General features: G+C 42.9%; 2 protein-coding genes and 1 long non-coding RNA gene across 7 annotated transcripts; 1 reads left to right on the top strand and 2 right to left on the bottom strand.

Annotated features, from left to right (window-relative positions):
• Nucleotides 1-1,845: 1,845 nt before the first annotated feature.
• Nucleotides 1,846-13,928, bottom strand: LOC125332139. The gene is made up of 2 exons (XR_007206368.1): nt 13,774-13,928; nt 1,846-4,561 (listed from the first exon to the last, which is right to left on the bottom strand). It is a non-coding gene; the product is annotated as an uncharacterized LOC125332139 (long non-coding RNA).
• A 570-nt stretch (nt 13,929-14,498) lies between these two features.
• On the bottom strand, nt 14,499-35,269 carry LOC125332138 (uncharacterized protein F13E9.13, mitochondrial-like). Of its 3 annotated transcripts, none has more exons than XM_048316789.1 (7): nt 35,213-35,263; nt 34,947-35,022; nt 33,703-33,785; nt 26,712-26,892; nt 21,874-22,024; nt 19,925-20,052; nt 14,499-14,825 (listed from the first exon to the last, which is right to left on the bottom strand). In XM_048316789.1, the coding sequence occupies exons 2-7, from the start codon at nt 35,017-35,019 to the stop codon at nt 14,635-14,637; spliced, it is 807 nt and encodes a 268-aa protein (XP_048172746.1). In that variant the 5' UTR covers nt 35,020-35,022; nt 35,213-35,263; the 3' UTR covers nt 14,499-14,634. The 3 variants fall into 3 exon arrangements, with proteins under 3 accessions (XP_048172746.1, XP_048172747.1, XP_048172748.1); XM_048316790.1 differs by lacking the exons at nt 34,947-35,022; nt 35,213-35,263 and adding exons at nt 32,623-32,857; nt 34,755-34,935; XM_048316791.1 differs by lacking the exon at nt 33,703-33,785 and having other exon boundaries at nt 35,213-35,269.
• Nucleotides 35,270-35,731: 462 nt separating this feature from the next.
• Nucleotides 35,732-48,095, top strand: CCNE1 (cyclin E1). 3 transcript variants are annotated; one of them, XM_048316832.1, is made up of 11 exons: nt 35,732-35,794; nt 35,894-35,984; nt 36,212-36,280; nt 42,617-42,759; nt 42,835-42,970; nt 43,775-43,921; nt 44,713-44,808; nt 45,163-45,297; nt 45,380-45,491; nt 45,578-45,735; nt 46,585-48,095. In XM_048316832.1, exons 1-11 carry the CDS (start codon nt 35,769-35,771, stop codon nt 46,705-46,707), a joined length of 1,236 nt encoding a protein of 411 aa, XP_048172789.1. In that variant the 5' UTR covers nt 35,732-35,768; the 3' UTR covers nt 46,708-48,095. The 3 variants fall into 3 exon arrangements, with proteins under 3 accessions (XP_048172789.1, XP_048172790.1, XP_048172792.1); XM_048316833.1 differs by lacking the exon at nt 36,212-36,280; XM_048316835.1 differs by lacking the exons at nt 35,732-35,794; nt 35,894-35,984; nt 36,212-36,280 and adding an exon at nt 36,287-40,183.
• Nucleotides 48,096-71,045: the final 22,950 nt, after the last annotated feature.

Consider the following 71,045-nt stretch of genomic DNA (forward strand, 5'->3'; position numbering starts at 1 on the left):
ATGTTAAGGATACATCCACAGCCATCATCATTACTCTCTTTTTTCAGCCAATATTCCCATCATACCTCAGAGGTGACGAAAGGAAATACTGAGTCCAAACCTGAGACCAGAGTGTCATGAAAGCAAGAAATTATGCAATCTATTGAAGAGATTTTCTTCAGAAAGATCACAGGTCTCATGCTTTAGTCATGGCCCGTTCCTTTGCTAGCAGGTTCACTGCGAGCTGAGTGATTTCTTTCACGTAAGCTGCTCACGATGACTACAAAAACCTCCAGGATTACAGTGCACAAACAATGGGAGAAAAGCTGCTTCAAATAATACACCCAGACAATGGAGTTGCCATTATGGTAGCAATGCAAAATATAGACAGGGATTTAAATGAAACAGGTGATATCTGTATACTTTGGAGGGCTCACATGTGCCAAATTTGGCAGCATGAGTGTTCATACTGCTTGTTGCTCCACCTATTGAACAATGAGGCTAAACCCCATATGTGCAGGAGTTGGTAGAGCACAAGCAATTTTGCTAATCATGCTGCATGCAAAAGCAAAAAGACAAAGGAAACTAGTAATGCTTAGACTAGCATTGGGGAAATAATTAAGCATGAATGAAATATTGTATGTGGATTTGCAATGAATGTTCTTGGAAACAATTGTGCTGTTTCAGTTGTGCTGCTTTCCCCCCTAAGTTTCACAAAGTAATTTGCATGTCATTTAAATAAATACCATAAATTATTGCAAACTTTTTGTTTTTATTTACATAAAACAAAATACTCATTTCCATTATTGTTTGGATTACCTGACAAGAGTGAAATGCAGAGGTCTGAGAGGAAACTTGTCTCTCCCTAAAGTATTACAGATTTCTCATGCATGAGAGAACCAGAAAGCAGGACCCTATATTCAGCTTTGCCTTACATAGGCAAGGAATGCTCTGTATATGACACAGATACGGGATCAGATCTTCCAGTTGAGCCAAGCTGCAGCTCATTGGTTTCACTTTCTTTCAGTGTTATCCACACATCACCAATTTGATTTCACCTCTGATAAATATTTGCCTTCCTTCTTGACTATTTAATTACACTTCTTTGTCAGATTCCTTCTCAAACCTGCTTTCTCCTCTCACCCCATCATGGGGTCAACACCAGCCAGTTCAGAACTCTTGACAGTCTGTGTGCTTAGACAAACCAAATGACTGAAATATGGAAATCCAGGAAAAACTGAGTGGACGATAGCCTAAAAAGTTAGGAAGGTGCACACAGCTCTGCAGGATCATACGGAGCCTGATGGCAGTCAAAACTAAATACAGCTACCACCACCTGAAAAACCACAAGGCCTAACATTCTGCAAAAGGAGGAATTTAATACATAGCATAAATTTTAATATTCTGGCTATAAGAGAGTAAATGATGATTCGTGCTTCTGACCTATGAAATCTGCCTGCAGGTTTCTTCCACAATGCTTGTATTTGTATCTTGTTGCTCTCTCCAGTCTAAATGGGAACCCAACAGATATTCCTCACTCTTCTTACATAACCTTGGGCTGCTTTTCCCCATGTTGTTAAATATGTCAAACATTATAGATTGCAAGCCAGATAAACTCATTATACAGATGTTCTTTTCACAGAGGAGTAGCCTGTAGTCTCAATTTCTAAGGCTGTTTTTTGCTTTATAAACCCACTTCCCATCGTGGATACAAAGGCATTTAGGCATTTTCTTTCCTGGACTTTGCTTATTGGAGTCCTAAGATGTGTTTCACCACAAAGGAAATAAAATTGAGTGGGTGTAACTTCATGATTTCCAGATATCACTAGGGTGTGCTGTAGATCATGAAATTTCAGTAAAGCACCATTAACAGGAAAAATCTAGCTGCTATAATAAATATTTTAAATTAATTACAAACAGAGAAGCAGCTCTACACTGACTTGAATTCCTCTTAAATCAACATGCACACTCAAGAGACAATGTAACAACAATTTAAAATATTTTTGTACACAGGCTTGGTCAGCACTCCAGCAGAAAACTAGAGTCAGGCAGATAATTACACACCTGAACTGCACATAGGTAACTAGAATTCAATCATGCAGTCTGGTGGGAATTCAAAATATGGGACTAGAACCAATATCCATAACAAACCAGGTAACAAGCAATAACATTGTGGAAAACTTGCTCTGGAAAAAAAAAAAAAAAAGAAAAAAGAGTCTATATAAGTCACCAAAACTCACAAAGGTTAAGGCCTGGGGGTGCAGAGTGAGGGGATTAATTGTATTTATACAAATTAATTAATATAAACAATGGTACTGAAATTTCCAGTGAGGGTAACAGTAGGACTGAACCAAATTCATCACAGGAGACTGCACCTCTCAGGCATCAGCTCTTAGGGGGGGGCTCAAGGGGGCCCAGACACCAAAAGGGGGTCGCAGCCTCGGGAGGAAGGAAAGCATCAGCTCCCAGCTCTGGGCTTCTACCCACTTCCAGCCCCTGCAGCAGCTGGGAATCCTTGCTACAAACTACACCCAGCAGCTGCTCAGCACCTGGGAGGAAGCACCTTCCCACTCTTGCACGTCTAAACCTCAGCCTAGGAAAGAAACACCCTGGCTCCCCATCCTTCAGCACCTACCAGCTCCCAGTATAGTAATGGAGTGGTGGTGGGATCATGAACCCAGCACAGTGAGGATGCTGAATCAGAAGAGTTTTTAAGCACAGTTAACTTCAAGCATATATTTATGCTTGAAACCCCAGAGACTCAGATGCAAATTTAAAAAGAAGCACCTATTGAAATACAAACAAAAGCTTTACTGCTTTACTGCTGAGGCCCCAACTGTCAAGACATATCCAGAATGCCACAGGCAGTGGTAACAGCAAACAGAATTATCAAGTGATGCTTCCAAGCTCCATGAACTGAGCTTGGTAGTCTTACACCATGAACCACATATTCATTATTATAACAAATTGTATTACTATTTGTAGCATCTAGGGAACCCCAATCAGGGCTCTATTGTGTGACAGACTGTACAAGCACAGAAAAATAGGATGGTTTTTATAATGAGTACATCACAAGCCCCACTACCATAATTAACATTGATTAGCATCGATGCAAACAGCATGGGAAGACAAAGATTGAGCCAGTTTGGAAGCTGAGGTACTCTCTCATCCTTTAAGGTGGCTCCTTTGGTTCCCAACTGCAGAACAGAGGGGAGGCTGTTTCAGTGGGGAAGGCTGCAGTCCCCAGCGCTCCCAGGAGCACATTCTAGGACATGGGATTCAAAGAGGCATCTTTGTCACTTACTAATCCAGTTTCTATCGCAGGCAACCACACGGCAACACCACCACCAATTCTGATAAACAAGGACAGTTGCCAGCCTCTTACTTATTCCACGGAGCAGAAAAGAGCCCAAAAAGCCAAATCCACTTAAAACAAAATCTCAAAATAGTGACCTTAGTGGACATGGGATGTGTAGCTGCATGTAATAAACTTCCTGCAAAAAAACAGCCCTTGCTAGATCTGTAACTGTCATACGCATCTTCTCATCCCAGGTCCATGGCATCTTTCCAGATCTGCCTTAGGTACTAATGCAGTTTTTCTTTTCTAACTGTAGGAAAGAGTCAACAGCTCTGTAATGCCAGCAAAAAATGGATAGTGTGAAATTATAGGGTTGAATAGGTTGATTGTGTTAATGAAATTATCTTCACTAACCAAACAAGATTCCAGACCCAAAACCTTCCTATGAACCCTCCTCTCCCCAAAAATGTTTCTGCACTTCTTTTACTGCATAAACTAATAAAATCCAGACACCTGCAATTTTACTCCTGCATTCAGCACCATGGAAAATACATCCACAGGAAATATATTCACACTAGAAATTTTGTTCAGTTCCCCATGCCATAACCTAACTTGTAGTCTGCTGTCTCTTCAGACTTACTGCTTGTTTCAAGAATCCTCATATGCATTAAACTGAACATGTATGTAAATATTTGCAGGACTAAACTGTAGCCACAATTTCAAATGCAATCAGGATATGTTTTGCTCAGTTGTAGTTAGGGTCCAGTGTTTTGCTATTTTTTTGCTGTTCTAGTGAAGTTTCTTAATTTGTTTTTCTTCTAAGTTACTTCCTACAATTTCACTCACAGGGAAATGAAACATAATTCTATAAAGCCTAAAAATAAACTCAGATCTGCTAAAAAATTCATCATTTCACTCCCAGGCTTCCACCAGCTGGGCTTGTCTGCTTTAGGTTTGACACCCCTGAGAGCTACAAACATGACTTACAAAGATGAGCAAGTTTACATGAGAATGATGAAAAGATCAATTTTTTTTAATCTTTGCTTTGCCAAAATACCATCCGGGGCACTTATTACTTGAAGACATTTATTTTTGGCAATTTCTCACTCCCTTTTAATACCGTACTTATGTTATTTGCAAATTTGGAGAGGTAATATCCAAGTCCATATTCTGCTTTACGTGTACTTCTTTCAGGTTTGCTCATTACATTCGTTAAACTATTTAATTCTCAAGGATCTACTGGAGATACAGTGAAGACCCCCTGAACACCAGTTAAGAATAAACCTGTAATGAGAATAAATTACACACGCATATCAATTGCTACAAGTCCTGTAAGGAGTGAGACCTTTCTCCATAAACATCTGCTGCAAAATTAAATCTGATACATTAATAAAAGCCCTCCCCACCCAAACCCAACAATGGATGTGTAACAGTTACCCTATCAGTTAAAAGAATAAACCTTTTAAATAAATAAATTTGCACTTCACCAATTTATGTCACTGTGGTACTTAAGGCGAAACCTTTTAAAGGAATAGATTTACTGTGCACACAGATCTCCACTGGGTATGTGTAATTATGCAAAGGAAAGGCATTACTTTTAAAGTGGATGAATGGCTGATACTTTTTGATTTACTGCTAGAAACAGAAAAATGGTAATGGCATGAAATAAGCATTTGCAAAACCGTTTTGGCAGATGGAAAATGTTTGATTTACCTAGGGCATCTATCAGGTTCTATATTTTAGATCAAAGTAGATAAATGGAAAGGCAAATGGATATTTGGAAAAAAAATCTACTGCTTTTCTGTCAGCCCTGCAAGTAAGTTAAATGTTTGAATGAGGAAAAAGCCCAAGGCTCTTCGGATGGAAGGAAATCATGATTCATCACTGCTCTGGCAACTACAGCTTTCTGTATTTACCTGAAAAGGTGACATGGAAGTCATTGTCACTTCCTCATTCTCGGCTTGATTCTGAGAGGTGATTTTAAAGGCAGCTGGCAGAACTCAGCATTTTCACCCGACACTTGAAGTAGATAATACATACCCTGGGTCATATTTTCATCTCAACCCCAAATGGTTTGCTCTCCTTTTCTCTCCTTTTCTCTCCTTTTCTGGTTTGAATTCCCATTGGTGAAGAAATTATGTTCTAGTTAAGACACACAGATGCAAAATCAAAACTTGCTGCCTTCCCAGATCCTTTAGAAATCTATGCCATAGGAAAGCACCCTGAAGGTAGGGTAAGGCTTACTACACAATTACCTCTAACAAGTCAGGAAGCTGAAGAACCTGAAAAATCAGCTTCTTCCTATAGCAGAATTCTCCCTAGAGATTCCCAGTAAAAAGCATGATTTCTGATTGTGTTATGATCCTGTTCTGAACTCTTCCTACACTGAAATGTGTCCCCAGGAGCTGTGCAGTAGAAGTGCTGTGTCCAACCCTCAAAGCACCAGCAGCCCAGTGGTACGTGCGCTGCACAGATGGTCTGAACATGCAGAGTTAATCCAAAATGTTTGGGTCACATCCAATTTGTAGTGCTTGTGGAAATCCACAGGAGGGCACATGCACAGGACTCCCAACCACATCAGGTTCAGTGTGAGTGTGCACACCACGTGCAGGGGCATTTCCAGGGAGGGTCAGGTTTGCTCTGCAGCACACAGTAGGAGCTTGTGTGCTGAGAAAGGGCTGGGATTACTTGATACCTGGAAATCCTAACAAACACATAATCCGTGCACATAACCTCTTGACAAAATGTCTGGTGTGGGAAGGACACGTCTGGAGAAATTCAGCATGTGTCCCTCTGCCTGATCCATCAAGAAATGATGGAGAGTAGGGTATGGCCTGCCTCTCCAGCTCTCTCCACAGCATTATGAACATGTGCAGCAAATCCATCAGCTACTTCTGCATGCATTTATTCTGTGAAAGGGCTGACCAGCTCTTGAAAGGCCAAAGAGCAATCAAAACTCACATCTTTTGCCTAGACAGGTAAAAAGCCAGCAGGGCTTATAATTACACAGGGAGTTGGCTGCTCTCTAGGATGCAAAACAAGCAGGTATCTGGTCCTGCTGACTTATATAGCCTCCATTTCTAACTTGGTAGCTTATCTTTGATCACGGAAATACTGGAACAGGTTACCCAGAGAGGCTCTGGAAACACCATCCTTACATTCAAAACCTGTCTGGACAAGATCCTGAGCAACCTGTTCTTGCTTACCATGCTTTGAGCTGGTGGGTCAGACTAGATGTTCCTTCCAATGTCTACTGTTCTCTAATTCTGTGGTGAAGAACTTTCCCTTCAGTTTCATAGATGCACATCCCTTCTAAAAAGCAACTGATTGATCCCACCTCTGCCATAAGCCATGGTTATCACTGTCTATAGAGTTCAAAGACACTGTATTTGTGGAGCAGGCCAAATCTTCTGCAGTGACCAACCAAAAATGACCAAAAAATATGAAGTTTCACGAACAGGAGACCAAGATGGATGATGCTGGCCCTCTGCTGCATTCCAATACCTGTGACTGCTGAACAACCCTTATACAAAAGGCTTTACATGCACAGCTCCACAGATGAGCAGGAAGCCAACACATCTTCACACCAGGCTCAGCAGGCAGCACCCAGACCTTTTGTGCCCATATGCCCTTCAATCTCCCCTCCTCTCTCCCCAAGCTTATCTTTAGTTATGTCTCTCTGAAATAACAACCCCACTGTACAGACTTTCACATACATAAACTCCTAAAATCACGACTCATGACTGTAAGGCCACCAAAGGCAGGATGCTTGGACACCTGTAAGTCAAAGTACCCTGGTGAGCAGAAGATTTGTGCATATCCAGGGCTGCCTGAAAATTTTACACTTTGTCTGTAGAAAAAGCTCCCATGCAAGGAATAAAGTAAGTGTTAAAATATTGAGCCAGAAGTAAGGCCAGACCATATTTCTCCTCCTGTAATAAATCAGCACTATATGTATATATTAAATCCAATCCCTTGATGTGTCCAGTTTCAGTAATAAAAACTTAGTGAGCAGGGCAAAAGTTATTGGGTGGAGATCGATATTCTTGCTTGTTGTCCTTGATTGGCAATAATGTGATGCTTTCTCCTTGACTGTAAGAGGTGCTTTTGTGATTTGGGAGCATAAAGAAATTCTGTACTTGACAGATTTATACAGTAGGAATACGCTAATGTCCTTTGACCCGCTTAAGAATAAATATGACCTACCAAATTGTCATTTTTATGGGTATTTACAACTGAGGCACTTTGTAAACCTTAGAACTAATATTTCCCAAAGGAAATCTGTGCTCTCGAATCTTGATAAATTATTGAAAAATACAAGCCACTACCAGCCCTACAAATTTTCTCTTCTATTTCTCCTATATTTGGTTACATAGGAGTTGTCAAAGGAGACTGGACCACTGATCGATTTCACCAGGTACGCTGCTGCAGCCATGGTTAAGGATTCAGAGGAATCCCATAATATTTTTGGCTATTTGATCAAGGTAGTGAAAAAAAAAAAAAAAATCCTAAAACTTGGAGGTGTTCAGTGCATGACTGAAATATTAGTTATAGGATTCTTTAAACTCTCAGTTACTGTTAGAAGAGTACTACAAACTGTAATTTCCACAGCCCAAATGCCACCAGCTGCATTGGCTCTCATAAATGCTTCAGCTGATAAACAAATAACACAAGGAGTAGAATAAGCCAGCCCATTCACCCAGATGCCAGTGCTCACAGCCTTGCGGGTGTAGTGCAGATATTCCTTAAATTCAGTAATTGTTGCTAACCAACATCCCTAGCTCCTTAACTCTGCAGGCCAAGGGACCAGAAACCTTCATTTGATAGCTGCATTTCAGCTCCACTTCACCTCACCTCCCCACCCACTTGCCATACAAATTTTTTCCAACGTATTTATACTGTCCCTTCCCACAAAGGCTTTCAGGAAAGACAAACTAACTTCCCACAAAGATGGGAACTAGTGAACTGAGGACCTCTGCCCTTCAGAATCCTCCTCTGAAGAGGAAGATGATAGCACATGACCATGTATCTATAGCTTAGGTCTTAAGGAAAGAGAAGTTTTTGACACAAAACTGATTATTAACAGTGTCATCCATACCAGAGTAGTTCAAAGCTATTTCCTTTTATCCTTATTTGCCATCTGAAAATTGGCAAAGAGTCAGCACTGCTCAGGACAGTATCTAAGATGAGACTTATTACCGCAGGCCTGGTTCCTACGGCATATCACCTTGTCCTGCAGCCATAGGGAGGAGGAGGAGGAGAAGATCCAACAGGCAGGAATTGTGCAGCAATATTGATTTATTTAATTATTTTACTAACCTTTTATAGACTTTTTCTTCATAGTCTAGTTGGACAAAGGACCAGCCACCCCTTGGGGGTGATTGGCCAAAATCCTAAAACATCCATTATCAAAATATTTTCTACTATACCATAAACAAGACTTTCCACGGTTGCAGGTGGCTTGGTTGTTTACATTCCCTGCTACCTCTTCTGTGAGAGAGAAAAGTCTCTCATGGACTTAGAAAAATAACAAGAAAATCCTTGCTAACAGCATTTTTGTACCTACAGAGACTTACAGAAGCTTGTTTCACCTCTTGGTTACATCCCTGCACAACAGTACAGAAGCTTTCAAAGACTTCGAACACATCAGATTTTGACTAAAGCATCATGACGTGGCACTCAGCTCTACTGTTACTCCATTTCTAAGGGCAGCTGCTTTTCTATTTTTCTTTGCGCATCTGTGGACAACAAAATCTTTTCTCTCTCACAAGAATGTCTTCATTAAGTCAGTTTCTGCCTTCAGCTTATTCTTGTGCATACTATAATCTGTGTATATGCACAAGAAAGGCTTGAGAAGCAGACTGAAAAAACAGGAAGCTGGAATAAACAATGAGGCAGGAACTGTGGGAAACTTAAGCATCTTTTCTTGCCCTTTTTGTGCTGCCTTCCTTTTCATCTTTGTTTACTGCTGAATTTGGGATTCCTCCTACATTTGTATGAAACATGGTTTCAAACTTCTCTGGTTTGTGACCCCTTTCTGACAGCAGTATGACATAGCACACCTAACACAGTGACCAGGCACAAAATCAAACAATTCTGAGTTCAACTACTGTCCTGAACACTGGATTTCATATCAGATTTGCCAAATCTAGATACGTAACTTTTTTATACACTTAACTTACATTTTTACACTTAATGTTGTTCACTAAGCAATAAAGAAGTCCTAAATACCCGCCAAATCAGCAGCTCCTACTCCCTACACTGGATATTCCCTCTTCCTTTGCACAGGTAGTAGGACAGAGGGAGAAACTGCATTTTAATATAATAAAAACCCCAAGTAACCCACGCCCCAAACAGCATCTCTGTCCCATTCATCACTCATTTTTAAAGGAGTGACATCCTTTTAAAAAGAAATTATGAAACACTCACATTTGCTGGCTGACACTGAATTTACTTCATGAAACAATGAAAATTCGAGTGACAGGAAAGAGAGGAGTTAAACATAGATACAGAGTAGTAGCTTCAGCCCAAATCAGCAAAATCCCTTTTTAACACCTTTAAAAATACCTATTTAAGATGATCAAATTTTTTAATCAAGATAATTACCCTCACACATCTTTTCCTACCCTTGAGTGTTTAACAAGAAACATCTTAGGCTCTCCTTAGCTCTACTACTTCTAAAGCTTCTAACTGTAAGCAAAGAAACAGATTATGTTGTGAATTGCAATCTTTTTGCCTCATGTGAAAGGCTTTCTGTTTGCACTGCAGAAAGACCTTTTTCTACCTTAAATTATCTTTGCTTTTAAATATTAGGGTGAAAAGGCCTCTACTACTCTTGAGATTTCACTAGAAACCATCTGGCCTTTTAGTTTGGCTGCACCAGGAGAGGTTTAGGTTGGATATTAAGAAAAACATCTTCACTGCAAGGTGGTCAATTCTACTGCACACCATGGCATTACAGCCCACAAAACCAGGATTTCAGCCCAGTTCTCCACCCTTCTGAAAAATACCTCCTTTAGGTCACAGAGATGAGCACTGCAAATGCAGAAGAAAAAAGCCACAGTCAGTTCTATTCCTAAACTCAACTTCCCAGCACAGCAAACACTAACTGGATGTCAGGACAGAATAAGGAAGTAAGTGAAGGTTTAATTTAAGTCACCTTTGAAGGCTTCTTTTTGAAGATACATACATCTAAATCTGCTCTTGAACCAAAGAGCTTTGAATTCCATGCCTGGATTTCTCTATAGGCAGCATTTCCCATACTGCCATAACTACCTTGCAAAGCCAGCTTTCACTAAAGAAAAAATGTCTCCCTAAGCACAAATACAGCAGAGACAATCTTGGAAACACAACCTAGGTGCAAATTCACAAAGTCTCAACTGAAGAGGCTGCATACAACCTGAAACTACAGCAAACAAGCCCATTCACTTCTCCCAGGAGAGCCGTGCAATGTAGCAACTTGTCATGGACTTCAAGATTCTGCTAGAGCCAAATATTTTGGTTTCATTTGCCCTTCCTGCTCTGCCAGGACCTGCCTGTGAGTTCTCACATTCCTCAGTCTCCCCACAGTGAGTGTGCTGGGATAGGTGTGGGAAACAAGAACTGGACTCCAACTTGTGATCAAGGAGTATGTGGAGTCAAAATAATGGATGAAAGTACAGCCTAGCAGTTGGATCAGTTGCCACAACGGCACTAAACAAAATCTTACAAGTTTATATATTTTCAGCACCAAAACAGCTAAAAACCCATTCGTCCTACAAAGTTCACATCAAAACACTTGTTCTGTGGATGGAATGAGAATTTATGAAGCTTTATACATTGCTTTAGACCACTGTTATTAGCACTCAATTTTATTTATCTATAATTTCACTAACTCCATCTTACTATGTATCTTTCCTGTTCTAAAGGTGATACTGAATCTTCATGTAAAATCACTTTTCTACACAAATGGACACTTACATTCTGTGCTGGTTCATAGGTTAACAGCAGGATCCACCTGTGAAGTTTGGGTGGGCAATTACCATTACATTTTCACAACCTATTGTTATTTTTCTTTCTGCTCAGCACAGAACAGACACAAGTAAGAACAGTAACTATGCAAGCACAAAACCTGAGAGAAAGAAGAGATCCAACAAGAAATGGAGGCCACTATCTGACATTTTAAAAGGGCAAATCGAAAGCAATCAACACCCAACGAAACGCTCAGTGTAAGATAAGGTGATAGCCTAGGATATACTTAGGGTGGTGTAATGAGGCTAACAAGTGCTGTGTGTTTTAATGTAAATTAACACAAGAAAATCTCTTCACATATTTAAGTGATGCACTTCAAGTTAATTAATACATATTTAATAGAAGTCTTCTTGAACAGCTGTTATTTACTTCTGGAGTTTCTACACATTAGCACTGCCTGCTTTGTTCTGCTCTGAAGTTGTTCATGCTCCAAAGTACTTTAACAACTTGGGCTGTATAAAAATTGAACAGTCTTCCCAAAAGAGTCAGCCCTTCTGATAACTTAATATTTTCACGTTAAATATTCAAACACTTGCTGAACAAAAGGTCAAATTCTACTTACAGCATCTGTGTGAATCAGGCAAGCAGATGCTTAATGCTGCTAGACAAATACTTTTGGCACAAAGAATGATATAGAGCTGGTGATCAGTCACATTTTCAGGCTTGAAAATCAGCTTTCCTTTACTTCCGTTCCCTAAATTCTGCACTTACCTTTCATATGTAACAATACAGACCCAAGTTATGACCTGTTTCTTCCACAAGTGGTGGTATTCCTTACACAGAGGTGTGTTACATGAAATTCTGATAGTGAGAGTGCTGTCTACAGTATTCATTGCATGTTATGAGTATTACACCAACTCATTGAGGCTTCTGTATTGCACAACTACTGTGTGTAACACTACTGCCTTTAGAGCTTGCATGCAGCACTGAAGAAGTTCCCACTTACCCCCTCCTTTTATTCAGATGAAAACCCATTTAAGTTTCAGGCACTTCTGAGTTTTTAGGATGTAAGTAGAAACTAATTCAAGAAACACACTGGCAACTCAAAATTCTCACACTCAACAGTGTTGAATGCGACTTTTGACCACAGGCATCAGTTTCTCTGAAAACAACTATCACCACTGAACAACCCTTATCAGTGTATCCATTGTAGTTTTCAGCTGACTATTTAAGATTTTTACTCTTGTGGCACTAGAGCACCACTGCTCGTTGCTGCAGGTCAGCCTTTCAAGCTTACAGGTTTACTGAAAATAACTTCCAATGCTGGTAACAATTGTATTAGTGCACACCTGTTGGGACAACCTTCACTAAATCTTCTGTGCAATTCTGTATGGAAACAGACACAAAACCCTCCTAAAATGCACAAAGATCAAACGTATGTACTGATTTAAGCACACCGGTATTACTGGTATCTACGTGAATTTACCTTTTTTTAATTTAATATGGTGTTTTTCACAATACAGAGGACATAAAATAACATTCACTACTCAGGCTAAGAATTACAAGACTAAACCAGATCATTTCTTTACCTGGCAAAAATGCTGTCTGTGTGGAAGACACATTCTAAAAGCATCTTCACGATCCTTAAGTAATTCTGCACTGCCTCTACCAGCAGCCTGGAGTGAGAGCTGCAGATGCAAAGACTGATGAAGATGACCTCAATTCCTCCCTCCCCACTCCGAGTGTGGCTGGTACAAGATGGGTTAGGTTCCAGCCAGAATCCAGCTTACACCTGCAAGGCCACAGGGGCGCTCCTGCTGTCCTGGGTTGGGACACAGGTGCTGGTTCTGAGGGAAGCACAGCCACACACAGATTTAAAGTACCTGTGTAAATGTGGACTTTGACAAAGCAGTGCCTGGCACAACAACCAGGCACCTGAAAGGATTTCTATGCACTGAAGCTGTGCCAGTGTATTTAGGAGAAAAAGGGAGAAAAGCCATGGCTGTCACAGGGTCTAAAGAACCTCTTTTCCAGCAGGTCAACACACCAAAGACATTTCATTGCTTTTGACGAGACTCACATGGGAAGCAGACCAGTCCAGAAAAAAGAAACCTCAGAAGACAATCTCATACTGTGACATTCTGGAATCACCATTACATTAACAAAACTAAGTATCTTGAAAATCTCTTTGTCCTTGGAAGGGGGATGATCTTTTGCTCAGAAAAGAATGGGTGCTCTGCCAGCTGCCACAAACCCCACGTTTGTATGCTTGCTTTGATATCCACAATTTACCTTTCATCAGCAGAAGCCTGATGTGTACATGTCAAGGGAAGAGAGAGCTCCCAGACGACATCCCAGTTGCAAGGAATGAAAACACATGCCCACATTTTGTGCAGCCATGACATAACAGGTATTCCTTGGGTTCTTTTGTGATTCCTTAGAGCTAAACAATCAAATTCAAGGAGAATCTCTTACAACACACCCAGTGAGACTGTAATTTAATTTTTCCTCTACACTTCACAAGAAAAATAAAAATCTGTGTTTACCTGTGGCTTTGGTAGAAAGGTTTCTATTGTAATTATATCTTGTGTATTCCAAGAAAGTTTTCTACATCACTAATACTAGTCTGGAGAGGTACAAAGCTGCAGGTGCTTGCTGAAAAATAATAATCCTTTATTAAAATTTCCAATTTTTGCAAAAGCATTTTGACTACATTCCAAATCTACTTAAAATGTAACTAAATATTTACATTTATTCTATAATAAGTATTGTAAGTAAATCAATACCCCAGTTATCTTAAATTTTTGTGTGGTTTTACAAAAATGTAGCAATTGTATAAATGCACAATTCTAATGAAAAAATAATGATCTTGAACTTTAAAAGAGCCCTTCATTTGGAGAGATGAAAGTGCTGTACATTCTTTCATTCATTATGTCTTACAGCCCCTGTGTGATGTAGGTGCTATTATCATCATTTTACAGATGGGGAAACTGAAAGGCTAATTAACTTGTCCAATTTACAACACTTTTAGCTGTAAACTTAGGGCATCCTATTGTACTTAAAGGTAAAGCAGAACTCAGCTCACCTGTAATGAACATTTTCTAAAAATTCTTAAACTCCATAAGCTCTTTACTTATAGGAGAGAATATCTCACACAAGATTTCAGAGCTGGCTTTGCACTGATGGTAGCTGTGAGTACCACAGAAATGTGCTGCCTAGAAGCAAACATCAGAGCACCAGGTTATTGCAAAGTGTCACCCTGCTTCCCAGCTAGGTATGGAGATGATGTGCATTTTTATTTGATGTTATTTGCCATTCAGCCACGCGTTTGTGCTTTAATTCCGTAGAACGTACCACACCGCATTTCTACAAACACACACACACACAAACGGTGTTTGCTGACAAACTCATTCCCTCAGTTTACTTATGTGTTCCATGAATTTCTTTACTCGGTCAGGATCAACAGCATTTGCCCAATATCCTTCTTTCTTGAAATAGGAACCGATTATAAGAGCATCTGCGTCCAAGTAATTCTTCACATTCTCCAGAGTCACTCCGGACCCAACCAGCACAGGAATCTTCACAGCATGCTTAACCTCTGAAGAGAAGAAAGCCAAAATCAGGGTTAATTCCCATCTTTGAAACTCTCTCCATAAAGACTCTACTTTGCCTGGTTTTTCAACAGAAGAAAGGTATTGAGAAATTTGTGATCATGGTGTTTATTACTTCTACTACAGAATGAAACAAGTTCTCTAGAAAAAAACACCTTTAGCTCTAAACAGCTATTAAGAAGAAAAAAAAAAAAAAAAATCTCACTTTTTGCATTCTGTTGTCTGGAATACTTTCTATACCTGCTTGTATGAAAGAGAGAAGGAATCATAGAGACACCATTGACAGCTCAGCTAGTTTTCCAGAAAGAGAAGTGGTCTTTATCAGTACTAGAAATGACAATGGAACAAAAAAGCCACTTATTTTTCCTTTATACGCTGTTACTTAATGATCTGACCTTTTACCTGGTTTCAAGAGGAGAAACAGACAAAAACAAGGCTCAAAATACCACAAACAGAGCAGGGGTGGACTTCAGCCCGTGGGTCAGGCGGAACACTGTGAAATGTATGCGTTCTGACAGACCCAACTGTGCAGAAACTATGGTTCAGTTACCAGCATTCACATTTTTTAGAATAACCCCCAAAAGAGATGGTTATTTGAGAATAGGAAGGTTCCCCATAGATAAATGAAATGTTATTACAGTATATTCTGCAGAACTTGGGTCAGTACTAGCTTTGGGGGGAGGAAAAAAAAAAAGCCAAGAATTATTAAAGCATCCTTCTCATCATTTTATGTCAAACTGACCATCCAAAGAGTGACTCATAGGACAGGATGCTTCATCCCTTAGAGGAATGTATTGAGCCATTACTTCTGACCTTTAAAAACATATAAATTGGCTTAATTAGTGATAAGCTGATGGTAAGGTGGTTATAGCTTGAGGTAACTAGGGAAAGCACACATGCAACAAAAAAAAGCCTGTTTCAAAACTGTTTAAATGAAGTTTCATCAGAAGCCTAACTTATTAATTATGCTTCAGGGAAGACTAATTATTTATCACCTTCCTACTTCACTGAAGAAACGGGATCAATTAAAATGCTCTTGAATCTCTTTTTAGGTCACATGCTTTACCATTTTTCCATCTAGGAACAATAACTCCTTCTTAAAAAGATTTTAACACAAAAATAAAACCATTCAACACAGCCCTTCCTGAAAATGTCAAACAAATCAGATGGATCATGCATATATGATTAAAACTTTAGTTATTTCTATGCATATTTGATATTCTTAGTCATTCTGCTTACAGCAACAAAATAATTAATTTCTAGTTACTTACAGCCTTATTACTGATACCCTGTTCTAAAATACCAGAATTTTATGTATATAATATCTAGATACTCTTAGGAATATCTTATCTGTTTTACATCAATACCAACACATGATTAAGGTGCATCTGACCACAGATTTGTGACAGTACTTGACTGAATCCCCAGAGGAATCAAGCTCCAAGTCAATATTTGTTCTTACAAGTGCGTAAAGCACATTAGCAGGGAGTTGTTTCATAATTATTTCACATCAGCAGGAAAAACAAAGAGCCAAATAATTAAACAGAGCATGTTCATATGGGTCTGAGACAACAGCTCATCCCTACTGGGCAAAGGGAAAAACCCAGTGAAACCTGAGACTGATCTGAAACTCCAAAACACCCCAAAGCCTTCCAAAGTGGGAAGGTATCAAGTGCTGCTGCGATCCACACATGACACAAGGAGTGCACACATCTCCTGGGCTGCAGATTTATTCAGAATGACAATGTGAAGAATGGCAAAGGGAGTGCTCAGTGTGCAGTGAGATGTGTTACCTAATTAAGTATGCTACAGATGCTACTTTTAAGTCCTTTCCAAGCACATCAAGGCCTAAAGTTGATTAGTAGAAGGTGATTTGTCTATTGGCTGTGCTAATACAAATTCTAACCTGTAAAAGAAAATAAAGCAACAGCAGTGAGATGTGCTTTTGTATGGCAATGTTCAGTCACTGTCAAAATGTCTCTGAACACAGACCTCTGCTTCAAATCTCTCAGTTTTCCAGGTGTTCTTTTTCTGACTTTTTTTTTTTGACACAGTGAGAGAAAGGAAGCAATTTTGTGATGTTACAGTAACAAGACTCTGAAGCTGACAGAGATTTCTCTGTTCCAGTAGACTGTAACTAGAGGGCACTGTGCTCTTTCTTGTGGCAGCACAGCTGCACACAGGTCTTTAATAAAACCCAGTGAAATCGTGCTTGGTTGCAAAGCACAATGAAAGCATTTGAACTATGGTATGCACAAGTTTCATGAAATAAAGGCCAAGTGCTCCTAGCTTGAAAACAGTGGTGAAGAGCAGTGTAAAAATAAGCACCACTGTGCCAATAACTTGCTCGACTACTCTTCTTTAGCAGCTTTTTCATTGCAGTGATCACTGTACCGTACACAACACTATGTTTATGGTAATGCTCCACTCTAACACATTTTAGGTTTTAATTCAAGGGACTTTTTCTCTGTCATTAAATTTAGGGCTTAAACAGGAGATGTGAGTGATCAGTACTTTTTCTATCTCTGAGGGTACTGCAAAGGCAGGAGCCTCTATTTTGACCATCAAAAGATGAGAGAGTGAGTCAGTCTTGAAGCCCCTTTTATGAACAGTAATTAAGGAGGTGACAGTCACAGCCAGCTGTTGGATTTCATTATGTACCTGTTTTCCACTGGTTACTCAGCTGAGACACTTTGTTTTGTTCAAAGACATAACTGAGCGGTCATTATGCAAAGCTTTGGTCACTCAAAATACAAACTGAATGCAAAGCAGGTATTTCAGCAGTTATAGCCAAAGAAAAAACCTGATGGGTTCACACATCCCACCAAAGAACATTCCACAAGGCAGCAAACTGGAACTTCTATAACCTCTTAAATGAAAAGATGGTTTATTAATGAACTGCAATTCAAAATGCTCAGCTATAATTCTTGCTCCTTAACAACACGAAGCCTGATTTTTCAGACCTCATACTCCATCGACCTCTGGTGCCCTGGAGTGCCCAGGCAGCCCTGGAGCAGAGCCTGCCAGCCTAGAGAAGGCAGCAACACAAACTGCAAATGAAACCTGACTGAACACAGATCTCTGGCTTGACAGGGAAACACTTCCCACAGCCCATCACAAATCAATCAATTCTGCACAAAGACACAAAGGCAAAACCACTTCTGTATTACTGCACAACAAAGCTGAAAAAGAGACATGACAAAAATCTCATCTGTCTCTCAGCTCTGCTTTCAAAAGCTGCTTTGCAGTGTGATGAAAGGTGCCCAATTGTATCACCGTAATACGGCACTGCCAGGGCTGCATAAATTCCTGAAATGCAAAATCTCACTCACATCAACACCAACTTTGTAGACTGTAGATCTGATCCCTTTTAAGACTCTTCTGACATAGATATGCCTAATTTGTCATTTCCTTATACTATGGAATATTGATTTTTAAGTTGTTCTCTTAACTGTTTTAAGACATCTTTCTCATGAGAGGGCCTGCTAACATCCAAAATGCTGTGATCTAAGTACAATAAACCCATGATCTGCACACTCTTGCTTTCATAACACAAATGCAAATGCAGAATTAATGTGTACTTCATTACAGCTGCCAACTCGGATTCATTTTGTTCTTTGGACCCAGAAAGAGACAGAGACTGACATGTTTGTTCACATGAAAGAAAAGCAGAAGCTCTGGTTCTGTCTGGTTGGGGTCCTGCGACAAAAAAAACCTCTGGGCCTACAGGTCAGGTTTTGCCCTTGATGCAGGAAATCAATGGAGGTTGCATGTGCATACATGAAAGCAGAATTTAACCTAGGATTTTGCCCAAAGACATATCAAATTCTTTAAAAATTAATCTGCATTAATAACAGTAGAGATATTAAGTACAAACAGGGATGGATCTCCAGATTAACAAAATTTTGAAGTCTCTAAAGCAGGCTTAGCTTCCAGTATCACTTGTTCCACGTATCATTTCTAATTTACTGTACCATAAGAGGCTCAGTGTTCACACCAAGCCATCGTTTTCTTTTTAACATTGGTGACTGAGGCATAGCAACTTATAATCTGTTTTTTAGCAAAAAAGTTTAATATGTATGAAATAAGAACCACTTTGACAAGTTCAACATTCATTTTAAATGCTCTTAAGCATGTGTGATATACATTAAAACCCTGAAAACACTGAATGATTTCATGTTGTTTCAAAAGATGTTTGAGGTCCAGGTTATCTCTGGCAAGTAAAGTATGTTTTTCATGCTTATCTGCTAACTTAAGTGGAATACAATACAATGCACTGGAACTTCAAAATATGCCAAGTTACAGCGTGTTAGGTAAAGTAAAACCTAAAAAAAATACACATTCTGTTTTATGTAGTGAGACATTCAAATTCAAGCCATTGATCTAAATTAAAATTAGTGATGAAAATTAAATGTCCCCATGATAGAACTTTAATTCTAACATGGGAGCAATACAGTTTCATGAACACAGCCCAAACTTATGCCAGTATAAAAATACCAAGAATCATAGCACTTTTGCAAAGGTCAGAACTCATAGGTCAAATGAGTTTCTCTTGGTAGAAAGTCCACACTATTTAAAAATTATTTTGATATTAATATCTTCCTGTCTAGCAATGAACTTGTATTCTTGCTGAAAATCTTCCAAGCAGTACTTTCCCTGGTATTAATGTTTGGAATGTTGCCTTGTCAAAATGCCCCTCTTCTTGCAGGAATTCCATTTTCATTGTGAAAGATAAAAACACTGAACTCTTCAATGGAAAGATTTATGGTTAGTCAGTTAGTTTAATATGGTTAGTTTTAGTATAGTTAGTTTTCTAGTGCTGTAAAGTAGTTTTTTCTTATATTAGGGCTTTTTAGAGATGAAACAGTATTTTCTTTAAGCCTCAGCATCATTCAGTGTTATGAAAGCTTGGAATAATTGTAATTTTTGTCCTGCCAAACTGCTGTATAGAAATATATCACAGTCCATCTGAGTAACACCTCAAATATATTAGCTCTGATCAAATCAAACCCCATAGTGAGAGTTTCTCGTCTTTCATCCTTTTCCCCCTGCTCCCTGCTGCCCAGGCCGGTACCCCAGCCCTCACCTCGCAGCTGCTGCGGGTCCGCAGGGTGTCCGGTGGCTGTGCCGGTCAGCACCACGCCGTTGGCCAGGAAGAGCTGGGCAGCGGCCGCAGTCTGGGCCACGCTGACATCGGCCGTCAGGGCGTGAGCACTGCAGGAACACAGCAGGAACACAGCCCGTCACACACGGCAGGACCACACCTCGCCTCCCCGCCCTCCTGCTGGCAGAACCCCCAGGGGCTGCTTTACCGTGTCCTGCCTACATTGGCAGGTAACATCACAACCCCAGCGAGAGTTAAAGCCAGAACTGATCGATTACTGCTCCGGGTCCTGTGTCTCCAGAGAGTGAGCGCTACGAGTGAACCACCAAGTGTCAATGGAGACAGCTGCTTACATGTCGAGCACCTGTATTTCAGAAGTGTTGAGCACACAGAGCTCTCTGACTTCAAGTGGGAGTTGTGGATGTGCCCTCATTCATAAATCAGATCGTTGCTTAGGACAGAATCAACAACCTCCACAAGTCCAACTAACAGGAAGTATAGTTAATACCTATGATGTAACCCCAGGAATCATCTTACACAGCAATTACAAACATCAATTACACCTGCATCCCAGCTGTTCAACAGCAGGCTTTGATGTATGGGTGACACACTCTGTCTGAAATCTATAGCAACAGCAGCTATTAATTTATGTGGTCCCAAGCTTGGAAAGAATTCCAGCCATTGCTGGTTGAACATCCAACACTGTTGTTTCTGTATTTAAACAGAAAACAACAGTATGGCCAACATGTTGCACTGCTGAGTGGTGATGGCACAAGAACAGTTTCTCCTCATTTAAAGAACAGGAGCATAGCAGCTCTCAGTGGCAGCTGCATTTTTCTACATGAAAAAGCTCAACCAACAAGTCCTCCAGCATTTCCTTCAGAGCTTATGCTTCTGCCTGAAATAAAAACCTCTTTTCCTTTCTTGAAAGGCAAACACTTTGAAAAATGGGAAGTATAATCCAAATATCAATTCATCAATTGTCAAGACTAAGAAAAAGAATGACGTGATGCAACTTCTTTTACAGAAAATCTAATGCAATGTATTTTTACTTACATGTATATATTTATATATATACATTAAAAAATCATCAGAAAGAAATGGTTCTGAAAGGACCTGAAAAGGTTCATTTGACCACCACACTACATTGTTTCCTTCCTCTTTTGAAATTTATTACCTGCTTATTACATATTTAAGATTTTCCAAACTTGATTATACTCATGATTGCTCACATACTACACACAAACATTTTAATTAGGTTATTTAGCATGTATAATACATAGGACTTGAGCAGTTTTTCTGGGGGAAAAAAAAAACCCCAAAGAACGACATGTAAATAGCTGAAAGTACCATGTGACAGGTAAGACAAAGTATCAGCAGAAAAGAAACTGGATTTATCTGTCAGAAGTTCCTTCTGTTTGATAATCACAGAACATAACCCTTACACAGACAGCACTGATTTAAGTAGCAGGAATCAGTACTATTGGCAGGAAGGAGAAGAAAGAGAATAGCTTTTTAAAATGCCAAAATATTATCACTTGGATGCTTTTATATGGCAACTGCCTACATAGCTAAAAAATAACCCTGGATGCCTAACTTTCAGAAACAAAACTTCTTTAAACATAATAGACATATACACGTATACAAAGTCTCAATACCAGATGCAAGGATTTTATAGCTGGCATTTTTAAAACCTGAAGATTAAACAACTACAAACTTCACAGATACAGCAACCTGCAACTTACAGCTGCAAATTTATTTTTAAATGTATCCCCTTTTAGCACTGCAAGTCCATGCTTAAATAATAAACTTCTTCCTATATGATTAACTGTCCTGAAAGAAAATTGGCATTAAAAAAAAAATCAGAAAATGGAGAAAAAGACAAGATCATGATTGCATTCATATTTACACAAAATTTTGCTTGTATTTACCTATGCTTCTTTTTAATATCAGCAAAAATCTGAATGTTCTCTGCTCCAATGTGTTTTCTGTATCGCAGCAGGTCACCTGCACAGGCATTTATAATCCCTTCATCAGCCACATGAGAAAACACAAACCCTTCAGCCCGGATAAAATCAAGACCTGAAAACAGTAAAAAGCAACATTTTAGCTAAAACTGAGAAATGGAGAAGAAAAACACTAAAACCAAATGAAAATCCACCTTCCCATTTGATCCCAACACAAATTGTTTCATGTGCTCTAGGACTAGCCAACCTCACTTTTCCACATATTTAAGTTTTACATTCTTTATTTTTGCCCCTATTCCCTCTGACTTCTTTCCATCTCACTGCTTTCAGCTCCCATCTCTCCCACTGACCCCACCAGCTTTCCCCCAGCCCCTGGGTTTGTTCCTGTGTGGCTCAGAACAGGTAGCTGCACACCCTGCCCTGCCTCCTGCCATGATGTGCCAGAGGAACAGGTGGGTCAAAACACAGCTCCTTTATCCTAACAATGTGTTTTCTCTCTAAAAAGGGTCATTAATTCGCATCTCTTCCCTCTTTCCAGAAACTCTTTTGCTGTATTACTGCTTCTCTGACATCTATTTCCCAGTTAAATATGCTGCAAGTTTGCCATCAGGTCAAAAGCATCAAGGCTACGGACACAGGTACAGCACTGTCATCTTTATTTAAGAAATTAGGCAAGAAAACACAGCTTGAAGCATGTCATATGCAACCTGCATGACTCCTGTGTGTGTTTCCTACACAGCACCACATCAACAAATTGCTTCTAGAGCTGTGCCAAAGGCTTAGGAAGAGTCAAACATTTTCCATTCTACTCCAACCATCAATTCTGCCATGCCTTAGTAGCACGGGTTCCACCATGTTCATTAAGTTTTCACACTAGGAAGGTTTTGTGGGATGGATACTGAAAAGGAAGATTATGAATTGTAATACTTCACATGGGCCATTCATTGACATTCAGGGACCCCCTCCACAGCCTTGAAATACCTGTTGTAAGACTGAAGCCTTGGACCACAGTGCAATAGGCCCACAGCTGTGGGGCACAAGATTGACATTTGACTCCCTTATTTCACTCCCCACTTCTTTCCTGTCTTTCATAGCCTTGAACCTGCCACTTAAAACCTGCCTCTTTTACACATCTGTGTAAAAGCTCTGCACAATCTTGTGCAGTTTTGCTGTTCTTCCAGTTTGCTTTGGAGATATCTTCCAAGCCCTTCTGAAGCTCTGCCACTGCTCCAGCTTTGGAGTCAGATGCACATTTAATTAGAGCTGACATCATACAAAGGAAAGCAATGCATGTGGAAACAGTCATCAAGACTGCAATCCCACCCACCAGAGAACTGATTAGGCAACAGAGGCATCACCTTAGCACGTTCCAACTATAAACACAAATGATCTCGAAAATTTATTTACCAAATGACAAGGTGCCTGTTTTAAAATTTCAGTTTCATTCCAAAAGCCCTGAAGTAGCAGAAACAGAAGCTTATGCCTGAGAGAGAAGAGCCTGTATTGCTTAGCAACACAGACTCCAGCTAACAAGAAACATCACAGATGGATGCCGAATCAAATGCAAGCTGTCCTGTGCCTTGAGATTAGTGGGTGCAAAGCATGGAGTATTCTCAGGATCCAAAGACAAGAGTGTGCCATGAGTACCAATACAGGTGCTTGTAGACACTGGGTGATAAACACACTGCAAATAGCTAGACTGACATTTCTACATCAAGGAACAAAAGCTATAACTTCTATTTATATCACCCAAGCTTGCAGTACAATTCACAGTTAAATAGGAATAATTATTTCTCTAATCATAAGACTATGGATAAGCCTAGAGACATGTTACAATTTCACAGCAAGGTTTAACTTGGGACAGAGCCTATTCATTGAGTAATTTCATTTATTGAAGTCACTGCTTGCACGTTGTTTGTTGATGTTTGGTTTGTGTTTCCTTAGTTCAGTAATATAAGACTTCCTGCTAAACACTGGATTGTACTTAGCTTAACAAGGCTGCACTCCCTATCTGGGTTTTTGGAGGCCATGAAAATACAATTTTTAACCAAGTGTAATAGGTGCAGGCACCATATCATTACCCTTCTGTTTTATGAAGCCATAATCAGATTCTGCTAATGAATTCATTTTTATGCTCATAAAATTGTGAGAATGATACTACTGCTTGCTTTCACATTTGGGAAGTTGAAAAGTAATAGCTGTTGAATAGTTAATAGGCAGTCCCATTTCTGACTTATATGGGAACAACACATTTTGTAGTCTCACTGAAAAACAAGAGCAGGGAATTTCCAATGAAAAGTAATAAAGAGAACTTTTAGAGGAGCATTGACTTTGTCTGCTGTTGACTCTCGAGGCATAGTGTGTCTGTGCTACAAAGATACTTTACTTCTCGGGACACTGTCTTGCAGCAGCTCCTCCCATGCTCAGCACGGACTGCAGGCCCAGGAGCAGTGCTCCCAGCAGCATCCACAGCACTCCCTGCCTTGTTTCACAGCACCTGTGGGATGCTCCCAAGGCATGGGCACCCTGCTGCAGTTCTCAGCTGAGCTGCCTCCCCTCAACACTGCATAAATAGGGTGGCAGTTAAAAAGGACAGCAAAACCCACAGCATACAACTCTGTCTAATTCTGTCTTACCCTAAACAGTATCACGGATGACAGCAAGTGAATTCCCACTCTGCTGGGGGGGGAGAGGAAGGAATGGGCTCACACAGCAAAGCTGTATTTACAAAAGACATGGAGAGATCTGGGATATCTCCTGATATGAAGCCTCATTTATCAGCTATCAACTGTATCATCATCACTGATGAAGACTAATTCAGAACTGGAATTTCAGTTACTTGATTCTTAAAGGAAAAAGGGCAGCTTCAAGTAGAGATGGCAGTTGGACAAGATGACTCTTTAAAGTCCCTTCCAACTGAATCATTTTTTTCTAAACTTATGAGATGAGAGAAGATAAACTTAAAAATCGAGCCCTGATTCATGATGAGTGACCCAGGCTCACCCAGGCACAGGACCCTACAGTCCTTGCTCAAGCTAGTTGAGCTCCTAGTCACAATGCAGACCTGTTGATTTCCCCCCACCCTTTACAAAATAAAATCATTACCTTCTCCTGGAGACCAGCTATAAATTTCCTGTGTGGTTCTCTTCAGAACAGTTATTCTTGCCAAAGACAGGAATTTCCACAGGGAAAATGAAATGATTGTACAGTAGGCAGAAGATGCTACATATGGGTTTTAGCTAAAGCACTTTCATCAAGTTATTTTTGTAGTGAAAGCTTACAGGACTTGCTTTATTAATAGCCGCCTGTTACAATTGTATTGACATTAAAGTCACTACTAAGTTGCTACAGAAAAACTATTCAAAGATTTGCTACCTACAAAGTAGTATCCACTTTATTATGGTTTTGCTTAAAGTGATTTTCTTTTTGCTTTCCTGTTCAGTGAACTTGAGAGAATCATTTTTAGAGAAGAGCAATGAAATGCATTAAACTCAGGCCCTTCCTGGTTGGTGTTCTCCAGTTACAGAGGAAATAGTGCAGAACAAGAGTAGAGCTGAGCAAAACCCAAGCCCTCCAGGAATTCTCCCCTTCATTAATAATTGCAAAGAAGAGAAATATGTTGTTCACAGTCTATATCCCTTATTTAGTGATGATTTTTGCTCCTGAAAGGATTGCTTTTAAAAATAGGGTATGTGCTATTTTCCCAAATACCTATGTACTTCAAGTGTCCCACATGCAGCAACCTCTAAAAACTAAAACTGGATTCTGTTACCATTTTTATTTGAGGTTTTCGTATAGGTTCCAATGCAGCAATAAAAATTAAGCTGTCTCAATTTGTCAAGTGGCTAGATACTTTGAAAATGGCAACATCTGATTTTAAAGCCCACAAAACAAATCTCAGTTGAAAACACATCTATTAACAAGAATTTAAAGCTTTTACAACATATTCAGCATAATTAAAATTGCCACTGCAGATCTGTTAGCCTACAGGATTTTACCTGAAGTATGGCTTCCAGTTAACACCAGCATCTCCTGCCTGATTCTATAAAATTTGTACATGCAAAAATGTGCAGCCTTGCCACTTACCATGATGACAGTCAATTTGGGCAAAAAAATGCATTAACCCTAAATTTATCAATTTAGGAAGTACAGGCTTTCCATATGAAGCCACCTTTCATCTTTACATCGTGGAGGGTTACATATGGAAAACTAAAATTGCTTCAGCAAACAGTAGAAGCAGGAAGCTTAGCAAGTCTAGGATTCATGCAATAAAGATAGATTAATTTATATTTAATTCCCTCAAATGCAATTTAATTTTAAGTACTTTGGCTATCTGTACACTCAGTTTTTGTCATTATATAAAAAGCTTCATTCTACTCATTCATTAAAAAAGACAATGAAAACTTAGTTTTAATGGATAACAGCAGCACCAACAACGTATAATTAGATGCTGAAATAGGATGCTTAACCACCAGGGTTATGTTGATCCTCACATATAATATAACTGAAGTAAATAAGAGTTACACCAAAGGTGGCTTTTAGACATGAGCAGATTTAAACTAATCATTATATTTAGACAGGTTTCACCTAGAAAGCTCTGGCAGCAGCCTTGGGACTTTTAGCAGCCTCCAACTGAAGCAGTGCACAAGTACCATCTATTCTAATTAAGCAGGCATCTTTCTCAAAACCTAACTGCTGCTTTTTCAGGGTACAGTCAGCTTTTCATGCTATGTCAGCACAAGGAACAGTCTGCAGAAAGGCCACAGCAACAGCAGGAATAAGTGAGGAGCCCTTCCCATTACCTGCAGCCAGAGCAATGGCTATTGCCTGCTGGTTGGCAGCACACAGCACCTGGACACCCAGCGGGACACGGGGACAGCTCTGTCTGATGGCAGCACCGAGCACTGCCATGGCTGCGGTCACCTCTGGGCCTGGGCACACCGTGTACGGCACGTCGTGCATGTTCTCCACTATCAACCCATCCTGGGGAAAGAAGGATAAAAAAATATCATTGCACTGGGCAAGAGGGAGCTTAAAAACATGGCTAGTTTACCATTATGCTATTATGCATTAAGACACACAAGTGTAAAGGTTTTCCTTCAAAGGAAGGATTATCTACAGCAAATTGTGTTGATGCATTTGATGCACACAAGCACTTATAAAAGTGCTTTCATCAACAGCATGGTATTTGCAGGGAAATCGTGAAGAGAAATAAATGTGATTTTAATTATACATTCATCAATTTGGGTTCCTTTGATCCATCCTAAAATGTGAACTATAGGCAAATGAGTTAAATCTTATACCTCATTAAAAATAGCGTAAAGTCAAACTTCAGTTATCCAAGGGGAATACAGGATATTGAGTATGTTCGGATAACAGAGGGCTCTGAGATAATCAGGGCAATTTTCAATTCAATTAATGTCAGAAAATAAGTGTTATTTTGGATAAATAAAGGAATTTTTTGTTTGACTATTATTGTGCCAAATGCCATAATATTAACTATTGATATTTTTCCCATTCCATATGCAGAATCACTGGAAGGAAGATATTGCCATTTATTATCTATTACACCTCTCCATCCACATGGACATGGATGGAGATTATCGTCACAATGGAGTGATGATAAAATACTCTGCTGATACAATTTGTACATTACCTGATACCATGTACTTTTCCAATAATTGTAGAGGAGATACCAAAAAGTTTTCAAAAACTGCAGATCATATATAATTTTGTCATGGATTAATAACAAGAGTAAAAGTAGAGCCTTGAAACATATTCCATGATATTTTCCTGATATTTTGCATTTGCAGCGAGATGAAAAGAAACCAGATATTTCTCACCAGCTTAATTCTAAAAATGCAAAAAGTTTAATAGACAAACTAATTGTATATATAGCAAATAAATTCTTCTCTCTCTGTGTTTTATCACACATCTTAATCCTTTAAAATGAGAGCTTTACCTTTCACAGATACTGTAACTGAACAAGAATAGCAGGAACATTTTTTGGGAAAAAGTACAACTAGAGATTCAACAAAGCAGATTGGTTATCAATAACATAGAGAATCAGGAAGGGGATTTCCTTTTTAAAAATCTTTCATACGTAACACTTCTCTAATCTTTGCTGTAGTGTGGAAGCCCTTCTGGCAGCAAAAGATAAGACAGGATACAAAACGCAGTCAGCATTTAATGGCTGAATTACAGGCTAAGGCACAGGCATCATAAATGAGCACCCAACACAGAGGGTGGGGTAAAGTGAGAAGGAAATAATCCAGTGGAGCAACATGGTCAGTCCAAGCACACAACCTGCAAACATTCAGTGCACCAGGGCACAGCTGCCTTTCTCAAATTACTTACAGCTGAGTACTTAAATACACAAAACACATGCTACCTAAAAAGCAAAGGGACACAACCTGTTAATGGAAAAGGTGACCTGATATGATGACACTCCACATCGGACCTCTGCACTGTGTGGTGCCATTCAACAACATATTTAATTGCATAATTCCAGTCCAGGAAAACCTGAATTAGGCAAAGGAAAACCAGGTATGACAACCAACCAAAACATCTGCGCTTGACTTAGTTTCTGTGTCCAATTCAAGATTAACACCCACACTTCTGTACCTGTGATGGGAAGTAGTCATACGACAAAGATGGCAACCTGTCCTAAGAAAACCCACAGCATTTTCGGAAATGGGCAGGGGAAAAAAAACCAATCACTAATTTTTAGTCATTTTTTCCAGCATGAGGTCAGGACTGTTCTAACAAACCTGAACTGACCGAATGGTCTTGTATCTGAGGCACAGCTACTGAATCCTCTGTGGTACCAACAGAAAGAGAAACTCCGTAGCCTCTTGCTCTCTACACACATAAATATATTAGGTCAGTCTAAGCACGAATGCAAAGTTGGTCAGTAGCTGCATGTGGCAAAAGGACTAATATAGAACTATACTTTAACAAAGCAAATTAAAAAAAAAATGCAATGAACCATCAAAACCAGGTAATTCCTTGAGGCCAAAAAGCCTGGAAGCCCTTGGCTCAGAAATACACTACTTGGCAGACCTCGCCAAAATCTTGATATCAGGGAAGCTCCAAACTTATCATAAAAGCCAGGAACCAGGATCTGAATTCCCATGCTTCCAGGCAGTCAAAAATCAACCTCAACAGGAAGAAAGGCAACTGGGAATGGGGCTTCAGATGCTCAGCTCCTAAAGAGCCATGCTAGTAGCCAAAAATAAGCAACAGAATGGGCTAGCAGAATTCCACAGTGAAACTGAGCTTTTCTCAACTTGCTACTACTTTGACAGTTCAGGATTTGCATAAAGCAAATCATTCCATTAGATACATTAATGAATTAATTCATTTAATAAATTATAAAAACCCCTAGCCATAATACTACGCATAAAAAGTGTCTGATTGAATTCTAGTTCAAAATGCAGGCATATGGGAGGATTGCAACAGTTCTCTCTCCTACTTTAAATTTACTATATTCACTTTCCAGCATACTGCTTCTTCTTATGGCCTCAAGGTCCACGGTTACAGTGAATATTTTTAGTAGAACTTTAATAATGTGTTGTTCTTTTGGTACCATCCGACTGTTCTTTTGCATATTATGCTTTGTTTAATTAGAAAAAGAACAACATATGTTCTGCAATACAGAAAGCTGAATTACAGATGCATTAAGGCAAAGCTTTCTTTCATATTTTATATGAAAATATAACACCACAGATTTGTATGTTTACTGAATTGATATGTATATGAAACAAACTTCAGTACTAGCAGACAACTAACTAAAATAGGAGAAAGAAAACAGTTATGCTAAATTAAAGTTCTTGGAGCCTAAGCTTATAGTTTAGAAGTCTATGGAAGCAGCTTCTGCATTATATCCTCCAAAGCAGAATTTATGTAGACAGTATGAGATAAAACTCTTGCAAGTACCTTCTGTGTTCCTTTTCCATTGAATATTAAGATAATTTAAGTGTTGCTTATATGTAAGTCTTATTATATGTAATTTTCAAACAATATATTTCCTTCTTACTTTGAATGACTTCTGAAGAGCTACACATGTGAAGTGCCCTTTGTATCACAGTTAGCTACTGAAAAATAGGTCATTTAAACAGCTCTCTAACTATACAGAAAAATTATTTCCTTAGATGTATTCCACTTACAGAAATAACCTCTTAAAACACTTCAGCCGCACACACATCACAGCAGAGAAGCCTCAAAAATAGCAATAACGCTATAAACCACAACTGATGTAACAGTTGCACAAGTTTTAACTCAGCATATACCTAACATAACTTTTTCCCAGGGCAATTTTAACCCCAGTGTTTCTCCCCAGAGAAAAGCTTTATCTCTAAACATGCACCCCAATATGAACCCCTGCAAGCTTATCAACTCTACTCCTTCCTCCAAAAAAGAAGAAAGACTTGCCCCATCCCTATTATTATATAGGGTGCTCAGGTGTGCACCAAACCAATTACAGCATTTACCCCCACCCCACTCATGTGCCCTTTATAAAGGAAATCAGGTGCCTTTGCAGAGCATTTAATTGCTGCTTGTAAGCACAGCTCTTAGCAATTTCTTTAAAAACTCACCTCCAGAGCAGGAGATTACTACCTTAATAGAAGTAAGCTGCTATCTCATGTTCTCCTGCTCATGCTATAGGAGGTAGCTGTGGGCAGGTCTGTCTGCTATTTTATTTTCCTGTCACACAGCTGAGATTTGAAATGTTAACTTCTATAATCCAAGTGAAAGCTACCTACCTGTTTCTATGCAGAAATAACTACTTTATTCTGTCTCCACTGTTATTAAATTCTAAGTGCTGTGAATTCCAGTTATCACTGTAGTTATAAGAGCAATAGGCTTAACACTCATTTATTCTTTAAAAACATCGATGTCAAACATACACTAGCAACTGTTTTTAATGTCAGCTACTCCAGCAGCTACAGTTAGGAACAGTAACTAACAGTCAAGTAGGAACTCGTGCTCTAGTTTCTAGCTACAAAACAAATGGCATCCAGGCTGAATGGAATGAATAAAAGTTAACCTGAATATATATATTTTGCCTCTTTCTTAAAGAAAAGCAGGTACAAATTGGAGGGATTATAATGCCTCATACCCTGCTGTTTATAAAATCTTGTCTAGGGAATTTCATTGTTTAGCAACACACAAGCACAAATCATATACATTTTGAGCACAGATGGCTTCCTAACTGAGCACTCACTTGTTTTCATTACTGTGCTCTAATATCACAAATCTTTCCTATTTATTATGTGAAGCTGAGAATGTGCCAGACAAGTCACCTTACTCTGAATATACCAGGATTTACTTCCAAGTGCAACACAGATGGAGTGAGCAAGACCATATACTGTATTTTTAAATGTTAACACCAATTCAAGCAATTTGAAACAATATATAAACATCTAAATAGCAGCAAATGGTTATGCATCTTCTCAAGGGCTACTGGAGGCAGCATTTGGGAACACTGTCAGCACAAACATCCATGGGAAAACCCCCTTTTTCTAGCTCTTCTTCCACAAGAAAAATGGGCAGCTTAACAGTTCCTTTGGAATACTGAGCAAGAAACCCAAATATATTCCCATTCCAGAAGCTGGATAGTTTGGCAGAGTGGTGATCTCTGTGTAAAAGCTGGGAAGCTCCTGAAGCATCTATCATGAAAACTTGCATTTCTCTTAAAATACCACAAAAAACTAAAGAATTGAATTGCAGAAAGTGTTAGGCAACCCTATTGTTATTTATGGAGGCTCTCCTGATTATCTCTGAGACTTATGGCCTTAATAAAGGATTTGTTTGCTATATTGCCCTAACACTGTTCTGTACAGTCCTTTAGAATGAGGACTGGAGTGGAAGCATATTGATGTTCTTGTGACTTCTACAGGAAAATTGACTAATTATAAACATAAGCCCTGAATTTGTCCAGATGTGTAGAGAAATTACTGCATTCACCTCATCTGTCTACCTGACAGGTAGGTTTAAAGATATATTCAAGTTCAGAGACTGCAATGCAATTGCAGAAAAGGTAAACCAGTTAGACTTGGAACTGCAGAATTTAGTACAACTGCTGAAAAGAGGAAGTATAAAAGCCAAATTAAAACTTCGTGTTTTAAGTAAGTACTGATTTTAAGGCTTGTCTCAAAGCTGCTCTAGTCTCGTGCATGCCAGCAGTGAAAGCAACTGCTTCTGTACCTTCCCTCACCTTTGGGAATATTTGGTGTCTTCCCCCTGCTGCTGAAGGTTTCAGTGTGTAATCATTAGGTAAGGAAAGGGGCAAACAAGCACTGGAATGTGGAGCAATGACTTTATGAGTTATAGATTACTTGTGCAAGCACTTCCTCTGGCACAGGAAGACAGAGAATAGTATTTGCCACTCTTCTCATGTTGATGGAATCACATTATACCTCATGGTGATTCTGTAATAACAAAATATAAAGGCACAGTACAAAATGCAGAGCTATTGCACACCTGCTTTCAACAGGCATGAAAAGGAAAAAAAACTTCCTCATTCTGTTCAACTTGCACTTAGAGACTATTCTAACTGGGAGGACAACTCACACGTGTTCATCTGGTTCACAGGCAGTGAAGCCCACCAGGCTAACATCATTTTACCCCAGTACTGTTTATCCTTTCAATGATTCTATTCTCAGCATTCGTTCCTAATTTAGCCTTACCAGTACTCTGCCCATAACCTACCCTGTATGACTTGGCTTGCATTTTGACTTTGGTCTTCTATTCTTTAAATGAAGCTCTTGTATTCAATTTTGTTCTGTCTGTAAAGTATCATTCTAATTTATAGATTTAAAATGTTGCAACTGGCTTGTTAATAAAGTTTTTTCTGAAAACAGCAGCTCAGAGCAGTGACTGCTTGTTCACTGAAGACATTTTCAAATCTTGGACATTAGTACACCACCAAAAAATGTTCTTAATGCTGTGGGCAGGTCAAAGAAAAAGCACATCAACACTCCAAGACAAGGTGTAATGAAATGTTTAAAACATATCTGACCTTTCAAAAGGACATACACCCTGTTAAAATCTACTGACCTATGAAGATTACTACACCACTTCAGGTCCAACAGCAATTCTGTCAGCAGTCTCTTCTTGCCCCTGGCTGAGACTGGCCTTTTGGGCCTGCTCTTCTGGACGTGCAAAGCAGGCATGTTTGCTGCCAGGAACCTGGAGAGAGGCTTAGCGAGGGCAGAAAAGGGCCTAAGCCTTTTTTTTTTTTTTAGATCCTGAATTACCTGTGCTGTTTTGTTACAAACACAGCTGTGGGGTGATCCTGCACCCTCCAGGTTCCTGACGTATGCATGCAGTGTATCAGCTGTGCACATGGCACTCCTCCATGACCTCAGGAAACCAGAGTCTTGTACAGAGCTAAAAATACAGTTGCTTGTCAGACTGGATTGATGAAGCATTCTACAGCCAGAGACCTTGAATGCCAGCAACAGCCCATGTTTCAGGCCACGGTTTGTTTTTTTTTTTTTAACTCCTTAAATTGACTTGATTAATCCAACTCAAACAACTTGAATTGCACGATTTTAATCTAAGTTTTTTCAATTGTTTTGGGTGCAGGTGATACTTATCTTAGAGGGTTTTTTTGTAATCTAGAAGGCCTAGCTCCTATGTTGAAATAAAAGACACGGATTTAAGCATCTCCCTAAACAGTGCAGTTTAAGACACTTTTGAAGAATTAAAGACTCAGTTTAAAATTCTGGCTATGCAGAAGTGGCTTTGTGTAGTGGCCATCATGGGAAGAAGGAAACCAAAACTTACAACTCCAGCATCCTTGTAAGTTTCTGCCTCTTGACAAGCTTGATCAATGATCTGGGACAATGGAAGAGAACTTCTTGGTGTCCCTGCAAGAATAATGCTGCTTACCCCAGGGCATGCACAAACCAAACCCATGGACAGTAACAGCTTTGGGCAGGACATCCATGGGGACTGGCATACTGAAACAGGGACATATAGGGCAAACTTGCTCAAAGGCTGTTCTATCTCCTTGTGACATGCCTTAGTGACATCTCTTTCCTTAGCTTGGCAGGCTAAGGAACTTGGCAGAGCTGCTGTAACCATTCAGCTCCTAAATCTAATTCACAAACTTGAGGAATGGCTGCTATAATCCCCTGTTGCACTAGGTCTGCTCTTAGCTTGCTATTCATGTACTTATAATTTATCCTGCATTAGTGATGCTCCAGACAATACAACATATGGGCAAGACCAACCCCTAGGTCAGCATAGAATACCTATGCTAAACAACAGGGAGTTTTAAACCAGTTAAAGCTATTCTTCATCTGCAAGGTTGATTGTAACTGATCTTCATGCCAGAAAGACACACATATGGATTTTGCTGGAGTTCAGTGAATTTCCTTTAAGAACAAAGTCTTTTCTGATGCTTCAGCTCATAAGGTCAGGCAGTGGGAGTCTGAAATGGGGACTGTGCTGAGCCCTGTCAGCTTTGTTAGCTGGCCTGATTTCACAGCACAGGGAGAGCTGGCCATATTGCCTGGGGGCTGCTTCTGGGAAAACGTGGGGCACCCTGAGCATCAGCCTGTCAGGGGTAAGGTGGGCTGCCGTAATCAGCTCTGCTCACCTTGAGCCCCTGGAAAGGCAGACGAGGAGGCCAGGCTGGAACAGATCCTGCCTGTTGTCCGAGCTTCCCAGCGCCTCTAGGGTCACGAGGGAGCTCTCTCCAACCTCCATCCTCTCACAACGCTCACTTGTGCAATTCCCTAACCCTTGTTTCTTGAAATACCGAGCTCACCAACCCCAAACCCTTGTTTTCTCAGCCCAGGTCCCTATGTGGATCTGCTTCCCGCCTTTTTTACCTCTAAAACGGGGAGCGCCCAAACTTATGGCGCTTCATGAGGGGCCCGTCGTTGCGGTGGAGGGACAGGTTTCCAGGGGGGCCGCAGCCGGGCCAAGGGGTGATGTCGGCGACCCAGACCTGGTCCGGGTCCTGGTTCTGGTCCAGCTCCGGCTGCGGGTCCCGCCAGCCGTGCCGCCTGCCCGCCGCTTACCTGGCAGCGCTCCCACATGAACCATCCCGACGACCGCCGCTTTCAGCCGCCCGAACAGCCCGGGCCGCTGCATGGCCTGCGGGGAGGGAAGGAAGGCGTGAGCTGAACAGAGCAGGGCCGGGCAGGCCGTGGCGGCGGCCCCGCCTCCTGCCGTGGACCGGGACTGGAAGCGCGCCGGGGACCAGAGCTGGGACCGAGTCCAGGACAGGAGACCCAGACCCTCAGCTCGGCGCGGTTCGGTTCGGGCTCGGCTCGGCTGGGCGCACCCCGGCGCAGTCCCACGTGCGACAGCCGCTCCCGCCGCTCCCGCGTCCGGGCCCCGCCCCGCAGGCCCCGCCCCGCAGGCCCCGCTCCCGCGGAATCCCGCAGGCCCCGCCCCCGGCCCCGCCCCTACCGCGCGCGGGACTCCGCGCCGCTCCCGCGCCCCGCCCCGGCCCGCGCGCGGGGCCACGTGCGCGGTGGGGAGGCGGCCCCGCGCCGCCGCCGCGCGTTTAAATGTCCCGCCGGGCGCGGCCCGCGCCGCGCGCAGGGACGGGAGCGGCCGTGCCGCGCGGTAGCAGGCGCCCGGCGGAGCCCGCCCGCGTCCCGCCCTGCCCCGCTGGCCTGGCACACGCCGACCACGCGCTCCCGGCCGGCAAGGGCTGGCGCGGCGGTGAGTGAACGGTAGCGCGGGCGGGCAGGGGGCCGCGGGGTGGGGGGAACTGGTGGGGCCGTTCACGGCTGCCCGTTCCGCGCCTCTGCCGGCCTCTGGGGGGAGGGGGGGCTGTGGCCCGGGCCCGCTCGGCCGTGCCCCGCGCGGCGCTCGGCTCGCCCCGGCTGGCCATGGCGGGCGCTGTGCGCCGGGAGAGGTGAGGGCGCCGGGCCCGCCCTGCGCGGGGCCCTGCGGGCCGAGCACCCCCGGGAGACTCCCGCGGCCGGCGCTCGCTCAGCTTCCCCTCTCTCGGCAGTGACTGCGCGGAGGAGAAGCGTCCCGCCAAGGAGGACGTGGATGCGGAGTACGCCATGCGAGCCCGCAAGAGGAAAGCTGATGTGGCCACGGTGAGTGCGGGCCCGGCCCGGTGCCCGCGGGCCAGCACCGCCCCCCCCCCCGCCGCCGCCGGGCTGGGCCCCCGTGCCCTCGCCGCCTTTTGTTGGGGGTGCGGGGCCCACGCGGGGGGCCGGGGGCTGCGGGGCTGCGCTCCTGGGGGACTCGGCGCGTGTCACAGCAGCCAACAGCTGCTTGTCCCACGGTTTGAACTCTCGAAATTATATGTTGCTTTTCGTAGTTCTTACAGGATCCTGATGAAGAAATTGCCAAAATGGACAGTACTAGAAAAAAGCAGCCTGAAAAACCGGTAATCGAATTGGCTTTTTATGTCAATCTTGTAATCTTACTTAACCTTGCTCTTATTTTGCAGTACTTCATTATTAATGTGAATGTGGTGAAACAGGTATGCTGCTGCCACGACACATGCCAGTAGCAGTGGGCAAGGGGGGCTGTTGGCCCTGGTTGGTGATGGAGTGTGCAAAACAATTCAGTTCAGCTTAGCTTTGGAGCTTCTGCAAGATGCAAGGCCTGTGTTGGTCTGAAACATTACGTTAATGCTGAAGTATATTCAGGTGTCCTGGAGTTGCAAGGGTGCACCTGCCAAGCCTTTGGACCTACTCTGCATTGACTTCTCTAGAGATTTGCAAAAGTATAGTCATGTGCTTATGTACCTTGTACATGTGCTCTTGTAGCCTGCTGGCCAAAGCATAAGACACTTATACATGCAGACAGAATCATCTCTTGAGGTGGTTTACTTGGCAGTCATGTCTCTAGCTCTCTATCCTCTGGGAAAGAGGAAAGCTTCCCCTTCCAACATCAACTCCATTCCCATTGACAAAGGGTAGTTATCAGACAGACTTAGTAAGGGCATCCTGATTAGGACTTAGAAGTGTATGCTAGCTGCTAATGGCATAGTAAAATAGGCTTTGTTTCTCTGCAGAACAAAGGAATAATTTTTGTAAAGTCACTCTAACTGTGAAAATCAGTCCTGCAATGGAAGTTGATAGTGACCATTGCCAGCTTTCTTAGCAAGACAGTTAGAATGAGCTGCATTACAAAGTCAAGACTGGTTTTAGTGGTGTCCTCTAGTTCCCTGTGTGTGCTTTCCATGTTCTTGAGAAAGGAGATGCTTTTGGTATTTCTGTTGGATGCCGTGTTGGTGCGTGATATTGAAAGTATGATGCTTTTGTACCTTGAGATGCCCACTGTAAATAAAACAGAGTTCTGGAATAGGTTAATTCCTCTCCTTTTTTGCCCTGAACACACACACACACCTGCTCAGCCACTGTCACTATGACTTCAGCCTGTCACTGTACACGCAGGGTGATGCTGAAGTTGCAGGAGTCATGGTCAGGGTGTGCAGCCTGTCCTCATTTGGTAGGCAAGGCTGTGCATAATGTGGCACATCTAACCCGAAGTGGCAGCTGGAAGTTCTAAGACTGAAGTGCTACCATAACAGATGGGCATCATTGTTTGGAATGGCCTCTGCTTGTTGCAACTGCGTACACTAGTTATCAGTCAACATATTAAGCAGGGCTCAAATGGTGAGCATTTAATGAGGGGATCTTTCCTTCCCTTCTGTCTTTCTTTTGCACAGTATATTAAACTAATTTCTCACTTCTGACAAGGAAGAGCTGCCTGTCCTTCACTGCAGCTTTCTCCTTCAGCAGAAGATTCATTCTGTTTAAACTGAGCAAGGCCTTCTTGTGCATGTTTATTGCATAATAACAAGGTACTGTTACAAAGTCTCAACAGGGACCCGATTTTACTGTCTTCCAGAAAGACAGTGGAAGGAAACTTGAAATATCTTTTGCATATGTTGACCTTCAATTTTGAAAGCAGATAAAGACTTCCAATTTTGTCTTCTTGTTTGTGCTCTTGACCTGGTAGCCATTCAGTGTTACTTCAGGAGTGACAGGTAAACTAAAACTTAGGTAATTTAGGCAGTAGTCATTACTTGGGAATTTTTCAAGTTAATCATAGGATGCTTGTGGAATTTGACCCTTTCATTCTATAAACAATAAAATACTGTGCCTATGTATCTTTCCCTACATAGAGAATGTATTTTTGTTGTGACAAAGTAGCCAGATTGTTCCAGATCTGGTTAAAAAAGCTAACATTTGGCTGCACAGCAGCAGCTCTTCAGTCTATGGTGTGACACAAGCTATTCTCTGATATAAATTGCCATGGACCACTAATGAGAATATGTTTACGGTTCCAGCAGCAGTATAGCAGGCTGGAATGATAGCCAGGGTGACAGTTACTCTGTGGAGACACGACAATTCTAAAATGCAAGCAGCTATAAATCCACTGCAGCCTATACCACATGACTTCTACATTAAATAAATTGTTTACTGACACTAGTTTATCCACAAGGCAAAATATCATAGTCACATCCCACTTTATGACATCTTCATAGTCAATTCATTAGTTTGCTTCTGTGGAACATAAGGCCCCAGTTCTTAATTAGGATGCCGTTACCCTTTATGTGATGAAAGGGTGGCTATATCATCAGGTCTGTGACAGCAGAATATTGCATAAATTCTGTGTTTGATTTTGGAGAACTGGCACTGCTGTAATTCTGCTAGCAATTGTCATACTAATTCTGGCTGCTTTCTGTGGATGAATACACTTCCAAGGCTCTGTGTAAAAAAAAAAAAAAATTATCTAACTAGATTAGAATAATCTGTGCAATTGTGATACAAATTGCATGGTGACCTCCATATAAAGTGGAGAACTGAATCTAGAAGTTAGTTTCTTTAGATAAAACTCTAATATTTTCACATGTAAAGGTGGAGTAAACTCTCAGGAAGTAGTTTTGATCAGTTCTTTACTAGACATTTTCCAGAATCTGATTTTAGCATTGTCAAAGCCTTCCACTAAGTGTTTTGAAAATATCCTCCAAAAAGTTTCTTTGACTAATCTAGATTGACTTTTGAAGATTCAATTAAAAAAAAAAAACCAAAACAAACAAAGCCCACAAAAAAAGGAGTGTAAACTATACCCAGTTTGAGAACCTGACTTGGCCATAATCTGGGTCAGACTCTTGTTTGAAAGAAGTAGAAGCTCCTGTGCTATCCCAAGAGGATTGGAACAACTTAATAATGTGAGTGGCTCTTTTATCTCCTATTTATTAAATCTGGAGTTCCCTTCTGATGGCGAAGAAAAATTCAATACTTCGAAGTAATGCATCGTATGAGTGAAAAATGGCTAGAATTATAGGTCTCACTATTTCTGATGGGCAAACTAAGGCTGTTGTCTCTGTTGAGTTGATACCAATGTCTCTGGTACAAGGTGCTGCTTTTAGGGTGACAAACAGACCTGTTCCCCTGCCATTGATTTCCATGCTGAAAATCCTCTGATGTTGCTGTTTGAATGCAGTTGTGTCATTCTCTTCCTCTCCTGCTGCACTCCTTGCCCTGGGTCTGTAGAAGCTCATTCTGGTGGCTCCTAGCTCACACTGAGGTGCACAAGTGTCTCAGCTTGTATTTTTAGGTGTTTCTTCTTCACTGAAGGCCCTGCCTGGCCTGTAACCAATAACCCCAGTGGTCACTACCTACTCTGTTTTGTGTCTGGCCTATATCCTGAAGGATGTTCAGAAAGATGAATTTCTATGAATATTTGATGTATCAGTGAATGGTGACATGCTGCAGGAAACTGAGGCCTGGTAATGTTTGAGCTTTAAAAAGACCCCACCTCTGAACTCCTGGGTTTTCTCTGTTTGGAGCTGTGTGGGCTTGAGTGCTCTAATGGATTTATCACCTGTGTTCTGCCCTCTTGGTACCCCTTCTCCTAATGAGCCTTCTCATGTGCTTGGTTCAGTTTCTCCAGTCGGTGTCTTGTTCTAAGGTCTGAGATAGAGATCTGCGCCTGATTAGTTGTTCCTGTATCTGGAATATTACTGTGAGTGTCACCAGGCTTTCTTGCTGGGCTCCATATAGACTTCAAGAGCTGTTCTCCCTGCTGATTTTTTGCTTGCATGCTGCGTCAGCTCCTGTTTGTCTCAGAAGTAAGCCCAGGACTGTAGTATTTCCTCTGTTAGGCTGCACAGATTCTGGGTAACATCTGTTGCTTTCTGACAGGTCTCTGCTTTTGGATTGGCCCTGTGCAAGCCCAAAGGAAGTTCTTCATGGTTTCCTCATACCCTCCCCACTTTAAACTGTTTATTTTTTCAGTGGTGGCTCCTATTTTCTTGCGGTTACAGTGTGAGGTAATGCAGTTTCTTGATAGCGTTTCTTACTTTTGATTGAGTGTCTTGCTAAATCTGTTTCAAAGACTCAAGAGCCTGATATGTTCATTCCCTCAACCAAAATCTATGCTGGTTATGGTGCTCCCTCCCCAGTAAGCTGCTTTCTTTTGAGGCTCTGCACCTTAGTTTCCTTCTTGTCTCTAGCTAAGCTATATACTTGTGGTGTTGCTCACATCTTTTCCCCAGTGTCTTGTTAAGTGACATTATGTCAAAAACTGTTTTCCCTTTTTCTCAAAACACCTAAGAGGCTCTTGACCTTTGATTTCTATTTCCTTATAGAAAATTTAGGGTGGTGAAATATCTTTAGTAATTGTTGCATGTGGTGTGTGAGGTGTCTGCTTTGTTTGAGAATTTTGTGAGCAAGTCTCTGGTCCTTCAGAAGCTGCTGGTGTAGTAGGCACCTTTAAATAGATATTATATCATCTACTGCTTTTCTGTTTGCTGATTAACTGATAAGACAGCACTTCTCGAAAGGCTGTTGGCAGCTGGGCTTGCTGTGCAGTTTGGAGAACAAAGTGTGACTAAAGTCTAGTTTTGAGGGAGGACAAAAATTAACTTCAGGCAATGCTGATGTGACATTTTCATTCAAACTTTCAGTTTGTAAGGAGTCTGTCATTTTCAATATAAAGATACTATTCCCTCTTTTTGCCTCCTCCCCACTCAAATTAAACCCTGGCATGGCTGGGTATGTAGCTATGCTATATTTGCGTGTAGAACTCCCAAGAAGAAAAGAGACTGATCTGTGTGTCAGTAACTCAAAGTGCAAAGCAGTCTTAGCTGTGAGAGAACTGTGACATGTGGTTTTTGTTTCATCAAGTCAGTGGTTTCTGTTTCTGAAACTGGTGCAGGAGGGAGCCATTTTGCTGGAAAGTGATGTCGTATGTAGGAAAGATGGCAAAAATCAGCTGTGGAAGCTTTTTTCAGGAGGCAAAGTTTCACAGGGTTTTACTTGATAGTGCCTAATGATTCTTCTGAACTTGTTCTTAATTTTTTTATCACATTAAAAGTCATATTAGGGAGTTCTCTCCTTTTAGTGGTGCAGAACTGATCAATTTGCAGCAGGATGGCTGACTTCACTGTTGAGCAGAAATGCCAAATTTTAATTTACTTAGGCATGATGGCACAGTGCTGGCTTTGTATTCTACTGCAAATCAAGTAGCATTTTCCTGGGGAACTGTGTGAAATGTACAAGATTATGTTTTAGAGTTAGATGGTAGAAGAGTAAACCTAGGCTTAAGTTCTGGTCCAAATAAAAGTTGAATGGACATGACAGGTGAAGTTTTGCATATCGAATGTTTGCAGAACATGACAGAATTCTTCATATGAAATTATCAGCTTGATGGTTTAGTAGCAATTGCTTAACTTGTACTTGCTGTATTCTGAAAATTGGGTCATATATGCTTTGGGTTTTTATCTTAACTCTGCTAAATGAATGAGTGCAAAATTCTACAAACTGTTTTGCTGTGTTTGTTTTCTGAGATGCTTTTCATGAAAGCATGGTTTCAGACATATTATCTACATATTCCTTACCAGAAATCCTGACCTCATATTTGGGTCTTTGAGTTCCATCTGCTTGTTATTTACCTGAGGGCAAGTGTATTTTCAGTAAAAACAAAATGCATTGTGAGAATAGGAGATTCTGGTTTGGATATCCTTCCATGAAACAGTTATGGTCCTTCAAAAGGAGAGCAGGGTGAATGTTCTTCATCTTTAGTTCCAAATTTTCTCTGTTGTGCAGATAAGCAATACCCCCTCTACTCAGCACAGGTGAGGCCACATCTGTAGTGTTCTGTCCAGTTCTGGGCTCCCCAGTCAAAAAAGACTTGACCATACAAGAAAGAGTCCAGAAAGGTCCATTAAGATAATTCAGGAACCAGAGCATCTTTCCTATAAGGAAAGGCTGAGGAAGCTGGGGCTGTTTAGCCTGAAGAAAAGGAGGTCTGTGGAGATTTGTATAAATTGTTTATAAATATTTGAAGGGAAGATGTAAAGAAGATGGAGCCAAGCTCTTCTTTGTGTGATAGGACAAGAGATGGATGCAAACTGAAGCACAAGAGGTTCACTCTGAATATCATGGAACACTTTTTACTGTGAGGGTAGCCAAGCATGGTACAAGTTGCCCGGAGTAGTTGTGGAGTCTCCATCCTTGGGGATTCTCAAAAGCCTTCTGGAGGTGGTCCTGGGTAACTGGCTCTTGGTGGCCCTGTGTGAGCAGGGAGGTTGCCAAAATGACCTAGAGATGCCTTCCAGTCTCTACCATTCTGTGTTTCTGTGCAGTTTAAAGAGGTAAGACACTGGCAAGAAATCATGACAAAAGTTATGATTATTTTCTATGTACAACTGAAATGATTACTTAAAAATGCAGAGTGTAAAATCTCCTGTTTGGTTTAATAGGTGTCCTGGAACAACATTCATGAGAATGCCCACATGCTGATTCCTACTCCGGATAAAGATGATGATCCCATTTGTGTCGATTACTCGCACTGTATCCGCCCGAGCATTGTTCCTGCCAGAGCTACCTCACTGCCAGCTCTAGGGTAAGTGTGCTGGGCTGCTGCTGCTCTGCTTTCCTCTTGTCTCATGATCCAAGACTAAACACTGATGTCTCTTAGCTGGGCAAGCAGGGATGACGTATGGAAAAACATGATAAACAAAGAAGAGATTTACATGAGGGATAAATTCTACATGCAAAGGCACCCTCAGCTGCAGCCTAAAATGAGAACCATCCTTCTAGACTGGCTAATGGAGGTGAGCTTTTCTGTGCTTGTGAGTGTTTCAAGTGTGCTTTTGTTGAAGTGCACTAATAACTGTCATGAGTGCACTTCAGGAGCATGTTTAGCTCCAGATACTTGTCTTCATCTTAAATTGTGTCAATGAATGGCATCAAACTTAAAGAATATATGATGTATTGAGCTGATGATTTGCAAACTGACAATATATTCTGTTATTCATTTAGACTGATAGTGGATAATAATCAATTTGTCCCTAAAACACTCTAAGCTTTTTAAGGTAGTGCTGTAAGCTTTTTAAGGTCACACTGCAGACAAAGGCTGAACAAATAATTGCAAGTCACTGTAAGAAGGGAGGTGTGGTAGCTTAGAGATCAGATCCATCTCACAGCCTTTTTATCTGTTTTTGTCATGCAGAATGTGCTACAGCTCCTCTTGTGTCTGAGTCTTTTTTTGCTGTTTGAATGACTTGGTGGCATAATCTCTTAATTTTAAAATACTTGTGAGAATTTTCTCTGTTGAGGTGTTGGAATGATGCATCTTTGCACAAAATGAGGAACTGATGTTCTGACATTGTTGGAACATGTGCTTGCATTTCCTAAAAGGGTTTTCACTCTGATCTGGTCTTTTTTTCTTGGAAGTTACTGTAATGACAGTCATCGTGTGTCAAAGGAAACTGTTTAACTCATGCTCTTAGTTAACATGTTACTTCACAATAGCAGTGAAATAGAAAGCTGATACAAATTTTGTCTATCTAATGCTTTTTTTTAATACATGTCTTTAACACTGTCCATGACCTTTGTAATCTCTGTTGTCTTTCCAGGTTTGTGAAGCCTACAAACTTCATAGAGAAACTTTTTATTTAGCACAAGATTTCTTTGATCGCTTTATGGCAACACAACAGGATGTTGTAAAAACACTATTGCAGCTTATTGGTGTCACTTCTCTGTTCATAGCAGCAAAGCTTGAGGTAAGTATCTCCAGCTTCACTTACACATAAAAAGGTGAATGGTCACAGAGCACACTTATTGTATGCTGGATGCATTGTGGAAAGCTTTGTGGAGTTAGTTGCTATGATTTTTTTCAGCTAGGAGACAGAAAAAAAGATCCTTTTTTTTTTTCCTTTTCAACATTCCTGGTTTTTTAGAAGTGGGTAAAATTATACTGTGATGTTAGCTAGTTTTCTCATTAGAGAATTCAGTGCTAGAATAAATCTAAAGTTTTAATTGCAATTGCTAAATGAGTTTTTGGCTGGCTGCTGTATACAGAGACCACTTGTTGCAATTTCATTGCCATAGAGTACCTACTGCATGATAGTCTGAGCTGTTATTTACTGGAACAATCTGAATGACTAAAACACACAGTGTTTTTTAAGCTCTTCATAGTTTTAAAGAGCTTCTATTCATTCTGTTCTTAAGCAAGAGATAAAGGCCTTTTCTTCAGGGTGTTTGTTTTAAAACAATCTTGATGTCAGTTATGGTACAGTCACAGTGGTGCTGTAGTCAAACAATGTAGGTTTCTATTGATCCATCCCAAGTGAAAGGTGAAGGCTATGATGAACAAGAAGTGTGTGTCTATTAAAGGCAGAGAACACCAGGGTTTAGAAAGGGGGTGTAGTTCCTTATCCCACCTCCCCTTTCTGTTTTGAAAGGCTGAAGCAGTGGTTGTTCTGTTTATTTCTCTTTTTTTTGTGTTAAAGTAACACATGAAACTAGTTGCAACCTATTCCACAGATTAAATACTTGATCTCCTATCTTTCAGGAAATTTATCCACCAAAGTTGCACCAGTTTGCCTATGTTACAGATGGAGCCTGTACAGAGGATGAAATCATCACTATGGAATTGATCATTATGAAGGTAACATTTAAAAGTGGAATTAGGTTTTAAAAACATATAGCATAATCAGAGCAAAAGCAGAGCTCCTCAGTTAATCTTAGGTGCTAAGAGGCACAGTTTCTCTTACTAATTAGAAAGCAGTGTTTTCTCTAGGTAACAAGAGATCCAAAGCATCCACCTGGATGTGTGTATTAACAAAATTATTTGTTCCCTGACCATGTCAGCAGGAAGAGCTACAGGAGAGTATCTGATTTGCATGTTTCAAAGATGCCTTAATCAACTGGGATTAGAGCTTCTGATTCTTAAGACATCTTGCACAGTTTAAGTTAGGAACTTAAATTGGCACTGAAGTCTTCTCTATATCTGTTCTTTCAGGCTCTTAATTGGAACTTAAATCCACTGACAGTTGTATCGTGGCTAAACACTTACTTGCAAGTTGCATATTTAAATGAGCTTTATGAGGTAATGCTACCACAATATCCACAGCAGATATTTGTACAAATAGCAGAGGTAAGTCTGATTTCCTTCAAATGCTGTTTCACATGGAAAAGTGTTCTTGTATCAGGCTTATTAAACATCTGTTGTCTTGTAGCTCTTGGATCTCTGTGGGCTGGATATTGGCTGCTTGGAATATACCTATGGAATACTTGCAGCTTCTGCTTTTTATCACTTCTCTTCATCTGAGTTGATGGAGAAAGTTTCAGGTATCGGCATTTATAAACTTAAGTGTTGTGTGTTGACAAATGTTACATCTTCTTTCAGGCAGATCAGCATGTGTCTTGTGTTCCAGGTTACAAATTTTGTGAGATAGAGAAATGTGTGAAATGGATGGTCCCATTTGCCATGGCGCTAAGGGAAGTAGGAAGCTCCAAACTCAAACACTTTAGCGGGATAGCTCCTGAAGATTTGCACAATATACAGACACACATAAACAGCTTTGATTTACTGGTATGTATGAGCAGAATGAAGACAAAAACCTGTCTGTAAAATTGCTGAAGTCTTGTTCCTTTGGTTAGAACATAAAGTCAACTTAAGTGAAGCATTAACAGATCGAGACTGAGTGTATTTAGATGATAAAAGGCATAAGATTGTACTCCAGATCCAAAATTCTTGAGACAAAGACTTGTCTTGGGACTGACTTGTTCAGTATTTAGTTTAAGAAGGTGATTGTGCCTTCAGCCTCTCATCTCAAACAGCATATAATTACCCTGGAAATCAGAAGCATTTTTTTAACCTCTGGGATACTTCAAATACCATGTATTAGACCTTCCTCTCTAGGAAATACCAGTAATACAGTCTTGTCTGATCAACAGAAAAATAAAGATTGATCCCTTGAGACTGATCTTGTGGGACTTTTATGTGACCGTGGTCATTGACAAGCACTGGAGCAAGAGTGGTTTTCAGTGAGAAACTTGTAGAGGATCAAAATCTTGTTCAACAAATTGCGGTTTAAGCTATCTGGGTTATTTTTTCTATTTAGGTTACTGAATTGTAGGTAGAAGTTAAAGCTCTTCCTATACAGTTGTTTCTGAATTTTCTTGAAGGTACGAGAGTGTGTGTGTCTTATGAATTAATGCTAATCATCAGAGTCCAAAAACTAACACTGATCTCCTGGAGTTGCACTACAAGATAACTACAAGTACTGTGTGATTTATCAGTTACTGTTAGGAGAGTTAGATACGGAGATGCATTTCCAGATTAACAATCTATCAGATTATAAAACACTGAATTTTATTGATCTGTTGCATAGACACACCAAAGTAAAGATGCCTTTTTCTTTTTTTCATGTGCTTTCAGGACAGAGCTCAAGCAAAACAAGCCATATTGGCTGAGCAAAATAGGACTTCACCTTTCCCCACTGGTGTCCTTACACCACCACAAAGTCGTAAGAAACTGTCTCCTAGACTGCAATCAATATGACTTTAGAAACTGTTGATGGACAATTTTGCTGAAGTGCCTGTTCTGCTGGTTTTAGCTCCTGCTCCATTACAGAAATGCTGCCAGTGAAGTTCATAAGCTTTCATGGAATCTGAAAAGGAAACTTTACTTTCATGTGACAGAAATTTTTCTATTTGAAATAGTTTTATTGAACGTTAAAATATTTTAAAGAAATGGATCAAGTACACCAGCCACTTGAAAGAACACCGAAGTGTGCTCCAGATGCTGCTACGGAGGGTGATGCTTGATCAACTGTTCAGAAAAAGGGCTTGAAGTTTAGATCAGTTACTGTTCCTGTTTGTCCTTTGGGGAATCTGCAGATTTCTGTGCCTCATTGACAAATGGGCAAAAAGTGCTGTGGAAGACAACATTTCAAAGCCTTTTTTTTGAATGGTTGGCTTACAACTTGATGCCTTTTAAAAAACTTTATTGTAAAAGCTGCTATATCTCTGTGTATTCATTTTTAATAAAAAAAATGCTGTCTAAGACAGCTGGTTTTATGTATATTTCTATATTTCTTTTACCTATGATCAATTAAGATTTTTTCAGACTGTGACCATTAATAAGTGTGGGAGTTGGGGATGAATAGTTGTAGTATTATTGCTTTATTTATTTACTACTATTGGCTTATCCACTGAAACTTCTTTATTTGGATACTAAGGTAAAATTGTCATGTTGGGCTACTTGGATTTCCTCTAGCCAGGTACAGGTGGCTAGGGAGGGGATAATAAACATGACAAGTATATGGGGAATCCTCCTATAACACTCTGTAATGATCAGCTTACTGGGAAATTCTTGAATCAGGTTGTCTAGATTGTTACCCTTAGGTGATGGTTAGTGAGAGATGATCAGTAGGAAAAGTCTACCTCTTCTTAAATAATCATTTAAACATTGGGATTTTGGCACAGTATTTGACAAATAATGATGTGTGCAGAGCTAAATTCTGGAGAGGTATGTGCCTTTTTACAGGAAAGTCTGTGACCTTTGCAATGTCTGAACATCTCAGAGGTCCTAGTAGGACATTTTCTGGAAACTCATGGTTCTGGAGAAGAGGGGAGCATGGAGATAAATGGTTGCTTATTTTTTGCGTGTTTCTTGGTGCTTGCTTTGAAGGACTGTTCAATAACACTGAAAACATTTGTTAGACTACCAGGGTTCATTGTGTCCTGTTGCAGATAACTTAAATGCTACAACACTTAATATTTCAGGAAGCTGCTATTCTGTTGTTGGTTAGGGTTTTTTTTTAACAATAGTTCTGCGCAAGGCTGCCTTTTATTATTTTTTTTTAAGTTATTCTGCCTTTTTCTCTTCTCTGACCCAGTATTTGGATAAATGTTAAAGCTTTAATGTAATAAAAATGCCTATGCTAATCAATGGTAAGCAAGTTCTTTGGTGCTGCTGGCTTTTTTCCTTGCAATGAATGGTTGTAAGTTGTGTTAACAAAACAAGTGTAAATGTGAGCTGAACACATTTGCTGGTGCCTGTTCAGAGAGGTTTTAATTTCTCAGAGAATTGCATGTCCTAGACAAAGGGGATGTATTATTTGCTGATTATTGAAGGATTTGCCAAGATACGTTTTGATGCTTTGTCCCAGAATTTAGAACACAAAATGGGGTGGATGAGGGAAACTAATCCTCCTGAAAGGTAGTCTCTAGGTTTAATTCCTAAATCACCAGGCAAGCTTCAGTACTAGTCCTTTTGGTGTGTTTTCAGATCTAAGTCCCTTTCAGATGTTTCACCAAAAAACCCCCACAATTACATTTTTAAATTTTTAACTGGCCTCTTAAAAACGGGGATTGCACTTAACTATGGTGAATACCTATGCAGAAGTGAATGTAGGCATTCCATGTGTTTTCTGGGCTGTGTGGGAAACCAGGATCTAAGATGGATATACCTATGAATGAAACTTGTTCAGACAACAGGCGTCCCTCCAAATTTGATCTCTGGTTCAGGTGGAAATCCTGTTAATTTTACAATTGTTTCTTTTCTGAAAGGTCAGCCTCCTTATTCTGATGAAAAGCAGTCTGTTCAGAGCATGGAGATCGTGGCTTTGCAGCTTCCCAGGTAGGAATGCAGTCATGTCCCAGAGATGCAGCACTGCCCAGCTGGAGTGACTTACCTTGAGAGCTATTTTCTTACTTTCTCATCTTTTATCTCATGTTTTATAAGATCCTGTTTCTGGTTGTCTGTTGCACTATGTGGATACTGTGTCTGGTGCTGCCTTTCTAGGGTAGCTTGAAAAAAATTTGCATTGATTGCCACAAGCTGAAAAAAAACTTCTTTAGGGAGCACCAGTGCAGGTAATTTTAAGGAAGCTAGTTGTCCCTGTTAGAAGAAAAACAAGGAAAAAAATCCACCTCCAAGAGGGAGTTTCCTCCCTGTTTCTTTGCTTGTGGATTCTATTCTCCTAAATTCTGATCCTGGTGGGGGGAAGCAGGGGGGCAGTCCTGCCTGGCTAGGTAAGAGAAAAAGGTTTGGTGTATTTGGGCTGAAGCTTGTGTGGCAAAGGTAAGATAATACCAAATCTTGTGTAGGCCAAAGGAAGTGTCCTTTGTGCAGGCTGTCTCTGACTCCAGATGTGTTACCCCAAGAGATGGGGAGAGGCTCCAGGGGTGAACAGCCCCAGGGCAATGTAGGAGAGACAGCACTGGGCAACCCTGAGAAAGCAATTTAGCTCTGCAGTGCTGCACACTCCTCAACTGGAAACTCTCTCTCTTTAATAGCTCCAGACCAGCATAAAGCATGCTGCAAAGTAAATTGAATTTGCAGTAACCCAGGTGGTACATGATTATCTTCTCCTCCTGAAAGGTTTGTCATAACAATGCATCAAACCCTCACCTTGGTCTGAAAGCTGCGGGCATCAGAGAAACTGAACAACAGAAATGAATCCAGTGCTAATTTTGCATTACTGCTACTATAAAATTGGAAGTTGGGGGTAGCTGTGGGTGTATTGAAGGCAATAGCCCCGAATGAGTGAGTGAGGCTGCAGTTGTGAGCTGGGGTGGGGAGGAACAGTGCTGGTGAGCAGAAAGGATGGAGGCATGGCAGTCACCACTGAGTCAGCCAGATGCTCAGCTGTCAGGAATGCTGTAGGTACCTACAGAAATAGTTATTGGTATAAATAGTTCACAGAAATAGTTCTGTCTAGCTTGCCTGCCCTAAAGAAGGGGGGTGGTCTCTCTCTGGTTCTGTCTGTTTCTAGGTCTCGGGTCAGCATCTCCTCTTGGTTCTCAGGAATTACAACACGAGGGGTTTATTACATCCCTACTTGCACGAGGTGGGGGCAAGAGGCAGCCCTCATGGCCTGGCTCAAGGTTCTCTCTACTCCTAGGTGCTGTTTCCTGCCCACACAGTACAGCAGCAGCAGACTGAATGCAGGGGGCTGGGTGGGTGGGACACTTCCTTTGGCCAGGCTGCCAGGTCAGACCTCACTGCCAGTGTACGCGGTTTACAGCAGCATCCCCTCTTAGGGGGAAGTGTCAGGAACCTGAACTTTAGCTTGGGAGTTGCCAAATGCTACAATGGGCTTTTTCCCAGACTTTATTGGGAGTAACAGCTGCAAGGCAAAGCCTTATGGAACAGTTGGGGGGTCAGTGTGCAGTGCAGCAGGGGACTGGCGAGTGCGCAGGTTGACACTGGATGCACCCGCTTCACCTCGCTTGTTGGCATGAGCCTTCTGTTCTGGGAACTGCTGTCTCTAGGTATTTATCAACATGCATTTAAAGCATCAGATTACTCATAACCTCATCTTCCAAAATCCTCCTCCACAACCCGCTTCCCTCAAGAAAAGGGGGACACTGGCATATGCTGTGAAATAATACAGGTTAATTTTGTCTAGCCTTGAATTTGTTGGGGATTAAGAACAGCTCTGCCTTGCTGGCACGGCCAGTGTCAGCTTGACCTGGGCTCCTGCAGTCTCTGTTCAGGTTTGGCATTTAAATAAGGGATGTAGTTCTGTCGTGTGCTGCCTGTGGCAGGAAGCAGCAGGGCTCTTCCTCTTCTTGTCCTCCTGCCCTCCCCCTAGCCATGGGGTGGCCAGTCAAGGTGGAGTAATGGAGAGGTTTGGGGGGTTTATTCTGGGGGTTTCTTGTCTGTGAGATGGCAGGAGATAAGTATGTAAAAATGTGACAAGACTTTAATGTCCATTTCTTGTTGTTATAGCAGGTTGTGAAACTTGGCTTGAGTTGATGAACAGTAAGTATTTTGATGATGATCCTGTGCTCTTTCAGCCACACTATCTGCAAACCAGCTTTAAAGTACACGTTTCCCCCAAGTTTTGAGTAGTCCATTATTGCCACAACTTGTGGCAATAATGTGTTGTAATCCAACATTTAACTAAGACTGCGGAATATTGCAATGCTATATGAGCTATCTCCTTTCAATCTCTTGAAATAATAAGTTTATGCTAAGCACAAAGGGTAGGTTTGTATATGAAGCTTTTAAATTTCTGTTTAAGGTGAATTTCACATTATAAAAGAAAGGAAGTATTCTCTGTAGGCTGAATAAAACCAGGGATTTCAGAACTCTGCAGACTGGCATGTTTGAGGGCAAATTAAATCAGATGGCTATCAAGGAAGGAAGGAAAACCTTTCTGATCCCAGGGGCTTTGGTCCTACAGAAGCTGGCAATTCAGGGGAGCAGACTGTCTACTGGAACTGCAAATCTGCTTGAAAACTGGGTTTGTTTTACCAAGCCAGACATATTCTCAGGTAACTCATACAGCAAGAAAGCAAATATGTTTTTATAATGCACTGCTTTTTGATGTTTCCAGCATGATGGCAATAATATTCAAGGAGGAAAAGTATGAAATCCAAAATGTTTGCCTCAGGATATGTTTGCATGGGATATGAGGAAAAATAATGTGCGGAGCTTCTCCCACCTGGTGCCTGTTCTGTCAGATATGCCACAGCCCCTGCTCCTGGGATGGAGGAGAGCAGGTGCCTGACAAGACCTGTCTCTGAGAGGAAAAGATTTCCTTTATCAGCATGTGCTCCTGTGCTCTGTTAGGAGTCTCAAATGTTAACTTCTGCCTTGGCTAAAGAAGTAAGGCTTTGGTTGCTTTCTTAAATTCCCATGAGCATTAGAAAGAGGAGTTACTTTGTTTATGGACAGTGTTTGTGCAGGGGAAATGCTTCTGTAAATCTAAATGCACTTAATGTCTTTCTGGCAATATTACAGTTGGTCACTCTTCATCTAAAAATCAGTATTTGCCCACATATGTTACACATTTATACTATAAAGGCAACATCAAAGGATCAAATGTTTGTGTTTCTCCCAATCTGTATACAGTAGCATTCCTTGAAAATGAACTGATAATGGGTTTAATCAAGAGCTAAACAATTTTCCTGACAGAGAAAAGCAACAAGCTTGAACATTTTCTGGAAAATCACGCAGTTAACAGCCACCCCACAAACATGATTTTCCTGGTGCTAAAAGCATAGCTTGGTATATTTTCTTCCTTTGGAGGAAGATTCTTTTATTTTCAGTAGGGTCAGGAGCCCAAAGTAACTTATGTATAGATGTGAGTTTCCAGAAAGAAGCTGTTGATGACACAAGGATGTGAAATCCTCTAAAGCTGACAGGGTGAGACTGGCTGGTCTGCGTGAGCGGGGAGCAGACACTGCTCTGGATTGAGGATTGCTGCTTTCTTCTTAAATATGGGTAGAAGAGGCCTCACATACAATTAAAAATAAGTGGCTTGGCTGGAAAGAAGAGAGTAAAAATGTAATGAAACTGTGTAGGAATGTGTTTGGACTCCCCCCAAGGCAAAAGAAGAAGTAGGGACAGCTGTGATTTGCTCAGGTTATCGTGTTCCGACTCCAGTTACACAAACTTACCTATGGCGTGCTCTGCATGCTACCAGGATAAATGGTGTGAACATTCTTGGATTGAATCCCAGAGCAGCAACATCAGATGGAGAAGAGTAATATGGTGCTTTATTTTGCAGTTCTGTGCAAGGTGTTCAGATTTTTTTTGAGGGGGGGCACTCTACCAGGGCATCAGCCTCTGCAGCTCAGCACCTCAGCCCCATTTTTCTACATGTTAGGAGTTATTGAGCATGACAAGAGTTAAAAGATAGCCTTTATCTTTCCACCATTATCCATCTTCCAGTTCTTACCAGATGCCAATGTCACATTTGGACTGTACAGCTCACAGTGAAGTTTGATTGTTACGCTTGGGTTTAAGATCAGTCTGAGGATAAACAAGTTGCTTTCTCACCTCAGCCAGACCTGCCAAATGCTGCTGTCTGATGTGGGTAAAGCTGATGTTTCTGGGCTTGCAGGAGGCACCCCTCTTACCTCTGCCTGAATGATGATGATGATGTTATTTGAGCACAGGAGAAGGCAAGTGGAAACCTTTTTATATTTCTGGTAGGGAAGTCTGGTTGTCAGCCTTGTGAGAGCAGAGAAAAATGTTTTAGTTTTGGCCAAAATCTTGCAGAATGAAGAATGCTCTGAGGAAAGGTTAGCTGATCCTGTGTGGTGTTATTAGTATTCTGGGCTTCAGTCAGGAGATTAATAATAGCTGCAGACAGTGTCTCTTCATATTAAAGTGTCTTCACATGAGTAGTTTGGGTGAGTGCAAAAGGACTGCAAGGCACAAGCAAGCTGTCTTGTCTCGCCCCAACTGACAATGAGTCAACACTTTAATATAAAGAACAGACAGTTGGTAACAGTCATTAACATAACAAAGTGCCCTATAGATCACTCCAAATTCATCTGACTGTTTTTAAGCAAATGTTTTCCCCTGAGAAGTGGCAACAGAACAATTTGTTGAATGTTTTGCTGCCTGGGCCACCCTGTTCTGCTGGGAGTGGGAGAGGTGCTGCTGTGGGATGGCTGGTCTAGAAACCCCTTAATAGGGGTTGGTATTTGCTTGCAGTGACAGTATACTGAGTTGGTTGTTTTTTAGCCTGATTTCCTACCAAAACTGGACTCAAGGGGTTTTTTTTGTGGTTCCTCTCCCCACTTCCTCCATTGAACAACTTGAAGAAGATCTGACTTCTGTTAGTGCAGGTAAGAAGAAAAAGGAGTCAGACAAACTGCTGATCCTCTATGTGAAGGAGCAGCACGGGCTCAGCCACCGTGCTCTGTGCTTGGCCCACACCCGGGATGAGTGATGGTGGAGGCTCTGTGCTGGCAAGGATGAAAGACGGGAAGAGTGGAAGAAGGAATTGGGCTGTGGCACTCGCAGTTGTGATGCACATCAGGCCCTGAAGGGGGATGAGTAGAGGCCAAGAGTAGTCCCAAGGAGGGAGGAAACTCTACACAAAAGCAGGTCTGTTACTGGTCTTCATGGAGAAATGTGCATGACTTCCATGCATACCGTTGTGCTGGGAGAATGCAGGGAATGCACTGGTTCAGCACATCAGGAAGCCATCATGCATCTGCCCAGAGCAACCTGGTGCTGTTGCTGCTGTAACTTCCATGAGTTGTTGGACTATGGTAGGACTCCAGGTTTCTCCTGCCATTTCCAAGGGCTGTCTGCCAGTGGCAAGTGGTCTGGGGGTGCTGGCAGCTGCAGTGGGTTTGGATCCTGCTGCTGGGGCCCATTGGACTTCCTCCCCAACTGCCTGCCTAAAGAGAAACCACCTTTCCAGGGACTGCTGTCACAGAAGGGGTCGACTCTGGAGATGTAAATTGAGGGAGGCTGGGACACACTGTGCTGGCTGACAGCCGAGTGGTGTGGCACCACGCGTGGAGATGCCACAGCAACCCAGACAGGGGGTGGTTTTGAGAGAAATCACTTCCCTGCTCTAACTGCATACCTGACTTGCTGAGTGCTTATGGACGGGTCGGCACCTCGAGGGCAGCTGCAGGCAGGTGCCACGCCTGGGTTTGGGATGGCTGTGTGCGCTTTGGGACCTGTTGCTCACCTGCACGAGAGAGAAATCGCAGATTCTCCCCAGCTGTTGTGCCAGAGGGGGACCAGAGGGACGTTTCCAGCTCCGACTCTGCCACCACGGCAGGGTGGCCGTGCGTGCTGGGTGGTCATTTCTGGGGGAGCGTGAATGTCCCTTTGTGCGGGGCTGCGGAGAGTGGCTGGAAGGTGCCCGTGTGGGACCTGGCTGGCAGAGGGGCCGTGGCAGAGGGGCGGCTCGGCGGCCCCACGCTCATCGACTTAATTGGGGCTGCGCCGCGGGGCTGGAGGAACGCGGGACGGCCGCGATTCTCACGGCGGGAGGAGGCTCCCGGCCGGCCAAATCATTAGCGTCAATTAAGCACAGAATGTGTAGATTACTGACATGTTATTGTTAGGGCTCTAAAGGAAATATAATTAATAAAACTCCCCTCCCCACCAAGAGGCAGCCCTTTGTGCTCCCTGCCGGCAATGTCTATCTCCTCCCGCAGCCCCGCGCTCCCTTCAGCAGCCTCGGACAGCGTTAACATTTGAATTAACATAAAATCACTTTCTGAAATCTGTTACCATTTATAATGTTGCTGTACTTTGCCTGAGCATTGCATTTTTTTTTCCTGTCAGTTTGAGCTCGGTGAGGGGTTTCTTTTTTTGTCAAGTGATACCAAACACAGACCCATTATGCCGCAAAAAATCTCATATTTGTTTAATGATTTCCCATTGGTATCTTTGTTGCTATGAACCAAAGCATTAAATAGAAGCCAGCACGTTAATGCCGTGTTGTTCTACATAATAAATTTGAATATTCCCCAATGAATATTTTTAACAGGAATTTTCTGAATAAAATGCATGTGTGCCAGGGTATTAGTAATTACTTAAAATCAGTTTTTGACATTTAATGTTAGCATCTAAAATATTTCCTTTAATTTTTGGTTGCTTCTGCAAATAGAAATGATGGCATTCGTCCTAAGGAAGGCTGGGTGGACAAATAACACTTTTACTCACGATGAAATGAAAAGCAATAAAGAAAATGTGTTAAATGTCAACAGTAAAGCATATCTTCTCTCCACGTATTATGAGGAGAATATACCCCAAAATATGCATACACACAAAAAAATCCTTCAAGTGACTTAATATGTTTGAATATTAATGGTTTGAGTGTTAATCCATTGCAATGGCTCAATTTTTTTCAAAATTGGCTACTTAAATACATTATTACCTCCATAAATTCTCTATGGTCACTGTGGTAGCCATAGCATGAAAAACAACCATCATAAATCAGAATTTACAAAATATCTCCAAAAATTGCACAGTTTTGCTGAGAGAAACAGAAGATGAAGTGTGTATTATTTAACTCGATATATTTTGTCCTTGCAGGAGTTGCTTGTCTAAAACACCAGCAGATGGAGTCTGTTGGAGGACACGAGGGTCTGGCAGCAGCCTGAGAAACCAGCTCGGTTGTGTAAGTGAGGGAAGGCTGACAGCCTTCACCATGTGAGATTCTCTGCTAAAGAAGTTGGTGGATGCTGTAGCACCTGCCTCTGCAGGAGCAGCTTTGCTGGGCCCCCTGGAGAGCCAGTGCAGGATTCCGTGCCTCTGGCAGAAGGGATTTGGCCAGGAGTGGTCAGAGGGCTTATGCCATTGCTGCCTCCTTCTGCTGGGTGGTGCAAAGCCCAACGTGCTCTGATGTCAGCACAGGCAGCTGGTATTTTTCAGTGTCAGCAGCTCTGCATGGAGCTGCAGGGCAGCCCCAGAGCACATCCTGGGGGTGCAGCGAGTCGTGCTGGGCCACGGCAGCTGCCCGGCACGGTGGGACGGCTCCAGCGCTGCTGGAGAGGCGCTGGGTGGGCTGAGGGGATGAGGGATGTCATGCCCTCAGCTCCCAGCACAAGATGCTCTTCAGCACCATGACACGTGTCCAAAGGCAGGCTATGATGTGTCAGAGCATCTCCATGGGTGCTCAGGGGCAGGAGAGGCCGGGGCAGAGCCTGTGCCAGGTTTGTGCATTTCCATTGGCTGGGAAAGCCCTTATCTCTCCTTCTAGACTTCAAACTATGCTTTTGTTAAAATAACCATGAGGAAAGCCACAAAGCACTTTCACACTTTTGCATCCCTGAGTGACTCTTGTTACGTGTGTTTGCCCGTGAATGTCCTGGGATTTTTATTTGTGGTCAGCAGCTGCTGGGATGTTCCTTGCACAGAGCTGGCCATTCCACAGGCTATGATGTGTCATGTGTGTCAGGCAGTGTGGAAAAGCGGAGGGAGAGGAGAGGATGCTGGGGTTTCTCAGTGCTCCCCTTGACAATTTGCCATGATGGAAGCAGGGTTGTGATCAGGGTTTTTGCAAAAAGCAGTGGCCAGCAGGATGTGCAGGAGAATCATGGGTGTCACTTGCGTCCCAGAAAAGTGGCGTTTAGAGGGTTACATGGTAACAGCAGTAATTTTTAAAGGAAGGGGGGAAGACTGCTCCACCTCTGACTTTCTTCATTGCCAAGATATCTATTCCTCATTTCCAGCTTGTGCCCCTCAAAGCTTCTCTCACCCACACCTCAAGATTCTTGTGCAGGTATCTGGGGATGTTTCCTGCTTTTGGATTTCTTTGGCTTCACCGTCACTCGGCTAATAGTGGTCAACAAAAGTGGACCTCGGTGAACCAAAACTTGCAAAGGCTGGAGAAATACTGACCCATGTTAATCAATGAGAAGTTTTGCTGTTACTCTTCTCTTTCACTTGAGCTCTTGCAGCTGGAGCAACCTGTGCACACTGTCTCAGACAGATGATGTGCCCAGGTTGTTCAGCCACACATGTGGTACAAGGACAATGAAAGAAACCAAAGGCCTCTCTAGACCTTCCCAAGCCCTGAGAAGGGGGACATTGCAGCAGCTTGTGAAGGAGTGTGTCCCAGCAGTAAGTACAGCACGGACACCCCCTTTCACAGGGGGCAGAGTCCAGACAGACCTGTGTATACAGGGACTGATCCTTGCCTAGCTCAGAGGCATCTCTATAGGTTTAGGAATATAGCAATAGGATTAGCTTTGCTGCTAAACCCTCAAAAAGCTGAGCACCCTATGAATTACAGCCTCTCCTTTCATATCTGCAGCTGAGTTTGACATATGTAGCTGCAGCTGGCCCTACCTCTACAGTTTTATTTGATAAATCTGATTGATGAGGGTTTTTTAATTCCTCTCAATCTATTTAAATTAAAGAAAAAAGGAGAGAGAGAAGCTGAAAAGTGCTGTAATTGCGAGTGAGCACAAGAGAAACCTACAGCCAGCAGGCGTGCTTCAAAGGGAACGGGGCCAGCCAGAACCCTTTCATTGCTGGCTAGTGAGGGCTTCAAATGTGCCCGCAAGGTAGCTGTGTTTTAATTTTGAGCCACACCAAAAGAACTTAATTGGAAGATACTGGGGGGGGGGGGGGGGGGGGGGGGGGATGCATGTGGCCTCTTCAATTTGATGAGCAGAGGCTGTTGCTGGAGCAGAGGCCAGAGGTGGTCCCTGGCCTGGTGGGGTGGCTGTCCTGGCCACCAGGAGCTTGCTGACAGGCTCCTGTGTGCAGGCAGGCACAGCCCTGCCTCCTCTCCTGCCCGCGGAGCTCTGCCGTGTGTTTGCTCAGGAACGAGGAAAGGTTTGCTCCTCAAGGAGAGAGGGAGCTGCTTGGTGCACATAAAGCCCCGATGATACAGAGCAGCCTGGCTGTGCCAGTGGCGTGGGAAGCCCACCTTCCGCGGGTCCCAGGGCACCTGATGTGTGCTCTGACCTCTCTGGGCAGCAGGAGGAGCACGGCTCTCCTAAGCACTGGCACCTGAGTATCCGCTCTGTGCTCTTGTGTCTGCTCACGCAGTGATGTGGCCGCTGTCTGGGCTCCTGGGCGTGCTTGGCCAGCTGCCTGCACACCCTTCTGCTGCTTGGCTGCATCAGCCCCTTCCTATCCCATCCCTCTGTGCCCGAGGAGTGGGGCACGGAGAGCAGCAGCCTTCCCTGGCTTTCCCACTGCCTTCCCCAGCATGCTCCCTGGTGTCACTGGCAAATTAAGCAACTAATTTTCATTAGTGCCAATGCACCTTGCACCTGACTCTAAACTACCAATTAAAGTTATCGATTCTGATCAGCAAAGGTACTAAATTCCCGCTGGAACTGGAAAAGCAGGTACTAAATGTACAGAGACAATCTGTTTAATGCAGCCACAGATTAAAGCAACTCATCCATCATCTTTGTATCTTTACAAACACTAATCCTGGGGATGTGTGCCTGGACACACTCCTGTGTGTTTGGAGTCTTCTCGTTTCACCTGACTGGGACAGGTTTGAGCTGCGAATCTCCAGCTGCTGCCCCTAACAGCTCCTCAGAAACAGGTTGATATTTTTTGGTTCAGCTGATTCATTCTACAGGATGATTAATTATTGTGTAAAGACAATTTTGTGTTTATTGGTTTGGGACATGAGAATTTATTCCTCTATTTCCTGATCCTGCAAACACAAGCAGTAGCAAAGGGCTACTCTTTTTCACTGACTTCTGCTGTGGACTCTCATGTTGCAGTTCTCAGTCTGCTCACTGAATTTGGTCCTTAGCTTGCATTCCACAAGGCATCAGTCCATATATCTGCGATCTGGAAAGGTATTTAACATTTTTATGTTCTAATTGCATCTGACTGAAGGTTGCATCCAAACAGTCATAGATTGTGAGGATAATTTGTTCTGGAATATACGAAAAAAGATGCTTCATCCACTGTTATTTGGGCTGAGCTGATTCTGGAGGCAGGACCATCAGCATTCCTGTGCAGTAGGAGTGACCTGTGTCTGCCCAATGCATAGCAGTAGTTTAAAAAGCTAATAGTGTGCTCAAGCTAAGAGTGAGGGAGAATATGAAAGAATATTATAATTGTGCATAACAAATTTCTATAATTAAAAATGGAATTCTCTGGCATTGGAGCAGAAATAGCAATTTTCTACCCAGTGAAGCTCCAAATTATTTTAAAGGGAATTAGATGTATTCTCCTGGACTGTGATCACTCTGAAAGATTTTTTGATGCTAAACTGTCTTTGAATATTGGAAAGAGCAAACTGTGATGTCCTCACCTGCTGCTAGCTTGGAAGTGAAATCATCACAGTCAGAAGTGTCATGGCTTCTGGATATGTTGCACAGTTCTGTTCTCTCTGAAGAACTGTCACATGGTTACAGCATGGGAAGTACCTTCTATTGTGTATTTTCACACAGTTTTTTGCTGTGTTTGAGACAGGGTGAATATTGGCTTTGCATGCAGTTGCATCCCAAGAAGCTGCTTTTATGAATTAGTAGTTAAAAGGTGCAGGAGGTTCCAAGCACAGGCCAGCGAGCTCTGTGTGAGCAGATGCCTGCAGAGCAGGCTGTGGTACTGGAGTGTCCAGGAGCGTTGTGGCCCAGGGACTCCCAGATGTGCCATCCCACAGTCCCTGCAATGCAGTGCAAAACTGAATAACCCTTTATTTTTCTTGGGGTTCTTTTTGTTTTTTTTGGGGTTTTTTTTTTTCATGACTTTGGTTGTTTCCTCCTTCCATGTGTTCAGAATTGGTTCATGTTCTAATCAACCATCTCAGCACAATCCCCAGTACCATTCTGGATGTTTTTTGGCTCTCCCAAAAATTTTTTTCTGCATACCAGAAAGCTGCCTAGATGGGCTCTGGAGAGACTGATAATGAAATATTTGGGATGTGTGTTTGAGCACTGTCACTAGGTTGCCCTCTTGTTTTGTTTCCACTGCTGTTCACTCAAGGCAGTTGCCATCTAGCCCAGGTTTGTCCAAGCAGTGTTCCTGTCTGCTTTCCAGGCTGGGAGCCTCATGTGGTTTCACATCAAGTATCAGCCCTAGGGTAAGCTGTGTTTGTGTGACTCATTTTACTGAATGTTTGTCCAGTGAGTGTTCACATGAGAAAATACCCTGCAGGCTGGCTCTAGCCTGGTCCCATTGGTTTGGGGTGCTGGTTTTGGAAAGGTGGTGGAGGGATGGGCTCCTCTGGCTCAGCTTGGCTGTGGTGTGTTGGGTGTAAATCATAGGAAAGTGATGGGTGTTTGCCTCCATTAGCTCTGATATAACTATTGCTGCTCTGCCCTCGGCGTTGACAGCCAGTGTTTCCTGCTCAGCAGCCCAGTGCCAGGCACTGACAGCCTGTCCCAGTGCAAGGAATGCCTGACCCAGCCTCCGACATGGTGCTGTAGAGAAGAAGGCTTAGCTTGTGCTTAATGTACTGGGTGGGCACCCAGGGGAGCCTGTGCAGTTCCCAGTTTCTAGTGTGACCTAGGATAAACCATTTAATCTCCCTCTCTGCAGCAGCTCTCCCTTGGGGAGAGAGGTGGGAGCAGCAACAACAGGCTCCTTTGTATTGTCTGCTTTAGGACTGTTTTTAATGAAGTGTGGCACCAGTTATTTAGCGGGTTGCCTTCTGAAAACAGGTGTTTTTACTTGCCACTGAAGACTTAAACCCACACCTGAGCAGGGCTTTTACCTCTGTTGGGGTACTAGGGCCTTGCTGTGATGCAGCAGGTTATAACACTCACTGCTTCTGGTCCTGCCACCTCTCCCCTCGCTGGCTGTGCCCTTCTTCTCTCAAGGAAACTCTCCAGCTGTCCCCTAATGTCTGTGTTAAAGCAAGAGCCAGCCAAATGCTGCCCTATCTAGCAGCATGGGGAGGTCAGGCAAGGGAACATATTTTACTTGCAGAGCTGACATAATTGTTTAAAGCAAACAGACAGCTCAACATTTTTGCTAACTTACAAAATCTGGCATCTTGGGAGAACGTGTTTGGACTCAGCAAGGCCATTTTCACAGGCGAAGCATTGTCATTAATCTGCATGTTTGGCATTGCTGCTGGAGAGCCTCCTTTTTGCTCTGAACGAGATGTATATTCATGGACTGAAAGTTGCCTGGTTTTGTTTCTGTGCTGGCCACGTGGGTTTGCTGGGCTGGGATGTCCATGAGCAGGCACTCGGCTCTCCCAGCTGCACCAGCACAAAAGCTCTGGTCACTGCTGCTGGATTGTCAAGCAAAGTGTGAGCTGTGATTGTATTGAGGCCAATGCAATCATATCACCTGCCAGTCTGGGGAAAAATAGGGTCTAAATAAGATGACGAGTGAATGATGTGGTCAGAATTAAAAGGATAAACAGCATCTTTCCCTTAATGAGCTCTGTTTAACATGTGAGAAGCCCCACACATGCTTTATCTGTATTCTGACCAGCGAGGAGCCTTGCCCAGACTTCATACAACAATTCATCACGGCCGATTTGTGCAAGGCATATTTGAGATGTAAGATGTGTGGCTCAACCTCTTTTACTCCCTCATTAATTTTCTATTCTGCCTGAAATGGGTTCTTAGAGTGCTCATCACCAGGGTTTAAGCTGGCGAAAATGGGGCGTTGGGATTTCTGCTCTTATTTTTGTCGCTGTGGTTGGATAAAGCAGCAGATGTACAAACACCTGGGCAGGGCAGGCTGGGTGTCCTGTGCCACCAGCACCTGCTTCCACCTGCGACTGCTCCCATGCATGGGCAAGTCTGAGAACAAGGCTGATAATTGCTGTTATTGTTGATGGTCTTTCCAAGAAAATTGCTGGCTGAACAAAAGGAGTTTGAAGTTTTTAGCTCATGTTGATGTTTTTGAAGGCTTCACCTGGAAGTGCTTGAAGATTTGGGATTTTTGGTGAACTTTGTGTGTACATCTGTGTATCTCATGCAGATTTGCTCTCCCGCTCTGGTTCTTCTTTCCCTTTCAGCACTCCTACATGTGCCTCTCACTGTGTCTTTGTGCTGCATGCTTTATATGTCTTGTTGCTGTGATGTGTATTAACTTCTCAGACTCCCAAGGGCCTCAGAAGATGAATGGCTTTATCTATAGGATTCCAGTAATAATCCATTTGTGTATGGAACATGCTCCTCAGTATTAGTGCATCGCAGAGGGCTGGCATTATCTGATAGCTGCAGAGGAGGCTGCGGGCAGCAAGTGCGTTCTGAGCTGCACCTCAGGCTCCTCTGATAACTCCTGACAAGTCACTTAAATCCTCTCTAGTGATCTGGATCCAGAGGCAGTCATGGCTCAGCTCCACAGATACCTGGGGTGCTATGTGGCTTCCTGAGCTAATTAACACCTGTGAAACACCTCTGCCTCTGGGAAAGGGCAGCTGGTGAGTGCTACACCCACAGCAGTGAATTCAGGCACCTTTCTGGGAGATGTGTGCTGGTGTCAGAGGGCTTGGTGACACCAAGCGTGCTCTGTGGGGGTGTTAGAGAGGACCCAGCCTCCTGCAAATGCCCACCTCTGGTGGAACTGGGCTTTTCCAGTCACTTCAGGTAGTGCCTGGAGCAGCAAGGCAGTTCACTCCAGTGTGCAGGGGTACTGTCCACTGGCTTCAGATTTAATTTCAGTCTAGGCAAAAAAATGTCGCCTGTGCCAATCAAGCAGCACAAAGCACACAGTAAGCACAGTTCAAAAGCTGCATTACCCTTATCTATTAGTAATGATCAATTAGCATGAAGGTCAGTGGGCAGCCTGGAAATGAGTCAGATAAGAAGGGCAGAAGGAGGACTTGAATGGAGAGGAAATTTTTGATTCATATTCGGCGTTTAAAGTCATAACTCTGTAACAGTGGGGGCGGAGGGTAGCGTTAAGTAGTCCTGCTGTCACACTGACTCAACCAGAGTGTAAATCATGCTGGGAGAGTGCTGTGGCTTTTTCCTGGTGCTAAAGCATTATATTGAACCACAGAAGGTATTGCAAGTTGCAAGAAGTCCTCCTTGCCCTCCAGCCCACCCTAAAAATCCCTGCCAGTTTAATCCCCCTGGCATGGCACAGCACCATGGGGCTTAAACTCCTGGTCCCTGGCTTGCAGCAAAATGAGTAGAATCGACAGTGAAGGGTGGTGCAGGACACAGGGAGCCTCAGTGGTCACCTGGGCATCATCCAGTTAGGAGGTACCATTCAGTGCAGAGGTAATGGTTGCGGGGGAGAAGAAAGGATGGCTTGTAACTAAGCCTGACAGAGCTCAAGAGGCATTTGGACAATACCCCCGGGCACATGGTGTAACTCTTGGGGATGGTGCTGAGCAAGGGCGAGGAGTTGGATTTGATGATCCGTGTGGGTCCCTTCCAACTCAGCTCATTCTTTGATTCTGGTGCCTCAGGAAGGGACCTGGCCCCATCCAATCCTCCTAGGACAGGTAAAGGGCATCTTCCTCATAACACACATCAAAGCTGTTCCTGAGTATAAGAACTGATGTCTGAAGCAGCTTCTCTGGACTAAAACAGACAAGTGAACAGTGGTGCTTGCCACAAATTTCAGACAGTATGATACAATCTTTTTTGTTTTCTCATGTTTACGTGTCCCAGGTTTTCTCTGTTGCTGTGGGGCAGGTTGGTGGATGGGTGAAAATCAATCTGTCACTTTCCATTGTGTGAAGTTTATTTCTACTTATTTCTCCCACATGAGTGCCAAGGTTTAACAAAACACCGCACCTCCTTCCAGGCCAGGTGAGTGCAGGGACAAACGTGCACTGTGCCTCCAGCTTCTGCCCCTGAAATACCATATGTTCTGGCCCACAAGCTTAAAATATCCTGGTGAAGTGATGTTTTGAAGCAGGAGGGCACTACACACAGGCTCTCTTCAGTTTTCTGGAGGCTAATTAACCCCCTTAAAGAGAGAGAGGGTAGAGAAATAGGTGCTCCTGATACCAAGCAACTGCACTGCCTGTTGAAGATGATGAAATGTAAGTACAAAAGAGAATAGGTAGGGGTAGGTTAAACCCAGTGTTCCTGCCTCTGACAGTTTACTTTGATGAATGCACTCATTCACTCAGCTTCACCATTTGGATCCTGCATAATCAGAGATAACAGGCGGATGGTTTGCATGAATAACTAAGTTTGTCATGTTTAATTTTCTTTAAAAAAAGAAACAGCAGTTGCTTTACCCTCATCCTTCAGGCCCAATACATATTTATAAATTGTCAGGAAATGAAAAGCCTTTTAACAGCACGCAACAAGCATGCAAACCTACCAGGAGAAATAACTGGGAGAGCAGTGAGTGCAGGGAGTAGCACAGCCCACCTGCAGCTCCTGTGGGCTCACCTCGCGTCACCTGGGAAGGTGGTGTGGGCAGAGGATGCTGAGCAGGCTGTCTGAATTGTTAGGAAGCATGGCACTGATATTTGTTTTGTGTTCTGCAGACAGTGTCTTCTGACAGCTTGACATTGTGCAACAAGGAGCGTTAAAACTGAAAAATAAGCCTGCGTTTGGCAGTTAGCTGGTAATTCAGCAACTGACTGTGCTGCTTAATATTTGATTGGGTGCTCGCTTTTTAGTGCCTATCCCATCACTGACAATTGCTTAAAAACTACAAAAGGTGCAGCTGGAGTTTGCATGGAGCAAAATAGTGGAGGAACATCCTGTGCAGAGCACTGTTCCCAGTAGTCACACCATCCCCTCCAAAGCCAGTTCCAGCTGCCCTGGGAGCTGTGCATGGTGGAAATGTGAAGGTGAAAGCACTGACTCACTGCTGTGATGGCTCTGATCCAGGACCAGCCCTTCCCAGCCCGTGCCAGGCATAGGTGTGGGCATTGTGGCTGCTGTTGAACACTGCTAATGTTACAATTAAAAAATATCCAGTCTCTTTATTAAGCAAATGATTTCTGCAGAGAATAGTGTGATATATTAAAATGTCTGTGTAGAAAGCTCCCAAGGGAGAAATTCAGGAGAAGAAAGATCGGATCACTAAAACTGAGAGAGGAACCAGGATCTGCTAATGTGATGCTGAAAGAAGACGGCCAAATATAGTTAGAGGGTCTTCTAACCAGCATGGCTTTCTTCATAATCATCCTATGAAGATTGGCGACCTCTGACTTTGGTACCAATATATATGTCACCAGACACAAATCCCTCAAGAGCTAACTCAATGATATTTCAAGTAAGAACTACTAGGCAGAAGCACAATCCGATTACTGGCATGTTTGCAGCCTGGGAGGCACAGGAGATCTATGAATGCTGAATCCTCGGAGAAGCACCAGGGCAGGAGTACACCAGGCTTGCTGCAGTGGCCCTGCTGCCTGCCCACCCCTGACCCTCCACAAGTCCCACTGATGGCATGTGGCATGTTACCACAGCTCCCCAAAGAAGTAAAACCTTGAGTTAATTAGGGATTCCCCTGCTGGATTACAATTTGACTTTAGCATCATTTAAAACAATCTCAGAATTGCTTTAGTTGCAATCAGTTTATCACGCCCTGAAAAGCCCCAGATCACTGGTGGGGTGGGTGCCAGGGTCCCTAGTGTGGGCTACACAACCCCTGCTGAGCAGCGTGGCACTGACAGGCAGGGTGAAAGTGTGTTAGAGTGCAGCGTTGGATCTAATGGTAAAAACAATAAATCTTACCAAAAATACCACTGAGGTGAAAACTATGAAGTGTTTGCCACTAGTACTTGTCTGGGGAATAGAGAATAATAAATTAGCAAATTCAAAACCACACAGGCCTGTAAAATGTTGTTTCCCTGCTAAAATTATATTACAGAAAAATCTTTAAAACATCAGTCCCCCTCACTTTTATAGACCTTGTTTCACCAGGCGCTTCTGCCTGTGCTTAGTTGTCAGCATGTGAGTGAGCTGTTGTGCTGGTGCTGTGGGAAGAGTGCGGGCTGAGAGTGCTGGCATGTGGGAATGTTTGGCTGGATCAGCCTGTGGCCAACATGCATGGGAATGTGGCCAAGGGTGGGTGTGAGGAGCCTGATTCTCATTTACGTCGAGGCGGCTGTACAGGGCTCCCTGGGCGAGCAGGGCTCGTGCAGCGAGCCTAAGTGTGTGTAAACACTAAGCCATGTAATTAATTTAAAATCCCCTGAAGTTAACCCAAAAAAGTCCCACAGAGACATCACGGTGCTGGTAGACCACAGGCATGTGCTGGCTGCAGCAGTGAAGGTGCTGTGCTGGCAGGCACCCGCAGCCATGGTGGGGATGTTTCCTGTCACTGCCCTCCCGCCCTGGCCACAGCCCTGTGCACTGCCCGAGGAGCCACATCCCACCCTCCACCCCCAGCAGCTCATCTGCTGTCTAGACTGGAGAGCCTGGTCTCAAACAGAGACATTAACGTTTCCATTAATAGGGATCTCTGTGTTGATACATAGTCTGAATTGGCCTCTATTACTTATTAATGAAGATCCAAAAGTGCATGTACTTAAGACCTTGCTTAGCTAGGGGGAGTCTTCTAGGGCCAATTTGAGTCCTATTTAATGACTAATGGCTATTGAGACATAATGTCCACTAAGCAGACATCACATCCTATTTAGTATTTAATGTTTAAATATTTAATTAATTAAACACTGCCAAATATTTAATTAAACACCATCAGAGCCATCCTGACACCTTCCCTATGCATAATGCAAAGGAAATCAGGGCTTTCGGTACCAGCCCCACAAGTAACGCAGACTCAGCCTTACTCAGGAATAGCTGGGGTCTGCGTAGCCAAAATACCTGTAAACACACACAACAGAGAGGGCTGGTTATTAAAAACCTCCCTTGTTTTTTTTTCCCTCCAAATGAGCTGAACTAAATGCTTTGTTAGTAAATCAGGCTCTGAAGTGACATGTAGGCAGAGCGGTGGCACCGTGTGCCGCACTGCAACAAGAATGCTATGCTTGTATATTGACTTTTAATTATTTAAAAGTAAATGATTGCTACTTAGCATGGCATACCTGCCAGCAGTTTACACTAGTTTTGCTTAAATATTTACTCTGCTATTCAATAAAAAATGAGTCTACTGAAGCAAAAAATGAGAACATACCATATCACATGACCCCTCTCCTACCTGTGGCATGCCAAATTCACAAAGATTTATTCACAAAGAGATGCTAGATTTTGATCGTTTTCCTGGACTAACCCAAAATACATGTTTAAATTAACCAGATAGATATCCAGGTACAACTAGGTCATAATTACCAGCTTTTGACATTCGGTTTCATATTTACACATGGAAACTTGGCACTTTGAAATATGAAGATCTTTAAACCCCTGTTTCAAAATCTGGACAGTAAGCATCATTTAGGGCTGAAGTGCTTATCTGAATATTTTATTACCAAGCTCCATCCTCTGATGTGTGCTGAAGCTGCTAGGTCATGTTTCATCACTTCCAGCCGGTGTGGGGTTGTCTCACTTTAATGTTCCCACATGGGATCTCTGGCTAACAAGGAATGTGCCTACCAGTTGGAAAAACCATTAAAGTCACATCGTTTTTATGCTTGGATTCAAGCCATTTATTAACGAAATGAGGATACATATTTTGGGCTTTCTTTAGAGGATCTTACACTATCTTATTGGCTGCTCCAGACAAATTATCTTTCACTGTAAAGAGCTGATGCTCCAGTTGCTCAAATTGGGTTTTACTTATATAAACAGGAAAAAAAAATTGGACTCAATGCTGTAAAAAGCTTCTATTGTTAGGGGACCTTTATCTCTCAAGTTCAGTGATGCTTTGCTTTGTCCATTTGCATTTATTGAACAATCAGTTGCCTGAACAGCCAGGAGTTTGCCTACATCTATAGGCTGCTGGGATGTTTTGAATTTTCATGTTCTCCTGCCCACTCAAGCAATAACCTCAAACTACATTCATTCCTTTCACTTCTCTGCTCCTTACAGTCTTTTAAACAAAGGTATATTGCCACCCAAAGTGTGGAGGGGGAGGTAAATCGTCATTGTGCTCATGCTTTGCCCAAAAATAAGTGCTAAAACTGGGCAGGATGAAGGATTCATCCACCTCATTTAATGTGACAGGCACTTGATGGTTTTGTTTGATGTAGGTCATATCTTTTAATTACCTTTACTTTATTCTCACATGTATACACACTACCTCCCCAACTCATTTAAAGTGGGCAGTGGTCTGTGTATCAGAGGTGCAAAGGTGGCAGGGAACTGGCGTCTGTGAGCAGAGAGGGGACGGGTGGGGACAGTGATTGGGTCTTTGGGCTTGGTCCCCCGTGCTGGGTAGGGAGGCAAGGAGGCACAGGTGAGGGAGAATGCTCTGGCCATGGTGAGGAAGCCGCTGTCTTCAGAGAGGAGCTTCCCTGGCACAGCCGGGGGCTGGGAGCGCTCTGCCAGCGTGGCGTGTGCCTGCTGCACTTGTCACAGTTACCAGGGGACTCGGTCCCAGCTGCAGCCGAGGCCTTTCTGTGCTCATTTATTATTCAGCACGTCTTGACTGCTTAATTGCGGAGATGTGTAGCAGTCTCTATCAGCGCGTGAGCTCTTTTGGGGGGAAAATCAGTGTGGACAGCAATTCCACGTCTGCATTCTCAGTTTATAAAGCAACTCCTCCCGCCATCTGCCATCACCCCGCAGGTCCCCGGATACGGTTGGCAGCCGCTGAATTTTGATGGTGTCCTGTCTGGGTTTGCAGCGCTGATCGTGCCCTGTAGCTGATGTCAAACCCAGCCCCACTTGTCCCAGCTGGCAGCGGGGGCCGCCCGCCCGCTCGGCCCTGTCACAGCCCCAGCATCCATGTCCCCATGTCAGTGGAGCCCGAGGCTCCCGGAGCAGGGTGAATAGCGCAGGGCTGCTTGGTCTTAATTTTGCTCCAGCAGGCAGGTGAAGCAGAAAAAGAGAAAAGAGGAACCTGTTTCCGCCTGTGGCACAAGGGATGGGCGAGGGACCGTGTAGAGCCCCAGCACTGCCGTGTCCTCAGCAGCCCCGCTGCCCCGAGAGCCTGGCAGGCTGCTCCCCACTCGTCCCGAGGGACTGTTCCCGGGAACCACAGGTATTCCAGGTACAATTTCCTCCTGTTGTGATGTTTAAAAGATCTCGACAACATTATGTCCCTTCTCGTTCCGGCAGCCCCGCAGCAGCTATGCTCAGTGCGGCAGCGGGAAGGGGCGGGTGGCAGAGGGGGCTGAACACCGGGCAGCGCTTCTTAGGGCTGAGCCCTCTGCACCTCGGGGCGAGCCCAAGGTACCGTCTGGGGATGCTCCGGTACCGCCCGGGGATGCTGTCCCTCCTTCCCAGGTACCGCCCGGGGATGCTCCCGCACCGCCCAGCCGTGCCAGAGGGCCGGTCCCGCTGCTCCGTGGCAGCCCTCGGGAGGCGGCTGGACCCGCGGCGGGGCCGGGCTGTCCCGGCAGAGCCCCCGCCCGCCGCCGGCCCCGCCGCCGCATTCCAAAGGGTCTGCTGCCACCTCGTGGGCCCCGCCGCGCCGAGCCCCGCACAGCCCCGCACAGCCCCGCAGAACCGCCCGCATCCTCCCTGCGGCCGCACCCGCCCCGCGGTACCCGCAGACTCCCGTCTATCCTCCCGCCGCTCCATCCCCCCCACCCCAAAATAACAACCTTCTCGTGCGGGAAATTCCTGGCGGAGCAGCCCGGGCCGGAGAGCCTCACGCGGGGCCTCCGCACAGACACACGGGAACTCCCAGGCCCTTAGAGGATTTTGTTCTCCACCTTAATAAAGTTTGGTGTAGAAGAAATTCACTGAGCCACAACCACTGTGTGCTGTAAAACTGCTGGTGCAGCTGTGGATTCGTATTCCCCCATTACAGTGACTAAACTAAACCAGCTCACGGTGTCCAGTGTCAAAATACAAAGCTCAAAAGCACTCTACTAATTTGGGGTTCATCTTGTTCCCGCCCCAGGTATGTGAAACACTACTGGAAACACAATGGTTTTGGCTGTATATGTTTATGGTCAGCGATTTTGTGCTTACATAAGGACTTGAGTCAATGCGTAGATGAAAAAGGCCGTGGGTTTTTTTTTTCTCCACAGTCTCAAAATGTACATATTACATTTCATTGTCTCACATAAGATTTTATCAGGCATGTTGTTTCCACTGCACATCCTGACTTAATGCAATGTGGCCTTCAAAAATTAGTCATAATACAGCACATCAGCCAGGAAGAGACAAACATTTCCATAAACTGCGTGTTCCATCAGCGTGCCAGTGCAAACTATAGGCAGATGGTTTTGTCCAAATTCAGTGGAATCACATGTTTTCCAGACGGCTCCATGTTCACAAATAATGTGTTCCCATACAGCTCTGACCGGGACACAGGTCAGACTCAGTCTCGAAGCAAAGGTATATTAGTAACAAATGTGCCACTCTTCATCCCCGCCCCATTTCTGGGTGAGCGCACTACAAAAGGTTGTTATCCCAAATATAGGCTCTAGGGTAGTTGAAGATCCAGCAGCTTTTGTGTGGATTTGTTGGTTCCTGGCTCCTGTGATTGCGCACAGGGAGCACCACGTGCTGCAGGGGCCATGCTCCCCCCGGAGCCCCTCCAGCTCCAAGGACAGGGTGAGCGCTTGGTGGGATCTCGGCCAATGTCCTGTCCCTGTGAAGCCCGCCCGGTCACAGGCTGCTCTTTGCACTGGGCAGTGCTTTCCATGCACGGTGCTCAGCTCCTGGCAGGTGTCTCTGGGCACTCCCCGCTCTCCGGCTTTGTCCTTCCACGTTACAGCGTCCTGTGAGCTGCTCCGG

The sequence above is a fragment of the Corvus hawaiiensis genome, chromosome 12, assembly GCF_020740725.1.
Source record: "Corvus hawaiiensis isolate bCorHaw1 chromosome 12, bCorHaw1.pri.cur, whole genome shotgun sequence".
Classification (NCBI taxonomy): Eukaryota; Metazoa; Chordata; class Aves; order Passeriformes; family Corvidae; genus Corvus; species Corvus hawaiiensis.

Coding starts and splice junctions, on each gene's coding strand:
- LOC125332138 (XM_048316789.1), bottom strand. CDS start 35,019: ATGCAGCGGCCCGGGCTGTTCGGGCGGCTGAAAGCGGCGGTCGTCGGG. Junction 22,025..26,711: donor AGCCATTGCTCTGGCTGCAG/GTAATGGGAAGG, acceptor TACTGTTTTCAG/GTCTTGATTTTATCCGGGCT. Junction 20,053..21,873: donor GATATTAAAAAGAAGCATAG/GTAAATACAAGC, acceptor GTGTTCCTGCAG/TGCTCACGCCCTGACGGCCG.
- CCNE1 (XM_048316832.1), top strand. CDS start 35,769: ATGGCGGGCGCTGTGCGCCGGGAGAG. Junction 35,985..36,211: donor GGAAAGCTGATGTGGCCACG/GTGAGTGCGGGC, acceptor TGCTTTTCGTAG/TTCTTACAGGATCCTGATGA. Junction 45,736..46,584: donor TAAACAGCTTTGATTTACTG/GTATGTATGAGC, acceptor ATGTGCTTTCAG/GACAGAGCTCAAGCAAAACA.